General features: G+C 41.8%; 1 protein-coding gene across 1 annotated transcript; it reads right to left on the bottom strand.

Moving 5' to 3' along the window:
* Nucleotides 1–2,061: 2,061 nt before the first annotated feature.
* IL20RB (interleukin 20 receptor subunit beta) lies at nucleotides 2,062–25,058 on the bottom strand. The gene is made up of 8 exons (XM_061473981.1): nucleotides 24,967–25,058; nucleotides 16,139–16,204; nucleotides 10,357–10,494; nucleotides 9,439–9,629; nucleotides 6,470–6,594; nucleotides 3,665–3,815; nucleotides 3,196–3,341; nucleotides 2,062–2,628 (listed from the first exon to the last, which is right to left on the bottom strand). Exons 1-8 carry the CDS (start codon nucleotides 25,056–25,058, stop codon nucleotides 2,503–2,505), a joined length of 1,035 nt encoding a protein of 344 aa, XP_061329965.1. The 3' UTR covers nucleotides 2,062–2,502.
* Between the last annotated feature and the right edge of the window lie 35,890 nt (nucleotides 25,059–60,948).

Below are 60,948 nucleotides of genomic sequence, written 5' to 3'. Positions count from 1 at the left end.
ACGTACATGGATGGCAAAGGAATTGCTCTTGTTGTATACCATGATTTTCAGGCCTAACAAAATGCAGTACATACTTCAAAGTGAGGTGGTTTCCAGGGACTTTCAATCAGCATCCAAAATTTAGCTCCAAGTCTCCACAGACACAAACTGGAATATCCTGTCGCAAATTGAATATGGTCTTGCTAAGACAGCAGCAGCACTTAATTCCATTTCATCTCCCTATTTTAAGATTTTTTTTCAGGTATTTCTTTTGTTTAACGTTGTCTGCGCAGTTTTGTACGACCATTTAACTGCTTTATTGGCAATAAGGAAGGGCATAAAATCTGTTGTTGCAAGTGAGAAACAAACATATACTGTATACTTAGTATGCAGCTGGAAAATAAGCAATAGAAAAATTCTTAAAAGCCCTTTGTATTCAAGGGCCTTTTCTTTCCCTGCTTTACTCTGTATCCCTAAATAATTGGTACTGCCATGATGCAACTATGTCAGGGGAGAAGAGATTGGAGGAACTACTAAGGCTTTTCAGACCTATAGCCACGGAATGGAGAAGTAACAGAACATTTTCCCGTATGGGACACCCCTGTGGGCACACTAGAAAGCAAGACACTGAGCACATCCAAATCAATAGGGAATAAAATAAGCATAAATGCAAGGCTCAGGAGCTCTCTAAACCAGCTTTACTACCAAGGCTTCTGTAATGGGGAGCTATGCCTCGAAAATTCAAGCACTGGGCAAAGTGAAGGGGATGTTTAACCAAGAGCCCACAGCCCTGCAAGGGAGCGCTTCTGTACTGACTGTCCTCAGCAAAACTGTTCCTCACTAGTGCCTGCTGCCAGAATCAGCCAGTCACTGGTTGCCTCCTGCTGCCACCCGAACTCAGCTCAGGGAGGGCACAAGACCTGCTGGGTCCCTCAGGACTTGTCGTATCAGCCCGTGTACATGCCCTCCTCCTCTTTACTCACAGAAATCCTTATCAGGGCCCACCATCGTATGGGTGTTGGCAACTAGGCATTCCCAGTTAGCTGTCAACCTAAAACCAACTCTGAGTCTTCAATGCTCAGATTTTCACAGATTTTCTCACCCTGCAATTTGCTACATATTGAGCAGTACCAATCTTACTACTTAACGCGTAAGAACTATATCCTAATATTGTCCAGGCAGATGTTAGTGGGACAGGAATAAAACAAACCACTGGGCTACAATACGGAAGTGTAACGCTAGCCAGGAACCAGGGCGTGGACTGCCTACAGAGAGCAGAGGTATGGGCAGCCCTGGGTCACTTCTACCTCTTTCACGGTGTTTTATTGCCACCTGATGGCTTGATGCAAGATTGCAAGAATGAAACCCCGGCATATTGCGAGGAAGGTCTTGCATTTCATTAGATCCGGTGTCAGCTTTAAAAAAAGCTTTTCAGCTCAAAGTCTTTTCATGACCTCCTAACACAAGTCTTCACTTCACAGGTAATAAGTTAATTTTCTTCAAAGTGACAGCCATAATTGCAATATACGCAACAAAAATATTTTTTTTGTATTTAAAATGAATTTGTCTTTTAAGGAACAATTTTGTCCCTTAAAAGGACAAGATATCTGGAAGATAATGATGACATCAGGCCTGGAATGGTCACTAATATGGTAATGCTGTGATGCTTGATCCATACATGTGGTGCTCAGTGCCTCCTGGTGCAAAGACATCTGTTGCCCATATGAATTCATGGTTTTGACACCCTGACTAGGTGATCTTGCACCTACATAATATTAGCAGTGCTGCTGGGCTTGCAAAGCTTTGCTCCCCAAAATGGTTTTCAAAGATCCTTCCACCCATCTTTTGAAGTCTGGCTGTTTCTTACATCTATTGCCACCAAGCACTGGTAAAACCCAGCTGCCCCTCATGGTCTGTCTCTGTGTTTTGTTGGCACCATACATGGTTATCTGCCACAAGCAGCAAATTGTTATGTTGTGTCCAGTCACTGTCAGCATCCTCTTAAATGAGTGTAACCTCAGGTCAGGGCCTGCAGTCCTAAAGCAGTTTCTTTCCAGCTGATTTAACCAAGCTCTTACTGGCTGCTTAATTTCTTTTTAAAATATCAAGGCAAAAATAATGAGGCTGTAATGGTTTGGAACAAAGGGACTGGTCTCTGCATTCATTGCTCTGGTGAAATCCTGGTGGCAAAGGGTGGTCTCTGCCCTGGAACTATCGATGCAACTGACAGAAGTGAACGTGAGTTAACTCGTATCTGGTTGTGGGCATGGAAATGAAGATAAACTATAGAAGACAGTGGTTGTCACCTGTGACCTTTACTTGCTTTTTATGCAGATGGATGAAGATGCTACACAGAAGGACAGAGCAGGCCACACACTCATATCACTTGGTTTGCAGCAGTTTTTAGGCACAAAGGTTTTAGACACAAATGCTACTCATTGGCACTCTGAGGAAAGTGGCTGGGGTACCATCTGCCGGCTCTGCTTACAAGATCTGTTTCCACAGGCTGTTTTTTTATGAGATCTAAAGTGTTTCTTGAATCCACAGTTGGAGAACTTCTTCTGAGGGTATCACATGCACCATCAGATCACATTGCTCATCTTCTTCACTGCCACACAGTATCAGCTGGGTTGGGGGTTCTGATACTTTCTGCAAAACAAATGTGTTCGCTCAAACACCTTCACGACTTCCACTTTTCCCCACAAACTGTTCCTCTCTGCCACAACTGCATGCAGACCCAGTGCTCAGGAACCCGCAGCCACAAAAGCTACTTCCTTCATTCTCACTTGAACTGGACAGTACATTTCAGCTCCTGTCTCAAACATGCTTCTCCTGAGTGAGAAAAGAGGCTGCTTTTGATTTGTTTCTCCTTACCAAGCTGTTGAGAAGCTCAGTGTTGATAGCAGGGGACATGGAGCAGTGCTGCCAATGACACAGCTGTTTTGTTCAGGGAGCAGCTGGTCAGCAGGGACAGTCCATGCCTCCCAAGCTGCTTCCCCACAAGCATCAGGAGCATCTTCCCTAATCAGGGCTGTAGACCAAAGGCAGTGACAGCCATGCAGCCAGCTCATGTGGGCTGCTTGACCCCTGCAGCTCAGCTCATCATACTGGAATGAGCATGGCACCTTGTGCATGTGTTTACTTTTTCTGCCTGCTTCATGCTCCTGTGAATATCCAACACCCAAAAAAACAATAAAACACAGTAAAAAAAGTTACCAGTGTGTCTGGCAGGACTGCAACAGGGCAGCAGGAATACTGAAGGATTTTGCTTGTTTTCCAGGTAACGAAAGACAGGGTCAAAGCAGCCACGGCAAAGCCAGCAGATATGAGGAGGGCAGTGACCAGCCACATGGATGTGCCACCTAGAAATAACAGAAGCAGCAAAACTTCTGAGAGGCAAACCTTGTGAGGATAAACCACTCAATGCAGTCAGCCTGCACCCTCTGTGGCTGATCTTTCTATCCACCCTGGTGAGATCCTTTGTTGGCACACTCCAGGGAAAGATACCTGTGCCAGTGTAGCGGGTTGTCCTCATGAGTCTTTCTTTTTTCCTTCCCCAAGGAACAAATGGGCAGCACATTTACAAATAAGACAGGAGGTATTGGGTGGAAATAAAAGGAAGAGCTGCTGGGGTGTCCTTGGGCATGACTAAACCAGGGGAATAGGAAAGAAGGGTGGCTGTTACCTTGTGCCCTCACACACTGTATCTGGCTGAAGCTGCTGCTTCTGTTGATCGCCTCAACATATGTCTGAGCTTTTACACAGTAATCAGGTCCTTCCTCCATGGTGTCCAGGTGAACCACAGAGCTGACCTCCTTCACCATCTTCCGCTGCATCTGCCACAAGCCCAGGGGAGAGAGCATCAGAAGACAGGGCAAACACCTAATTGTAAACAGGATTCCTGACATGATGCTAGCCCAGGCTTTACTGGGAGAAGGGGAAGAAATAGCAGGAGGTGTGAGAGAGGGAGAAAAACAGCAAACAAGGAAGCACAGTGGAGTGCAGAATGAGACCACACACATGGTTGAAGGGGATGGAAAAACAGAAATGTGAGCCTAAGAGGTATAATGGTGATGTTGGGTCACAATGCTAGACTATGACCTACTCCCCTGGTGTAAGGACTTGATGACTAAGATCTTGACTGGTCCAAGTTTTTGCTGGGATATGAAAATCACGCCTGTGTTAGTGTGATATGATAGGACTGCCAGAACCATGCTGTGACAGGGGTGTGAGAGCTCTGCTGTAACTCTAGAGCACTGAGAGGGGATGGACTGGGCTTGTGAGGAGCAAGTGAATTTAGTGTGTGCAACTGCAACACACTTCAGCAACCCTTAAACAGCATGTGAACACCAGCACATTATTTTCCTGCAATAAATAGGACTCCATTAACTGCTAGCAAAAAGAAGTCAGTATTTCCAGTCTCCCTAGTCAAGAGAGGACAGGTAACAGTTAACTAGTAGCTCCTAATTTTTGCTGTGTTTCAGATGCAAAGCCTGCACTCACAGAAGGCCTGATCAGCCTCCAGCATTACACACACATATGGATACTTCCAACAAACCAGTAGGGCTCTTCTGGTAGGGCAAGTCCTTCTCGCCATCAAAATCTCCCTCTCCACAGAAATGTGATCTTGAGGCCCACTAGTTTGAAAAGGTTTCAAGGATGAAATAATGTCAGTGACTATGTGTGGTCTTTAACCTCTTGCAAAAAAAATAATTAAAAGAGTCCCAGCAGAGAACTGGACATGTAGCAACCAGCAAACCTGGTGCTTGGGACAGTCCAGTAGTTAGAAACTGTTCTGAAGTTTGGAATTAATGCTTAGGTGATTAATATCATACGCTGAAGAAGAGTTAACATTTTGTTAAGCCCGAACACGGTTGATCTTGTTTACTTCAATTTCCGAAAGGTAGTCAAGATCTCCTTCAAAAGCCTGTTAAGCCAACAGCCGTGGGATGAAAAGGCATTGGAGTGCACTAACCAGGCTGCAACGGCCCTGACCAGTCCTGCCTGGCTCCCCCATCTTCACCCTCCTGTCCATGGCCCAGAAGCCCCATTAAACTCAGCCCAGAACCTTCAGTTGCAGTCTGAGCTATGTTGGAGTTGTGCCTGTCATAGAATCGTAGAATGGTTAAGGCTGGAAAGGACCTTAAGATCATCCAGTTCTAACCCCCTTGCCATGGGGAGGGACGCTTCATAGACCAGGTCACCCGAAGCTTTGTCCAACCTGGTTAAATTGTGCCCATGAGAATTTTTCCCCTTCATTTTTACAGTCAGTGAGTGTTCCTTAAATTGATCATCCCTCATCAGAAACAGGAACTCAGGGTTCAGATTTTCTGGAATAGTCAGCTCTGTGGTAGTCATCCTTGTTAACAACTGCTGGGGAAATAAGGGAATGTGGAGACTTGTATAGGGCTTCTGCACCTTCGACTGTGCAGGTTTACTCCCTAACCACCTTGGTAAAAACAAAAATAGCTGGAAAGGCTTCCACAGGAAGCAACTAAGTGGCCTGGGAGTCCTTGGCCTGGAAGAAGATACAGAATATGAAACTATTCAGAGTGGCAGGGAAAATGAATAGGGAATAACTGTTCTCTCTCTCTCTGTCCCTAAACCAAGATTAAGACTGCACAACAGTTAAGCTGAAGAATTCCTGAGTACAGGAAGTTGTATGTGCTAAAAGTTTACATAACTTGAAAACAACAGATAAATTAATGGAACAAAAATTCATCAAGGACTATTAATGATACTATTTCTGGTTCAGGAATTTCCTGGAGCTGTGTCTGTGAAATCTCAGAAAATAACCTGAGCGTAATTACACACAGGCTTTCTCCTTATTAATTTTCTTGGTTATCTCTATTGCCCACTGGCAGAGAGAAAACACTGGGTTTGATGGTCTCATGGTCTTACTTTATACAGCTGCTGAAATTTCTTGCTTTTATGTTCTGAGGTGCTGTGGAAGCACAAGTTCCCAGGAGAAAAAAAAATGTTAACATCTAGTGAAAACAGAAGGACCTGAATGGAGCATAAATTGTCACTGCTTCAGTATTACCCAGGTATAAGCAATGCCCTGAGCTAAGCAACTGGCAGCTCACTGTCACAGGCAAGCTGTTTTACAAAAAAAACCCTGAGAAAAATGTTGCCACCTCGGTGTGACATGTTAATCTTCGTCTGAGTAATCCAAATGATGTTTAGAGAAGAAAGTCAGCATAAACACCTTCAGTTCCTGCCTTCTGGTTTCTTTCAATGATTGAGGTCCCTGAAGGAGATTCCTCTTCCCAGAGAAGGAAATGTGGAAAGAAGACACAAGCTTCTCCACAGAGGTAAGACCAATGCACTGGTATGTGCAGAGGAATATGGCACACATTGACTCCAGACATGTCCCTCAGCCTCACATAAGGAGTTTGGACTGGCAAAGAGGCCCTGGCAATGTATGCATGCTTTCACTTTAAGTATGTAGGCTCTCTGTTGTTGCCCAAAACCCAAGGATAAAACTCACCCTACTCTCTTGGCCCTTCTTCCAATAGAGAACACAGAACTGAAAGGCTGGCCCCATGTCTTCCAGCTCCACTAATAAATGATAGCCATCTGCTATGACCTTCATCAGAGGTGGGGTCAGGGAAGCTGCCAACACAGAGAGAGCACCATTATCACATTAGAGGCAATCCTTAAAAGTAGTCCTGTTCCCAGCTAGGAGAGGGAAAGAAGCTGCCGCCATGAGCACAGTAACATTACTCTGAAATAATAGGCAGTTGCTTCAGTGGGGCCAAAGCTTCTCTCTGCTCTGCCTCTCACTGTGACTAGATACACTAGCAGAGTTTGAACAGGGTGACCGTGGCTGGCATTGCAAATGGGAGTTTGGCAACAGCTGAGTTGCACAGAACTTGAAAGCTTCTGAATTTTCTCCAGTAGAGGAAGCATCTGGCCTAAGAGTCCTGTGTGAACAACAGCAGCAGAACCAGCTGGATAACCAGAAGTTAAGACACCAGATCAGGCCAGTTCTGCTCCTGGGCATTAGCTTAGCACTAATATACAGGGCAGGAGGTGTGAAACCATTGCTTTTTCATGGGAATTTTGGCAGTTATTCAAATGTGAAGGAAAAAGCAGTATGATCCTCTGGCAGTGGAACTCTGTAACTCTGGCAATTCACATGAATGCTGATTTTCTTCTAGTGTCTACATGGTTTTAGATAGACTTGAGGTGATGACCTGATGTGACTAAGTTTTTGTAAATGTATGCAAGTAAATCTGCAGATTATTTGCTTCATGCTTACTTTGATATTCAAAGATTGGTTCAGATTGGGATTCTGCTGTGAAGAGTATTAGTGAAACAATCAGAATCAATCAAGCATGAATGAAACTACACACTGAACATTTGTGAACTGGGAATCAAAGCAGTACAAAGATCATGTCTGCACTACTTATATATGCCATTCTTTACCATTCCATTGTGGCTGAAACTGGTTTTAACTCCCTTGCTTTTAAGAAATGAAGGAGAGCAATGTATAGCCACATACAGAAGAGATGTTCTTAATAGAATTTGCTCTTACATCCAGTGAATTGCCATTAAGACTGAGCAATATGAAAAGATAAAATACAAATATATTCATAATGAGCATGCCGCAAATGGGACACCTGGAAAACTACTTTATACTTTCAAATTGAAAGGTGAGAATCTGCTTAACAATATGTCTCAAAATAAAACAAAGAAAGAAACAAACCAAAAAAGTCTTAACATCATTTGGAGGTTAAAAACAAATATTGGGATAATGTTTTAACAAATGAATATTGCAAGATGCTACTACTAACCAAACAGAAGCATTTAGATTTATTTCTAAGTTGGCACACTGGATACCAACTAACTATTGGAATTTTGATAAATGAAGAGAGACATAACTAAATCGTTTTTTTTTTATGAAGGTCTTTTAAAAGTGTCTTCCATGTGTCACTATAATTTATGTGTATCTACATCTAAGGCTTTGACACTGGAGCTATTTAGACTACAAGTACTATGGGCTGTGCTGATACCCTTACTGTCTATGAGCTACATACAGAATCAGTGGGCTGTGCTTTGAATTCCTTAGTTCCTCTCAGACGTAATTTCACATTTCCTAAGAGATGCAATAGCAGAGGCAAGGAAAAGCGAGCAGTAAAAATGCATAAGGACAAGAACTTACAGTGTTTTTTCTTTCTCCTTTAAATACTTGTACATAGATGCGCATTCATACTACAGCCCATTGCTGTAGTTGCTCTGAACTTTCACAGCTTAGACAGAAGATTGTATTGAGGTTTCTTAGACACAAGACTAAGCTGTCAAATACTTCACCATACCATAAGAAAGTTGCTGCTTTTCTTCATTAAGAGGATCAAGCTAAGGAATACCCTTCCCTATAAATGCCTGATGGTGTGGTCCATGGCTCAACTCTATGTCACCAGAGATCTCAGAAAAGGGAAGGAGTTTTCATCTAAAGCACTATCTGGAAAAGACTTCCACACCAAGAGACACGCTTACCAGCTTAGGTGGCACTTCTTATGGTGCTGCTTTGATTAAGTGCTCTGTAAGAGAGAGGACTGCTGACTTATGAAGTAGTATATAATTTTCAACGACTGATGAAGGTTTAAGATTGGGTCAGCTCTGATCTCGGACGGGCAATTTCTTTCCTGGCTAAAACTGATTACTGCTGCCCATCCCAGACTGAGACTTCCACTCCAATAGCGACCTTGACAGGGGTTTTCCACCAGTTTTTATCGCTGCAATCAGTTGACTACACAGCAGAGAACATAGGCAATGATTCCAGAGAAACACTGGAAACAGCATGCTAATTTTAGGCTGCAACATGATCCTTAGGTTGAGCTAGACCTCAAGCTTGCAGGGGTTGGAAGGATATGGACAAAATACCCTGCATTGCTAGGACTGCAGCAATGTTACAGTTTCCTTTTTATTTTCCTCTTCTGAGGTCACTTCATATATCTGACAACATGGGAGGAGGGAATCATGTCTGGAAGGAACTGGGATTTTCAGGACAGCATGAAGCAGATGGAGGGTGACATGGCTGTTTTCTAGAGTAAGTGCTTCCATAGGATCAGGTTCTGGACTCTCAGAAGTGACTAGAAGACATGGATTAGATGGAGCACTGACAGCAACCCTGGTTGATCAGAACCTTTTGAAATCAGAGGCAAGAGTAGCCAACTTGCCAAAAGAAATGTTTTCTTACCTGTCTTAGAAGCCCTGGAGATTCAAGCCCTGTAAATTTGGCCCTGCCTCAGGAGGAACTTATGTCCATGAACACAGTAGGACTAAGAGTGAAATGTCCCAAACCAAAATGAGAGAAACTGAGAAGCAGGATGTGCTTTGTGCATTCACTGGCTTTGTGTGTCATGCACAGTACATAAACATATGCATGAGCAATCCCTCAACACCAGACTGAGAAATTAACACAACGTAGCTAAGCCAAACAGCAGGACTCACTTGTGATGCGATTGAAGAAACCTTTCAGGGTGCCCCACTCTGATCTTCTAGTGCCAATGTCTGCCCTTACACGCAGGTTATAGGCCACAGTGGCTGAGATATCCTCTGTGATGTTGCACACCGTGGCTGTGGTGAGTGAACATTCACAGATGGGAATCCAGCTCTCATCTGCATAATCTCGTTCGTACTCCCTGAGGAGAGGAAAAGAAAACAAACAGGCGATAGTCTGGTAGGACAAATATCTGTAACATAGTCAAAGGCTGCTTTCTAGTTCTTTCCAGGTAAAACCAGTACTGGGGTGCATTGGAGCTGGAACACCAGGAGTGTATGAAACCAGTATGGGTGTAGTTTAGATCTTATCTAGACAAAATCTCCCAGAGCCACCTCATTCATGAGTCAAATGGAGCATGATAATGTAGGAGGTGGGGATAGCCAACACAGTGCTGATGCCCCAGATCCTGCCCACTCACTTCACTTGATCATCCCTGGTAAACTAGAATTCCAAAGCTATACTGTAGTACAAGTCATAGCTCAAGATGGATCAGAAACCTCTTAGAATGTGTTAGATGTTTAAAAGATGAACACTTAATAAATCTCCTTTCCTAAATAAACTGTTGCTAATCCTCCTAACTTTTGAATTCTCTGGGCAGAGGCAGTTTTCATATTTGGGCTTAATGCCCAGATATTTTAATATTTGGGCTTAATGCACAGCTTGGATTACTCTAGTATCTATTAACCTGTAAACAGTCTCAGAACTTGAGAAAAAGGACTTTTTTTTCCCCACCTGTAATGAACTAACATCTAGAGCATAAAACTTCTCCTATGTCTAAGAACTGAATAGTGCTGAAGACATCCAAAAAAGCCAAATTTTAAGTCTAAGTAAACAGTGTTCAAAGAACAAAGAACAACAGAAGTTACCCCTGAAACTCAACAGAGTATCTCACAGTTTCTCCCTGGACAATCACAGGACTCCAAGATAAGAAATGTTTCATGTTGGTAGAAAGAATAGAGATATTCTGAGGTGCTGGCAGCAAAGCATCTTCACCTAAAATTCCCAGAAAAAGAAAAAAATAAAAATAAAAAAGATATATGAATGTATATGAATGTACTAGGAAAAAGCTTACAGTACCACAAAACCATGTGGTACTGTATTAGAAATACACACTCTTTATTTCACTACTGTCACTTCGGCATTGGAAAAATTTTTTCAGAGAAGAAATGATAACCAACGTGCAAATGACAGAACAACTAGGCTTATAGAAAGGCAAAGCACATCTTTTCATTATTTCAGCTTTTCACTGTATCAGTAAAACAAGTCAAGCTTTTATAACGCTGTTCAATTTGATTTAATGAAGTCAAGTAACAGATATTCTATTGCACTCTATAGACTTTTCCAATGTCATGGTTGGAAATGTGTTATTTCTTTCCAGACTTGACTGGACTGGACACTGTAGAAGATCTTAGCTCTTGTACATCTTTTTTCATGTTGCAGGATTGTAATAATCTAACTGCTTGTAGGCTGTAATCAGAGTACCTCTTTGATTTATTTAATGGACTATAAACGAAATCATTACATTATGATGAGATTGGCAAAGCATATGGGATGGTACCTACAGTGTAGGTCATTTTATTCTATGGCATCTTGATGTAATATCCTTAACGGTGTTTGGACCAGCTCACAGAAGGTAGGAATCCCAATGAGCGTGCCCTGCACTACACTGTGAGAACAGACTTATCTCTATTCTGCTACTTTCCAGTCACAAGTAAAGTATGTTCTCTCTGTTCAGCAGGGAATGGCTCCCAGGGAACCATTGGAAGGGAGGAATGGAAGGAGCAGTTTCAACCAGCGCTGTGCAGCAGTGGTCATTTTGACACTTCCCCAGAAACAAGGTAACCATTCCATGACAATACAAGGATTATTTCCTAATTATTTTTAAATGACATCTATTTCATTTAACAAAGCCTATCTTTCATTAGTTTTTAACTGCCATTAAAAGAAGGTGTCTTCTTTTAAACTGTGCTTACAAAGTTAACCAGTTAATGTCAGTTGTTCTACTCAGGATCAAAACCAGGTTGACAAGTCCATGAGCAACATTTTCATGGTGGTTATTTTAGAGCATAAGAACGTTGGTGTTCTTTCTGCTTTTAGACTATTCCCTGTGTTTATATCTTTATAAAATCAGTAATGCCAGCTCTTTACGATTCTTTGGCATGTTACATGGATCTGTTAACACAATGCTTAGCTATTCTTTAAACTAAACGTCAGCTATCTCTAGGATGTGGAGCTTTCCTTCTTGCAATTTAGATAGCGGAAGAATCACTGGCTGCCATACCAGCACTTCTGGCTTGTTGGGGTCCATACTAGTTTCAAGACACTTTTTGTCTTTATTGACCTTCACTCTGCAGCTTAACTACCCATTTGGTCTCTAGTATTCTCTATGCTTCCCAACATTTAGATTGTTTGCCATCACTTTTTCTTGTATGCTTTGGGATACTCAAGTGTGTGACTTACGTAACGGACTTCAGTTATGTGATCAGACACTGTTTTTTCCACGACTCAGCACACACAATGATCATGTCTGAACAGGGCTGAGCTGTGCTGGAGTGTTTCAGAATATTTTCTCTATTTCAGAATATCTGTCTCTATGAAAAAAAGTTCATTGATTTAGCTTTCCGTTTGGTATTAATAGATTCAGGATAAGCACAAATTCTGCTACTTGTAAGAACTCTTCTCCATGAAAAATAAGATAAATAAAAACCTAATACTCACCTATGCTATCTACAGAGCATATTTCTTGATTTTTACAGGGCCACATATCTACTGTGGCAAAGCCAGATCACACAGCAGCTATTGGAGTGTTTGCACTTCAGTATGGGAAAGCAAAGTCTCCAGCACTACAGGTGAGATGGTGGTGGTGAGGTATAGTGTTATGGATGTATAATTCACGTGAAGGGTACACTAATTTGAACATCTGCCTTCAGATGAAGGGAAATGTTATCTCTACAGAACCCTTCATAATTAAAGAATACAGAAGCAGGTATCTGTATGGGCATAAGTAGACATATACCTGCATGTGTGTGCAGCTGTTACATGTAAAAAGTATAAGATTTTGTGCTCATAAGGTTAAATAATTAAATGACAAATTAAATGACAAATACACTAAAGTGAAACGTGCAATTCAGCTTTAGTATGTCTTACTTGATTGTTTGTATAAGAACGTTTGTAACTGCATAACCATGCCCTACTCCAAATACAGTGGGCAGCCCTCAGGAGTAAATCATAAAGATGTAAAGCTAAAACTTGAGATCTTTTCATCCAGCACACAAATTAAATGGGGTTACTGAGCAATAAAAGCAATGATGCACTTCCTTGCACTCTGCCTGGGACCCAAACCCATACTGAAAGCTGTAGTTTGGAAAAGAGTTTTATGCTCTTCCAAAATGCTGTTGATCTAGACACAGCATATCCTATGTTGTAGCCAAACAAATTACATTCGTCATTTCTCCAATCTGTCTGTTGCAAAAGCCCACAAGGCAATTGTAAGCAAACGTGTTTAACACAGGGAGAAAAGACAATTTGAGGTTATATAAACAGGGAAAGCACAGAGTATAAACAGTGAAGGATGCTTCCTAGTATTGAAATACTCCATTATCTGTGGTCTATACATTTTGAAAGGAGAAGAAATAATATACAAAGTGCAGGAGACAAATGGACAGAGAGAGCAGGCAGGACCCAGAAGGCTGTTAGCCCAGGGCTGTGTGCAACTTCCATTTGATTTTGGATTCACAAGCAATATGTAAATGCCTCACAGGAAAAGCCAAGCTCATCTTTCAAGTCAAGGTACTGACTCTTCCCCTAACATCTCCAGTCTTGCCAAAGAAAAGACATGTCCAGATTTTCTCTGTAAATAGCATTTCTGCCTCCCAATCTATCAGGAGTATACTACATTTTGTTTGCTACACTAAGAATGGATTTCAATTTAGACTGGTGATGACTTCTTGTTTAATATTTTTCCCCTTTGTGTTAAACTTACAGAATCTAAAATTTAAAAAAAAAAAAAATTAAAATTCATTATCAAGTCCAATACATTTGTCTGATATACTTTTCAGTTAAAAATGCCTTAAATAAACCCTGATAAAATTCCATTGCTCTGGGACAGATTCTTATGCCCTTCTTTTTCTGTGAATATAGAATGCAATAATATTTCATCTCTACTACTCCATCATTTTTTGCTGTTAGTTTACTGTTCACTACTATCACCACTACTTATGGTTCAATGTCAGTAAACACTGCAAAATATTAAGAAAATTACCTCTTTATTCTCCTTTCAGGGGCTAAACAAACACAAGAAGTAACTCCAGAATCAGCACTGCATAGTGTTCAGAAGCGCTTTACAACACCTGTGGTTTTTCTGGCATGCCCCTTAAAATTTTATACATAGGGCTGAGAAATCCTTCCTTACTGTAGTGCTAATAAGCATTAGCTTTTAACTTCCAAGCATTTAATCTCCTTTTCCAAATCTGGAGGACAACAATGTCACCAGCTTCTTGTATCATCAAGCGTGGTCTGCCTCTGTATATGAGTGTCCTGGGTTCAGCAGTAGCAGTCATGTTTTTTTCCTTTGTGTTAACTGGTGCAGTGCTGTGTTTTGACTTCTAGTTTTGAGAACAGCGTTGGTGAAGCCGATGTTTTCGGTTGTTGCTAAGTGATGTTTACCCTGACCAAGGACTTTGTGAGGCTCATGCTCTGCCAGGGAGGAGGGGAAGCTGTGAGGAAGCAGAGACGGGGCGCCTGACCCGGGCTAGCCGGGGAGGTATTCCATACCACAGCACGTCATGCCCGGGGTGGGGGGTAACTGGGAGTTGCCCGGAAGGACAGGAGCTTCCGGGTGGAACTCGTTTTCTTGGCCGGTGGTATCGTATTCTCTTCCCTTGTTATTTTCCCTTATCATTGTTTTAGCTGATAGTAGCGGTAGTGATTTGTTGCTGGACTGTTCTTGTCTCAACCCGTAGGAGTTGCACTCTCTCGATCCTCCTCCCCGTTCCTCCGGGAGCGGGGAAGGGGAGAGCCCCGGTGCAGGGAGGGGGGGGGAGACGAACACGGACCTTGATTGTTGTCAGCTTGGCACCACTCACTGGGAGTGAGTGAACAAGTTACCTGACTGGGTTTAAACCACGACAATGAGGAAACTTCAGTGAACGAGAATCTGAAAAGGGAATTCTGAACTCTAAATATTGGTGATGAGAAAAAAATGTCTGTAACACCCCATGAAGCTAAAGAAATTTCTATGCAAGCTGAGTGGTGAAAATGAAAGCATTTTAGACAACAACAATAAATCATGCCAAACAATATCTTTGGATGTACCTCTAACCTGACAACTCCAGGAACATCCCCTCTCTCACATCCCAATTGCACAAACTGACTGCAAACAGTCAGTATGTACCCCCTTGCCTGTTTTTCTTCCCATCACATGGGATACAAAGCCTGGACTCCCAGGCTTAGACACGAACATGCCGTCTCCTGACCTGTCGCAACCTCTGCGCAATCACAGGGGCAGGTTTAGACATAAACATTCAGTCAACATGTTCTTTGCTCAACAAGCAGACTACGACACAAACTTTCATATTTCAGGTCAAGGCCAAAAGAATGGGGGACACAGTGTAAGTTATCTCATCTTTTTCTCCTACTGTCTGTCACAGTGTAGAAGACAAAATTGCATGAGTAAGCAGCTGAGCCAGGCTGGCAGTCACTACGTACAGAGGCAACATGGCTCCTGTGCAGAAACATCACACAGCTAGCTAGGTCTTAAAGAAAAACACAATAAAAAAAAAACTAAACTTCTTTAAAGAACGGCAGCCCTGATTTGGCAGCTTCTAAAAAGCATTTGTCATAATCATCTGTATTCCACAGAAGAAACTGAGAGCATAAGCAACCTGATGCTGAGTCAGTGGTTTCAATACCCAGCAACAAGGAACTATAACTAATGATGTTTTGTTGTGTTTTGTTGGCCAAGAAAGCTTTAAAACTATTTTTGTTTTTCTGAGGCAGAGAACAGAATGGAGCAAGACACAACCTTAATTCAGAAGCTAAGATGGCACATCTAGAAAGAAAGACAGAACTGAGCAAAATCCAGGCACACTGGCCAGTCACGTTTGTTTTCTAGAGGACTGACCATCATAAAGACACTGAAGTATAGTCAGGAGATCCAAGGTCGAACTCCTTTCAGGAGGTGGGTTTGGAGCTTAGCATTTAGTTGGAGAAGCAGAACACAAATTGCACAGCCTCCTTTCAGGGTAAAGAGACCTTCAATGAACATTTTTGAGCTATTAGCACTTTATACCCTTCCTCTCTGACCCTACATCTACTCCACAGGTGGCGCATCCCCCATGCTCAAACTGATAAGCATTAAGAGGACTTGAAAGTTCAGCTTCTCACAGAACAGCAAAAAAGCAGACAAAACTACAATATTACGAATATCCTTCAAACTGAGACTCCCCTTTAGATTTCAGAATTGACTTGCAGAATGCAGAATTTGTGTATTGCCTTTTTCATTTGCTTATTCTAGTATTAACTTTAGAGAAAGAATTAAAATTCAGTACCTGACCTCATACTATTTGACTTCAGTTTTGTAGCAGTATGTTTAACAAAAGGACAGCCCCTTCATCTTAAGTCAACAGAAGATATTTTAGCCATTTACCTGTGAAATTTGATGCAATCAGAGTGCAGAGGAAGAAGCAGATGAGATTTAGTAACATTTTGCTCAGACTTGTCGGATTCTCCCACAGTCATAGCCTGTTGTGCAGATCAGGTAGCCCGGGAGCCCCATCTGAGCCAGCCATGATGCCAGCAAAGTGGAGACTCCAGGGGAGTATTGCAAACACCGCTTTTCTGCCTGTCTGCACCAGTGTCAAAGACATACCTATGTTGTTTGCAAGGGCGTAGTTACAGGGAGTTCCCGGGTAATCTGGTGCCAACATTTCTTGACAAGTCTGTGCAACTGCCGAACTAGATGGCATAATTTTGTTTCACATTGTTGGCAATTATAGGTAGACAAAGACATTGTAAGGAGGAAACAGTATTCAGCAGCTATTTCCATGTAATTTATATAGCTCTAAGTGCTCATTTTTTCTGCTCAGCCCCAAAACTAGGAACCAGGAAAGTTCCCCTCTCTTACTAAGGCATGCCTGTAGCCACAGACCTTGTATGGAGGACTGCATGCCCCTGGGCTGGCAGAAGGGAGTTGCGTGCTCCAATTTGTTTTCAAATAACACTTTTCGTGGCAGTTATGTTGGGTGTATACTGAGGAAGACATTCTGTTTTCAGGTCTGATTTAATGCAGACGCATGTATCCAAAAGTTATCCATCTTCCAAGGTCCATGGCTCTCCATTTTGCCTCTTGAGCAAAGGCAGGCTCTTCAGCTGGACGCAGCCCTGAGACCTTTTTAGAAACCCAAACTGCCAGCTGGTTCCCACGCTGCAGCAGCAGCAAGCTTTGTGTTTGTGAAGCTGGCTTCTTCAGAGGCCAAGGGAGACATGTTCTTCTATGTTATGCAAAAAGCTATTTAAATTAAATGAAATTCTGACCATACAGATAATGGAGGAAACAATACCAAACCCTACCAAATGTTTTCAGCTCTGTTGAAAGTGAGTATTAAAACCTCTCCTCTAAAGCCTCTTATTCTGTCTTACAATTTGTCACTTTAGAAAGGGCTTTCGTGTCTTAAAAATATTTCCTTTCTGATACCTTTTAATAGCAAATACATGGCTGATGTTTTCAGTAGTGAACTAAAGGGATCTGTCAAAACATGTGTAGCTTGTATTTTCCGAGGAAAGGATCTTTTATTTATTCATGAAAGAATAAAATCAGTATTCAGTTAATTACAGGTCTCCAGGTTCTCAGAAATGCAGGAACAGCACAAGCGACTGCACCCCAAAGTTTTTCCTTCCCTCCATCCTTTCCCTTCCTTTTAATTTCTTCCTTCCTTTGCTTTCTTTGCCCTCACTTCCCTTTCTCAACTTTTCTGTTCTTTCTGTCCTTATTCTTTCCATCTGTCCTTGAAATCCCTTCTTCCATTCCTCCCTGCCTTCCTTCCATCCTTCCTTTTCTTTCTTCCCTCCATCTTTGTGACACACGCTCCTGTATGTTTCCCAAAACGTACATATTTTCCTTCCATGCTAGAAAGATGTTCTCTGAAAGTATTTAATGGGTTTCAGGTAAACTTTTATCTTCTTGTTTTTCATTTTCCCAATCTACTACTATTTCTATCAAATGTTCATGAACTCAAAGGTAGGAGGACCGAGAGATTTTCCCAGAGGCTGGACAGCCATGAGTGGCAGGGTGTGTGGGATAGTATGGGCAAGTATCTAGGTCAGTGGGCCCCCCCAGTATTTTGGAATTTCACTACCGAACAACTGCAAAATCCAGAAGAATTAGTAAAACACTTAAATGAGGTGTGTGGTCATTCTGGCCATACCAGAGATGGACAAATCACGGCAACGTGCTGGGGCTTGGCCTATGCTTACAGGGCCTTGTTCAACACTATCCAGCACCTTCAAAAGGAAAAGAATGTCGTCGGATTTGAGGGCAAAGCGACAGTCGCTACTCAAACTTTGGCTGCAATGAACTGCGCAGCTACCCCAGTGGCAAGTACAGCAGCTGCTCAAACTTCAACTGCAACAGACAGCGCGGTTACCCCAGCTCCAAGCACGGTAGCTACACCACCCCCAGCAACAAGTACAGTCGCTACTCAAACCACAGTGATAATCACTGCAGCCAAACCAGAGGACCAATTCGTACCAATATCGGTTGCCCCTGTACGCAAGAGAACAAGCAAAAAGGAGGCAAAAAGGGTGAAGCGAGATGAAGAACCAATGAATTCACCACCCGGTCCAGAATCTGATCAGGAGTCATCCTCACATGACGAAGAAGAAGAAGAAGAGGTAACTTCTCGACCTCGGACCTCAACCGAGCTGCGGAATATGCGAAAAGATTTTACCCGTCAACCAGGGGAGCACATCATCACCTGGTTACTCCGATGCTGGGACAATGGGGCCGATGGTCACGAACTAGAAGGTACAGAAGCCAAGCAGCTGGGATCACTTGCTAGAGAAGGGGGAATTGACAAAGCAATTGCAAGAGAGAAAAAGTCCCTCAGCCTTTGGAGGAGGCTCTTGGCAGCTGTGAAAGAAAGGTTTCCGTACAAGGACGATGTTACGAGTCGTTCGGCCAAGTGGACTACTATAGACAAAGGCATCCAGTCTCTGAGGGAATCGGCCATCGTAGAGATGATCTATCACATCAAGCCGAATAACGGGGATACACCTATAGATCCAGATGAAGTTGAATGTACACGACCCATGTGGCGAAAACTTACACGGAATGCACCGTCATCATATGCCCATTCATTGGCAACAGTGACCTGGAATGACATAGTACCACTAACAGTGGATGAAATGGTTCATAAACTCCGAGAGTTCGAAGACAATCTCACTCCTTCCATCATCTCAGCTGTGAAAAAACTGTCCCAGGACCTCGACAAATTGAGGGACGATGTATCTGATTTATCCAGCTCCTCACGTGTACCAACACGCGTCTCAGCTATTAACAAAAGACGTCCTATTGTTCAAGAGAGGAGATACAGAAGGTATACGCCACGGGGTACCCTATGGTTTTACCTGCTGGATCACGGAGAAGACATGACAAAGTGGGATGGAAAACCTACTTCAGCTTTGGAGGAACGGGTGAGTGAACTGAAGAGGGGAGCAAGGGCCAAGACTGATCGTCCCATGAGAGCTACGGCTTCAGTCTCTGGTGAGCAGTTTCCCAGATGGAGTGGAAGAGCTGATTTTACTCCAGCTCCTGTGATAACGAAGAATAATCCCTTTCAACACGACTTAAGTGTCCAATGCTGTGACGACCATTAGAGGGGCCCTGCCTCCAGCCAGGTGGAGGTAGGGGACAATCGGATTTACTGGACTGTGTGGATCAGATGGCCTGGCACATCAGTCCCACAGAAGTATAAGGCTCTAGTAGATACCGGTGCACAGTGTACCCTGATGCCATCAAGCTGTCAAGGGGTGGAACCCATCTATATTTCTGGAGTAACAGGAGGATCCCAAGAGTTGACTGTGCTGGAGGCTGAAATCAGCCTGACTGGGAGGGAGTGGCAAAAGCACCCTATTGTGACTGGTCCAGAGGCTCCATGCATCCTCGGCATAGACTACCTCAAGAGAGGGTACTTCAAAGACCCAAAAGGGTACCGGTGGGCTTTTGGTATTGCTGCTTTGGAGACTGAGGAAATTGAGCAGCTGTCCACCTTGCCTGGTCTCTCAGAAGATCCCTCTGCTGTGGGGTTGCTGAAAGTTGAAGAACAACAAGTGCCAATTGCGACCACAACAGTGCACCGGCGGCAATATCGCACCAACCGAGACTCCCTGATTCCCATCCATCAGCTGATCCGTAGACTGGAGAGTCAGGGGGTGATCAGCAGGACCCGCTCACCCTTCAATAGCCCCATATGGCCAGTGCGAAAGTCTAATGGAGAATGGATACTAACAGTAGACTATCGTGGCCTGAATGAAGTCACACCACCATTGAGTGCTGCCGTACCGGACATGCTAGAACTTCAGTATGAACTAGAGTCAAAAGCAGCCAAGTGGTATGCCACGATTGATATTGCCAATGCATTTTTCTCCATTCCTTTGGCAGCAGAGTGCAGGCCCCAGTTTGCTTTTACTTGGAGGGGTGTCCAGTTCACTTGGAACCGACTGCCCCAGGGGTGGAAACACAGCCCTACCATTTGCCATGGACTGATCCAGACTGCACTGGAACAGGGGCAAGCTCCAGAACACCTGCAATACATTGATGACATTATTGTGTGGGGCGATACAGCGGAAGAAGTCTTTGAGAAAGGGAGGAAAATAATCCAAATCCTGCTGAAAGCCGGTTTTGCCATAAAACGGAGTAAGGTCAAGGGACCTGCACAGGAGATTCAATTTTTGGGAATAAAATGGCAAGATGGACGTAGACAGATCCCCACAGATGTGATCAACAAGATAACAGCAATGTCTCCACCAACTAATAAGAAAGAAACGCAAGCTTTCTTGGGTGCAGTGGGGTTCTGGAGAATGCACATCCCAAATTACAGTTCGATTGTAAGCCCTCTCTATCATGTGACCCGGAAGAAGAATGATTTTAAATGGGGCCCTGAGCAGCAACAAGCCTTTGAGCAAATTAAACGCGAGATAGTTCATGCAGTAGCCCTTGGACCAGTCCGAACCGGACCAGATGTAAAAAATGTGCTGTACACTGCAGCTGGGGAGAACGGTCCTACCTGGAGCCTCTGGCAGAAAGCTCCAGGGGAGACTCGAGGTCGACCCCTCGGCTTTTGGAGTCGGGGATACAAAGGATCTGAGGCCAGCTATACCCCAACTGAGAAAGAGATACTGGCAGCCTATGAAGGGGTTCGAGCTGCTTCGGAAGTGATTGGCACTGAAGCACAGCTCCTCCTGGCACCCCGGCTGCCCGTGCTGGGCTGGATGTTCAAAGGCAGGGTCTCCTCTACACATCATGCAACTGATGCTACATGGAGTAAATGGGCTGCACTAATTACACAACGAACTCGAATAGGAAATCCCAGTCGTCCAGGCATTCTAGAAGTCATCATGGACTGGCCAGAGGGCAAAGATTTCGGAATGTCACCAGAGGAGGAGGTGGTGCGTGCTGAAGAGGCCCCACCATATAATAAACTGTCAGAAAGTGAAAAGCAGTATGCCTTGTTTACTGATGGCTCTTGCCGTATTGTGGGAAAGCATCGGAGATGGAAGGCAGCTGTATGGAGTCCTGGACGACAAGTTGCAGAAACTGCTGAAGGAGAGGGTGAATCGAGTCAATTTGCCGAGGTGAAAGCCATCCAGCTGGCCCTGGACATTGCTGAACGAGAAAAGTGGCCAGTACTTTATCTCTATACTGACTCATGGATGGTGGCAAATGCCCTGTGGGGGTGGTTGAAGCAATGGAAGCAGAGCAACTGGCAACGCAGAGGTAAACCCATCTGGGCTGCTGCACTGTGGAAAGATATTGCTGCCCGGGTGCAGAATCTGGTGGTGAAGGTACGTCATGTAGATGCCCATGTACCCAAGAGTCGGGCCACTGAGGAACACCAGAACAACCAACAAGTGGATAAAGCGGCTAAGATTGAAGTGGCTCAGATGGACTTAGATTGGCAACATAAAGGTGAATTATTTTTGGCCCGGTGGGCCCATGACACTTCAGGCCATCAGGGCAGAGATGCAACATATAGATGGGCCCGTGACCGAGGGGTGGACTTAACAATGGACACTATTGCCCAGGTTATTCATGAGTGTGAAACATGTGCTGCAATTAAACAAGCCAAGCGGTTAAAGCCTCTTTGGTATGGAGGACGATGGTTGAAGTATAAATATGGGGAGGCCTGGCAGATTGACTATATCACACTGCCACCAACCCGCCAAGGCAAGCGCCATGTGCTTACCATGGTGGAAGCAACCACCGGGTGGCTGGAAACATACGCTGTGCCCCATGCCACTGCCCGGAACACCATCCTGGGCCTTGAGAAACAGATTTTGTGGCGACACGGCACCCCAGAGAGAATTGAGTCAGACAATGGGACTCATTTCCGGAATAACCTTATAGATATTTGGGCCAAAGAGCATGGCATTGAGTGGGTATATCACATCCCCTACCATGCACCAGCCTCTGGGAAAATCGAACGGTACAATGGGCTGTTAAAAACTACACTGAGAGCGATGGGTGGGGGAACTTTCAAGCATTGGGATACACATTTACCAAAGGCCACCTGGTTGGTCAACACCAGAGGATCTGCCAACAGGGCTGGCCCAGCCCAGTCAGAACTTTTACATATTGTAGAGGGGGACAGAGTTCCCGTGGTGCATATGAAGAATTTGCTGGGGAAGACAGTCTGGGTTATTCCTGCTTCAGGTAAAGGCAAACCCACTCGTGGGATTGCTTTTGCTCAGGGACCTGGATATACTTGGTGGGTAATGCGGGAAGATGGGGAAGTCTGATGTATACCTCAAGGGGATTTGATATTAGGGGAAAACAGCCAGTGAACTCAATTGTATGCTGTTGCCTGCTGTGTAATGCTTTTATAGCCCATCAACTAGATGTCTCCAGGTCACCAGCGACTGGCCCTGACTTCCCTCCAGCCATCATCCCAACAGAGAATGAACTTGGAACATCATGGACCGAATGGACTCGGCAGCATTATAGGGATTGGTCCATGCACTAAGAAAATGATTTTTTTTTCCTCTTGGTCTGTATGTATATGGATGTATATATGTGGGAGAGCGATGGTGTATTGAAAATGTGGGATCTGAGCACGACGTGAATGGTATGGAATAAGGGGTGGATAATGTCCTGGGTTCAGCAGTAGCAGTCATGTTTTTTTCCTTTGTGTTAACTGGTGCAGTGCTGTGTTTTGACTTCTAGTTTTGAGAACAGCGTTGGTGAAGCCGATGTTTTCGGTTGTTGCTAAGTGATGTTTACCCTGACCAAGGACTTTGTGAGGCTCATGCTCTGCCAGGGAGGAGGGGAAGCTGTGAGGAAGCAGAGACGGGGCGCCTGACCCGGGCTAGCCGGGGAGGTATTCCATACCACAGCACGTCATGCCCGGGGTGGGGGGTAACTGGGAGTTGCCCGGAAGGACAGGAGCTTCCGGGTGGAACTCGTTTTCTTGGCCGGTGGTATCGTATTCTCTTCCCTTGTTATTTTCCCTTATCATTGTTTTAGCTGATAGTAGCGGTAGTGATTTGTTGCTGGACTGTTCTTGTCTCAACCCGTAGGAGTTGCACTCTCTCGATCCTCCTCCCCGTTCCTCCGGGAGCGGGGAAGGGGAGAGCCCCGGTGCAGGGAGGGGGGGGGAGACGAACACGGACCTTGATTGTTGTCAGCTTGGCACCACTCACTGGGAGTGAGTGAACAAGTTACCTGACTGGGTTTAAACCACGACAATGAGGAAACTTCAGTGAACGAGAATCTGAAAAGGGAATTCTGAACTCTAAATATTGGTGATGAGAAAAAAATGTCTGTAACACCCCATGAAGCTAAAGAAATTTCTATGCAAGCTGAGTGGTGAAAATGAAAGCATTTTAGACAACAACAATAAATCATGCCAAACAATATCTTTGGATGTACCTCTAACCTGACAACTCCAGGAACATCCCCTCTCTCACATCCCAATTGCACAAACTGACTGCAAACAGTCAGTATGTACCCCCTTGCCTGTTTTTCTTCCCATCACATGGGATACAAAGCCTGGACTCCCAGGCTTAGACACGAACATGCCGTCTCCTGACCTGTCGCAACCTCTGCGCAATCACAGGGGCAGGTTTAGACATAAACATTCAGTCAACATGTTCTTTGCTCAACAAGCAGACTACGACACAAACTTTCATATTTCAGGTCAAGGCCAAAAGAATGGGGGACACAGTGTAAGTTATCTCATCTTTTTCTCCTACTGTCTGTCACAGTGTAGAAGACAAAATTGCATGAGTAAGCAGCTGAGCCAGGCTGGCAGTCACTACGTACAGAGGCAACATGGCTCCTGTGCAGAAACATCACACAGCTAGCTAGGTCTTAAAGAAAAACACAATAAAAAAAAAACTAAACTTCTTTAAAGAACGGCAGCCCTGATTTGGCAGCTTCTAAAAAGCATTTGTCATAATCATCTGTATTCCACAGAAGAAACTGAGAGCATAAGCAACCTGATGCTGAGTCAGTGGTTTCAATACCCAGCAACAAGGAACTATAACTAATGATGTTTTGTTGTGTTTTGTTGGCCAAGAAAGCTTTAAAACTATTTTTGTTTTTCTGAGGCAGAGAACAGAATGGAGCAAGACACAACCTTAATTCAGAAGCTAAGATGGCACATCTAGAAAGAAAGACAGAACTGAGCAAAATCCAGGCACACTGGCCAGTCACGTTTGTTTTCTAGAGGACTGACCATCATAAAGACACTGAAGTATAGTCAGGAGATCCAAGGTCGAACTCCTTTCAGGAGGTGGGTTTGGAGCTTAGCATTTAGTTGGAGAAGCAGAACACAAATTGCACAGCCTCCTTTCAGGGTAAAGAGACCTTCAATGAACATTTTTGAGCTATTAGCACTTTATACCCTTCCTCTCTGACCCTACATCTACTCCACAGGTGGCGCATCCCCCATGCTCAAACTGATAAGCATTAAGAGGACTTGAAAGTTCAGCTTCTCACAGAACAGCAAAAAAGCAGACAAAACTACAATATTACGAATATCCTTCAAACTGAGACTCCCCTTTAGATTTCAGAATTGACTTGCAGAATGCAGAATTTGTGTATTGCCTTTTTCATTTGCTTATTCTAGTATTAACTTTAGAGAAAGAATTAAAATTCAGTACCTGACCTCATACTATTTGACTTCAGTTTTGTAGCAGTATGTTTAACAAAAGGACAGCCCCTTCATCTTAAGTCAACAGAAGATATTTTAGCCATTTACCTGTGAAATTTGATGCAATCAGAGTGCAGAGGAAGAAGCAGATGAGATTTAGTAACATTTTGCTCAGACTTGTCGGATTCTCCCACAGTCATAGCCTGTTGTGCAGATCAGGTAGCCCGGGAGCCCCATCTGAGCCAGCCATGATGCCAGCAAAGTGGAGACTCCAGGGGAGTATTGCAAACACCGCTTTTCTGCCTGTCTGCACCAGTGTCAAAGACATACCTATGTTGTTTGCAAGGGCGTAGTTACAGGGAGTTCCCGGGTAATCTGGTGCCAACATTTCTTGACAAGTCTGTGCAACTGCCGAACTAGATGGCATAATTTTGTTTCACATTGTTGGCAATTATAGGTAGACAAAGACATTGTAAGGAGGAAACAGTATTCAGCAGCTATTTCCATGTAATTTATATAGCTCTAAGTGCTCATTTTTTCTGCTCAGCCCCAAAACTAGGAACCAGGAAAGTTCCCCTCTCTTACTAAGGCATGCCTGTAGCCACAGACCTTGTATGGAGGACTGCATGCCCCTGGGCTGGCAGAAGGGAGTTGCGTGCTCCAATTTGTTTTCAAATAACACTTTTCGTGGCAGTTATGTTGGGTGTATACTGAGGAAGACATTCTGTTTTCAGGTCTGATTTAATGCAGACGCATGTATCCAAAAGTTATCCATCTTCCAAGGTCCATGGCTCTCCATTTTGCCTCTTGAGCAAAGGCAGGCTCTTCAGCTGGACGCAGCCCTGAGACCTTTTTAGAAACCCAAACTGCCAGCTGGTTCCCACGCTGCAGCAGCAGCAAGCTTTGTGTTTGTGAAGCTGGCTTCTTCAGAGGCCAAGGGAGACATGTTCTTCTATGTTATGCAAAAAGCTATTTAAATTAAATGAAATTCTGACCATACAGATAATGGAGGAAACAATACCAAACCCTACCAAATGTTTTCAGCTCTGTTGAAAGTGAGTATTAAAACCTCTCCTCTAAAGCCTCTTATTCTGTCTTACAATTTGTCACTTTAGAAAGGGCTTTCGTGTCTTAAAAATATTTCCTTTCTGATACCTTTTAATAGCAAATACATGGCTGATGTTTTCAGTAGTGAACTAAAGGGATCTGTCAAAACATGTGTAGCTTGTATTTTCCGAGGAAAGGATCTTTTATTTATTCATGAAAGAATAAAATCAGTATTCAGTTAATTACAGGTCTCCAGGTTCTCAGAAATGCAGGAACAGCACAAGCGACTGCACCCCAAAGTTTTTCCTTCCCTCCATCCTTTCCCTTCCTTTTAATTTCTTCCTTCCTTTGCTTTCTTTGCCCTCACTTCCCTTTCTCAACTTTTCTGTTCTTTCTGTCCTTATTCTTTCCATCTGTCCTTGAAATCCCTTCTTCCATTCCTCCCTGCCTTCCTTCCATCCTTCCTTTTCTTTCTTCCCTCCATCTTTGTGACACACGCTCCTGTATGTTTCCCAAACGTACATATTTTCCTTCCATGCTAGAAAGATGTTCTCTGAAAGTATTTAATGGGTTTCAGGTAAACTTTTATCTTCTTGTTTTTCATTTTCCCAATCTACTACTATTTCTATCAAATGTTCATGAACTCAAAGGTGGGTATTGTTGTGAAATGTATGCAGTGTCCAAGAGGGAAATATGGATGTGTTTAACAGTATTAGCAGTAAGATACAATGCCTTTGCTGGGAGGGAAAATGAGTATTTGCAGAAGAAAGGCAAAATTTAATTATCAGATGAAAAAAATCTGTTCTTTTGTTGTACCAAGATGTAAATAAGACAATCATAAGTTTTGAAATATTCAATTCAGCCTGGGTAGTGTACCTGTTTTTTCACTGCTGAATATCTTGTGGTGCCATAAACATGTGGATTTATATACTCTGATTAAAAATTCAGACATGAGTTGACAGGTATCTCAAAACCCACATGATCTAGTGAATTATGCCTGATACCTTTCACTTTATTACTGGAAGAGATGCACAGAAAAGTTTGCATTCAGTTTGTAGGAAATTTATTGGGATTAGGTACACGGCTAGTTTTCCTTTCCGAAGCCTTCTTGCTGTCTGTGAGCCAGGCAATCTCCTTTCCAAAGGTGAGGAAAATGAATATGGCCCCATATCACAGTTTATTAGTTATGAGCAATAGAAGTGGTAAAGTAAGTCTGCCATAATAATGATTGCATCTGCCCTGAGTTAACAGCAAGACTCTAAAATGAGAACTGCAATAGTATCATACTGTGTTTCATTCCTTGATTATAGACACCTAAAGGACAACAAAAACATAGAAATGGATTGTGGGGCACCTAAAGAAAACTTGAGGTAGAAGGTAAGCTACTGCATTTACAGGAATAAGTTTTGCAAAACAAGAAGCTTGGGATAGAAGTGATTATTCAGATTACAGCTACAATAGAAAAACAGTGACAATATACCTTCAGAGATTTTCCCTTTATTTGAAATACTATATAGAAATACTTGGCTTGAAAGAAATAAAAGTACTTACTCAATTTTACTGTTTTGCCTTCAGAATTTTATCAGTTTTACAAGAAATTTTGAACTTGAAACAAATGTTTTGATTACTTTTCCTTCACAATTATGCTTACAAGAACATTTCTGTGAAATATTTTTATGCTATTAAACATATGCATTTCCAAAGATAAAAGATAAACATCTGTCTGACCAACTGTTCTTTTTCACTTGCAGATCTGGGATCTTGAATAAGCAGCCTGATTTTTCATCACACAGCAAAGCAGTGAAGTTAGTTAAAACAATGACTTAAGGAGACAAACAAAAACACTGAGAAACATTAAAACTTCACAGCTCAGTAGAAGTCAGCTACGGCTGAAACAATAAGAAATAACAGGTAATTTCCAAGAGTTGCCTACTTTGAAGGTATTTTGAGTCATTTCTGCTCATACAAATCAATGCAAAATGTTGTAATATTGTTTGGATGGCCAGTTTAGCCCAGTTTAGCATCAATATCACAATCACTGGCTCAGGAGATATGTATCTATCTGTTACATCAAATTTGACTCATATAATTTTGCAGACACTCGAAATCTACATCCAGAAAAGAGACTGTACAGGCTGTTAGAAGACAGCCACCAGCTTGACCTTGCCAGAAGATCCTGGACAGAAAAGAAACAGGTAGAATGTGTAAAAAGTTGAGCTTTCGGCATGCTTGATACAAATGAAGACTCCTAAAATAAATTGGCTTCAACACTGAAGTGAAGATCAACAAAAGAAAACCAAAGACATACTCAGAAACTCTGGAATTTGCCATAGAGTTTTAACAATTTTTGAAACAGCTCATGAGGAAAAAAAAGCTGCCGATACCAGGAAAAGGACAAATTGACTGCCCTAGGGCCTATGAGTATAGCTCTGTTTCTAAAACATTTGGTTGAACAGGGCAATTCTAAAGTAGGTGATGACATTTGCCAGACATGTCTGGAACAATCATCAGTATTTAAAACACAGGAAATCAGCAGTAATGCAAAAGGTAAGGAAAACAGTTCAATTATTTGCTAGTATTCTGAAGAAAAAAAATAAAAAATGCTCAGAACCCAGAAAGATATTTACAAACATAAGGCTTGCTGCTGGGTATGTCAACATATCCTAAGCAAATACCCAATTTAAAAGGATATCAAAGCAAAACCTGATTGGCACTTTTACATTCTTGGCAAATCACAGCAAGTATAGCTGTGAGGCTAGCGACTATTTGTAACATTTGCTAGGTGAGCATAAATCACAGAATGCGTTAAGAAACTTGAGAAAAACCAAGTGTGCTGAGGAAGAATTTGTTACACTAATTCTTGTGTAACACTAGGAGTTAGTGAAGGAAAATATATAGGAAATAGGAATTTACTGAGAAATGGATTTGAAATGTGCACTGCTAGAACTTAAGAAGGAATATCAAGAAATACCTGCTAAGAATACTTGCTTAGGTTTCCTATATATATAAAGGCACAGTTGGTATCTTATAAATTATTTCTGAGGCAAATCTTTTTAAAAATGTGCATCAGGTCAAACAAGAAGTTGACAAGACTGTTTTCAGTGATGAATGATCCTGCATCTGGGGACAGACTTCTGGGACCATCGCCAGTGTGATAGCCAAGAATAGTGTTCCAGAAAAAGATAAAGAGGGATAGATTGTATATGACTTGCAGCCTCAGGCAAACCTTTTCTGTATCTAAAGCAACAATATTGGAGACCTGTTTGCTTTGCTTGGCTTTTTTTGAATGAGATGCAAACAGTAAAAAGGCATAGTAGCAAAACATGAACTGGAGGGCCTTGTTAAGACTTGAAATAAAGTAAGTTTAAGAGAAAACCAGATGAACATGTTCTTCCAGAATGCCTTCTGGGTTTGTTGAGACACAAAACTGAAAACTCAAGTTGCTGCAATGTAAGGAGGTAGAGTGGTCTGCCTAGAAACCCATTCTCTTATACAGAACAGGTTGTACTAACCCGGTGGAGTGTATCATTGATACTGCAGGATACAAGATTAAGTAGCATTCTCACCACTTACCAGCAGAAAAGAGAGAAGAGAAAATGTGTGAGGAAATGCATGAAGAACTTAGTCCTAGAACATAGATTTAGGTAAAAAATACATAACTACATTGGTTCTCATGTGAACTATAGAAAATTATTTGAAATTTATTTATGGCTGTTACCGCATACTGCAAATGAGCAATATATTCTGGAAGCCATACGCAATTCAATTTGGGTTCTTCACATGTGGTTATTTGCAAGGAAAATAGGTTGAATGAACAGAAAAGAGAAGACCCAGATGGCAATTTGAAAAGAAAGCTTTTGGTCATATTTGAAAAACAAGTGGACAGGGTTTTATGTTAACTACCTATCACAGCCTCTTATTGGATTTCCTGGTAGATATTAAAACACTTGAATAATTTTGTGATAAGGTTAAGCTGCCTATATCTGTGCTAGAAGCTAAATAAATGTGAATAGTTTAGAAAAGTAGCTTATCTGGACCCAATCACTGAGAAAGAAATTCCCTCTGATTAGGAGAAGACCTGAATCCTTGCAAAACTGACCAATACGTTTATAGACTGGCTTCTGTAGACTTCTGCAGGACTTTGTTATTACAGAACATTCATTTAAGCATTTACAAGCATTGCAAAACCATTACAAGGGATAGGAGGAAGAGGAAACCCATACTTTGCGAAGCAGCGTGTGGCTACCATTCTCAGGCTTGGAAACATTTTTAGCAACTGCTCTTAACTCCACCTTCCTCATAATTTCAAAATCAGTTTCTTATTGGAGATGTGACTGCAATGCTGTTGAAAAGTAAGCTAAGGGTTAGCTGACCAGGTTGTGAATACAGTAATTCTGATCCTACGACTGTTTTATTGGGCAAGGCAAAGCTCAGCATGGACTACCAGAGCGAAGCATAAATAAGCTACTGAGTTTCCTGCTGCTGGTAAGTAAGCTACATTGGTCTGGCTGAAGCAAGTGTCTCCACACTGCACTTCAGTGGCTTTTCAACTACCACTGTTGTTTACGAGTTGGGAACAAGGCTGACAGAATAAATTACAAGAGAGAGAAGTGCTATATTAAAACACAATTTTAAGTTCTTCAAAGAGAAATTATAACACTACCTGAAAGAAAGTCCTGGCTGTAGTTAAATCTAGAAAACATTCTCAAAGCTCTTTATAGAGGAGAAGTTTGATCAGGACAGACAATACATCCCTGAAATAGCCCTTTAAATTTAGGAGTCTTGAAGGATAACTTTAGTACATGGCTAGAAAAGCTGCAGTGCTGTGCTTTCAGAGCTGCTTGAGCATACAGGTAATACGAAGCTTTCTCCAAACTGGGACAAATACTGCCTTAAGTGGGAAATCAAGGAATTAAATGCTCAGTGAAATGAGCGGACTGAGGAAGAGGTAGTCATGTCCTGCTTTCCTATAATTAGTCAAATAGCAAAACTATCTGATTTATCCGTCCAACTCTCTCCCAAGATCCTCATCTCTGTCAATGCTTCCAATTGGGTAGGTTTTAATTTATTCCTTCCATTTAATAGCTGTGTAGAACAGACAAGATGAGTACAAGAGCTGCTGCTGTGGAACTCAAAATGACGGTAGCTGAATGTCTGACTTTGTCCTTTGGTCTTTCAGCAAACATTTTCTTTGTGAGTATTAGAGACACAGTATGGGACGCAGGATGGACTCTCAGGAGTTTACTCGTCAGTAGTTACGTGAATCCTGTCATCAGGATGAGCTAAATAATTCTGTTTAAATACAGTGCCAAAGCTCTGAATGTCATTTTTGTATTCATACGGTCGTTATCAAACCCCTGATCTCCATTGTTAATATATGGCATCCCTGAAATCAGAGTGAAACAAAACAACACAATCACTCATATTTATTTAATGCTTGCAATCCCAAAGGAGCTCATAAGCTTAAATTCACATGCAATGGTCTACTAACCCTTTGCTGAAGCTGTTTCTATATGTGTAGTGAAGTCTAGTTGGCATCTAACAATATATAGTAATGTGCACACAAGTATGTATGAGGGATTGAAACTTCTGGTAGACACTGAATTTGGACAGGCTGTAACTTCCATAAAGAAACGAGGAATAGTGTGTAGGTTCAAGAATGTACTTTGATGTTCTGGTATTAATGCATTAGGCTGCATGTGTTCAGTGTTGGTCATTTCTTCTGTTGGTGCTCTGCAGAAGTTTTCCTAAAACCTTCATCAGAAAGAACCTATGCTTATTTTAAAATAAAATAACTTCAAACTATTGTACTGGATATTAAACCTGGTTGTTCACTCTGTGATGGTAGACCATGGCTTGGAATATGTAGCAGAGTAAGTGATGCCTTATATTCCTAAGCCTGTGGGTCTAAGGTCAAGAATGGAGATGGTTGTGGTGTTATAGCATGCCAGCTAGAAGCGCTTTAGCTCTGATCCTCTTCCAGTTTAGTTTGCCAAGTTCTGCAGACATAGCTTAAAATTGTATCAGTAGGGGTACAGACATCTGGAAAAAGAGGCAACTCTATGAAGTGAAGCAGGAAGCAGGGACTTTGAAGGAGCAAGTACCTCTTCCTCAAGGTTCAAAGCAAAACCACAAATGAATGATCTGAGCTTAATACCAGAATGCTGGTATGACCAATAGAAAAATTAAGAGAAATAATGGTTCTATCTACTCCTTGCAAGTTGTTTTGGACAATGCACTGCTTTGGTTTAATTCCCAAACAAGTTGGAATTTATTTAATTTTTCTTAAGTGTCTTATTATGATATAGGGAAGAGCTGACTTCCAAGGAAGACCCTCAAAACAAATCTATGTTGTCAAAAAAGCCTGTGGTAATCTATTGGAGAAAATAGCTTTTTACTCCTTTACAAATACTATATTAATATATACATTAATACTATATAATGTCTATATTATATATTATAGAATTTACAAATACTACAGAAAAGCACAGTGATAGAAGGAAGGGGAAGTTAACTGTGAATCACAGGGAAGATGACAGTGTATGTTACATGTTGCTGGGGTCAAAAAGACAATAAAGGGCCAACAGGATTTAGGAATTGCTTCAATGGCCACTAAATGTCACTGTTGTTCCACAAAAGGCTGTAGGAATCTTGTTATGTCAAAGATAACTTGACTTCTGGATGAAACCTATCCCCAACTAATTAGCTAAGAAAAAAATATTAATTTTGAAAAAGCAGACACTATTTTAACCCTGTCCACAAGATTAAAGAAGAAAGGAACCAAGGAGCCTTTTTTTTTTTTTTTTTTCCCCCTCATAACCCATTGATTTCTGGTATGTTATCTGAAATTATAAATAGAGGAAACCTAGTACATAAACTTTTTTCTTCCAAAATTCTGTCCAAAAGAAGCAAAATAAGACACATTTTTATAAGAAAAAAATGGTAGAATGGATTATGGAAAGCTCTAAAAGATATATCCAGCAATTCACTGCCAAAAGGTAATCTGGGTGTACTGACTTTGGGAACAAGCTTAATGTATATTCTAGAGAGGATTAATATTTTCCTTTTTGAGGAAAGTATCTCTGAGTTGGATGAATGTTTAAATAATTCAAACTGATCCAAGAGACCCAAGCACAGGTAACAAGAATCTTGCAAGACACAGAGCTACAATTAACATGGTTAATAATGAGATGTTTTTGAGAGTTTTGCTTTGTATATAGCAGTTACATTTTTTTAATAATACCATCCTAGATTTTCCAGAAGTAAGAAAATAAGGAAAGAGAGTGTAGGCTGAAAGAAACGTAATCTAGAAGGATTTTGAGAAAAACTGAGTTAATAGAAAAGAAGCAGACATTCTTTGGAATATTTATGCAGGTGTAGGAGCCAAATTATAGTATTAAAAACCCCATAGAGTTCAAAATATATATGTAAGCACTCAGCTAAGGGACAATTCTTATCCTAAATCATGTTTCTTTTCTTACTCATCTCTTTTTAATTTAAAAAGTCTCCAAAGCCATCTCTGTATGGCCTCAGTAACTGCCTGTAGAAGTTTGTAAGATCATCCATACTGAATAGTCTGGGCAGATGCAGGAGTTTGCATACGGATGTCTGATTCTCACCGTTCGTCAGTTTATGAGACACCATCCGTATTTGGCCTGATGGTCAGATATTGGCAGAAGAATATGGAAGTAAACTCAGAATATACTTCTCACTCAGCCTGCCATTGGGACTAAGGATGAGAATATAAGAATTTTTAAAGAGAATCCCGTTTATGTTGAAGGTGTCTTCAAGAATTAAGAGAAAAAAGATGTCTCATAGCATATCTGTGACCAGTGAAAATAATCCATCTGATATTCAAAAATTGTATTCTGGACAGGTTAAATGCAAGCCCATTAATTCTACCAAATAAGCTCAGAATTACATTTCCTACTTCAGCCCAATACATAGATTCATATGTTTCTCTTCTGATCATCATAGGGTGTTTAGATCATGAAGTGCTTCACTTATAAGAATTTCTATTCCATAACATGGTAATACTTGTTGCTCAAAAAATACTGGCTTGGAGTCTCCGCTGTTGCTGTTTATCGACTTCAGTCACAACAGTTCCCAAAGTTCCTGGAAGGCCATTTTGCTCTACACTGTGTGAAGTTTGAGAAGAAACTTCAGAAGGATTCTCTGACCTGTGCCTAACATTAATAGCTTGGACAAAGCTCTCTGCCATGTGGTAATGCCTGAGGTTCAGCCCACGTATTTGATACCTCTTGTTCTTGACTGTACACAGGAGGTGAACTTCTCACTTAGCTATACAGATACAGGTCCGCCACCATCTGCTGACATCTGTCTGCAGTCCTGACTTACAGCGAGGCACTGCGCATTAAATAAGTGAGTACAGAAGTGAAAAAGGAAGGGTAAGAGATACAAGGTGCCTATAGGGATAAGGAGACTTAGCCTCTTTTAAAACTATGCTACAAGCACATGCTTTGGAAACAGCTAATGTGCCATTAGTATAAACTTCATGATTTCTTAATACTTCACATGAGCATAAGGAATTGAATGAGCACCAGCAATATATACTAAATTATTATCTTCAAGTTAGCAGCACTGACCTTAATAAGATTTAAAATACAGTTCTGTCTCATGCTTCTGTTCAAGAAACCTGCCGATTTTCTTAACATTCGCATGGAAGAGAAGTTAAAGCAACCATAACTTTGAGGAAAGCCTGAATTTCTAAGGAAGGGCCAAAGTGTCAGTTTTCACAGATCATTGATCTATTTCAAAATAGCCTTAGCCACTTTGAATCATTAATGAAAGGATCACATTTTTTTTCTCTGAAGGTACAGGAAACAGTGCTGGCACAGAAAAATGTTTCAATATTCTCTCAATAAATTTAAAATAGATGCCTCTTAAAGTTTTGTATTTCTGGTCATCTTCTGCTTAGCATATATCAGAAGTTCTGAACTATCGCCTTTGATTGTGCCACACCTCTTTCCTATGGTTCAGAATGGGAAGAACTGGGAGGGGTTGCTTCAGCTTTTGTCCCAACAGAAGGTCTTTTACATGTGGCAGATTCTCATCTCAAATAATAATTCCATTGCATTCAATCGTCCAAAAGCGAAGTCTCTTCTCATCTTTACTGTGCTGAATGACAGAAGCAGCAGCTGGTTCTGTGAAACTCCAATTTGGAGATGTGGAACTGAAACCGCCATAGTATTTTACGTCCCTTTTAAAGTTAGGTTAATAATACGGATTTAAAAAAAATTATCCTGCTAATTATGAATAAGTATCTGTAGACTATACTGATGTATGATCAGAATTTACATCTTTCTGAGGAAAGGCCTCATGACATCTAAGTGAACCTGCTAAGGAAAAAAAATATAATTTCAGTAATATTTCTTTATCATCAAGTTCATTGATTTAAGGACTTGGAGAAACTGGAGACCTAAACTGCTTTTACTTGAAAAATTTCTGTTTGTAGCTAAAGATGACTAAAGCGCCTGTACTTCTAGAAATACAATAACACAAACCAAAATGTATCTTCCAGCGTCTTCCACTGTAATCTATTATCTAATGCCTTCATGCACACTACATCATGGGAGCCATGCTCTTTGATGACTACTGACTTTTATAAATTATTCATATGTCTTTTTATATCACGTACTGTGGCATCAGCCAGGGACAAACAAATATTACAAACATGGCACCAACAAAAAAGAACACATAATCAGTCTCTAAAAATTCTTTACATTTTGCCAAGTTCTGCAGATTGCTGTAGAATACTAACCACCATTGCATCCCTTGAGTTTGAAGGTCCACTTCTACAAAAAATGTGTTGCTAAATATTATTTAGCAGACCACTTTATACTTTACTAGATGTGATTGATTTCTGTTGAACATGGGTTGTTTTTTTTTTATAATACTGGATCTTTTAATTCTTATGAACACTTTAATTCTTTTGTTATTGATGAATAACAGACACTCTGAAACACAGGTGAAACAGCAAAGCACACAAAAACTTGAATCAAAGTTATCCATACGTGCTGATGTCATTACAACCACATTTTCATTAGGGTGAATGAACTAAGAGAAAGAGAAATGTGAATTTGTGTATGTTGTGAAAAAGTACTCCAGTCTGCTGATACTTAGTACAGATTCCATTCTGTACGTCTTTCATCAGAAGGATGGCCACTCAAGCATCCTTGATTCTCTACTGTGTTTTCATTCCTGGTCTACATGTTAGAACCTAAATATCAGAAATGTTCATTAAAGCTGCAAAGATTTAGCAGGTTAGAACTATCTTGAATTTTGAAGAGATGGTCTAAAAATACAATAAAATGAAGCAGGGGCGAGTACAAGGTAAAAGGCACTATTATTTGCACAGCTAGAAGAAGAAAAAAATTGATTACAACTCCCCACTAGGTCTACACCATCAGTCACCAAAGTGCAAGCAACTATCCCTGCCTTGGGGCTACCACAATAAAGCAAGTTCACGAATGACACAGCTAACAGGGGTCATGCACAAACAATTGAGGATTGCATAGATGTTCTGTCCTGCAGCAACTGAGCCATCGTCATGTCCCAGTACATTTTCTGACTGCCACTTCAGCCTCTACATGTGTAACAAGCACAGATTCACTGTTCTGAACATCAGTGACATGAGGAGGATTTTCAGAACAGGTCAATGAGAAGAGTCAGGGGATACAAAATGGTACCCAGCAGAAAACAGAGCAGCATTTCCAGTATTTGTTTTTTAGAAGGGGTTAATAGCCAGATCTCATCCATTCATTATGCCATTGATGAAGATTCGTTTCTGCTACCATCTGGGGTAATGAGCACAGTAGATATGATGACATAAACAAGTTTAGAGTTAACCTTCCTGTGGCAAACAACTGTTTGAAAATTGCTTCTTTCTTCTTTACCTATTGAAAATACAGTGCATTTCTGACTCAAGAGATGGGAATGGATACTTTCCATCTGATTGCAATCAGCATGATCTGTTCCTCACTAAGGGCTGAGAAGTAAGGTATAGAGATAGGAGAATGTAGACTCATTTATTTATTCCTCTGCTGAAATAACATGTATGCTATCATTTGTAGTTCCTACAATCTTCTCTTAATAGCGCATATTCTTTCCTGTGATTGATATTCATTCTTTTAATTATCACAAGCTAAGAACTTCCCTGGAATTCATAACATCATTCCTATTGCCCCACCTAAATTATAAAGTTGCTCTCAGTAACTCTGAATTTAAATTGTTCTGTTTTTTAAATTCAATTCTCCAGACTCAAACAGCAAAAAAATGAGGCTTGTGAGAACAGGAACAGAGATAAGAGCAAACAAGACTGCAAGGACAGCTCTGACCAGCTCTAAAACTCTTCTGTAGTTGCTGCTCTCCTGGAGTCCCTGCACACCTTTTGCAAGAGTGTGGCCATCACACTGCAACAATGGCAAATACATTGTCTGTGTCACCAGTGCACCCAAATTCATCAGCCTTCCCCCAAAGGCAAATGGATGTTAACTTTGCCATGGACAGATATGACAGAGACCTCTGGGGTAAACCAACTTCCAAACTGAACTCTCAGTATCCTGCAGATCCTAAGAATTTTATTATCTTCCAAGGCACAGTATTTTCAAACGTCTTAATAAAACAAAAAAGGTTGTCTGCCTCTTTTTTCCTATAAATGATGTTTTAGTTCCTTTTGCTGCTTTGTCTTTATGAAAGATTTCATTCTTGTTTTTTCCCTTGATTCACAGCTGTAATGATGTGTGAGCTTGGCTGTTCTTAGCTATTCTTCATTCAATTGAGACTAAATAAAATGGTGCCAAACCATTAAAACCATTTGAATTTGCAAGGTGAGGCACCCCTCTAAATTATGAATGGCTAAGATTTTGATTTATTAACATTCCTTTCCATAGAAAATGATGACTTCATGAATAAATGAATGAACTTCCCTTAAAGCTGAAATACTGCCAGTATACTACAATTATAGAGTCCAGGAAGTTTTCTGTAGCAAAGGTTTTGTGTCATCAAAGCAGACAGTGGTTCTTTCTAAAACTGTTCTGTAAAAGCTCAGGCTAGAAATAACTTAAGAAACAGTGCAGAGACAAGGATTAGGAGTTGCTTTCCCATTTACAAATATCAGATTATAGATGTTTTGGTAGGTTTTAAAAATCCCCAACATGATAGCTGTGCTGTACTTAACTGAACTTTAATATTAACATTCTATCTTTCTTTTGTTCCTGGCAAAGATGAATGTCCTTGCAGTCACAAAAGACCTACCTGTATGTAATTCAGATTTGAGCCCCTCCAAGAAGAGCGAAGAAGGTCCAAACTTCAAGCCTTCTAAGTGTCATTTGCATTCCTTACTCTTGACATGATGGGCTCATGGCCTTGTTGCAGCAGTGTAGTTATCTATAAAGAGAAGGATGTAAGAAAGTAGAATGAGGAAAAAGTGTACAGAGTATAACTGAGGTTTTTATTTTCCTTTAATTGCATAAACCTGTAAATATTCCTCTCTAAAAAGGCAGCAAACATCACCAAGTGATCTCAAGTGATCTATACATCATTATCATTAACATCAGTCATAAAAGGGTAAAAAAATATGCAGCATGTAATCTCATTAGTGCTGCTCTGAAGCTGACAAATTAATTCCTTTAACATGTAATTCAACTGTAAAATGCAACTGTAAAATACAAGTGTAGGGAAATATATTTCAACTGAAATAAAGCATATACAAAAAAGGTTTCTGCTTGCAGCATTTTTCTCTGACTAATGAGTCTAAGAAAAGAAGAATCTAGAAAGGAGGAAAGGAAAGCCAGCTCTCAAGCTATTATCTTCTCCGCAGAGTTGACATACACAGACTCATTATTGCATTATGTTTTATTCAACAAAATCACTTCAATGTTGCAGCTTAAATTGAATTCACTAAAGCATCTTCATCTCTTGCCTAATGTGTCTCAAGTGTCTGCTTGCTGTTTGCATTTTCTTCAGAATTATGGCAGGGAATCTTTGGAAACGGCAAAATTATATGCAATCCACAAAACAATGTGGCTATAATGGGGTAATCGGCCTTCAGCATAATTAAAGAAACATTCCCTCATTAAAGTAATTCTGCAAGAGACCTAGAGGCTGTATTGTACAAATCATCCACTTAGTAAAACTCTATCTGATTTGCATTTAAAACCTAGTTATGCAAATAGATTTGCTCAGTGGATCGCAGGAAGTGTAATGAGTTTTAAAAACTCCAGTGATTAAACCAACCTGCTTCTTCTCCATAAATCATGGTGTGCAATTCCCTTTTATTCACCTAGAAATAGTTCAATTATTCTGTTATTTAAGGTCTTCTGGAAGAGAGGAATTCCTTTGATACATACACATAGTCATGTATGACATCCACTCTGGACATGACAATCCAAAACCATGTGAAGAGGTAGATGCCTTTCCTTATTTAATGATTCGTATCAGAGCAATTTCATTTGCCATTGTTCTGGCTTGGGAACATGGCTGATAACACCAGTGTTTTTAATTACTTCTCAAATGTTTAGTCTGGCCAAGGACTTTCTGAGCCTCACGCTCTGCCAGGGAGGAGGGAAAGCCAGGAGGAAGTAGAGACAGGACACCTGACCCAAACTAGCCAAAGAGGTATTCCATACCACAGCACGTCATGCCCAGGATGTAACTGAGAGTTACCCAGAAGGGCTGGTGGACTGCGGGGTTGAACTGGGTATCGGTCAGTGCTTGGTCGGGCGGGGTGGGGCGAGTTATGGTCAGTGGGTGGTGAGGTGTTGTGTTCTCTTCCCTTGTTATTTCCCTTATTATTATTGGTGGTAGCAGTAGTGGTCTTGTTATACCTTAGTTACTAAACTGTTCTTATCTCAACACGTGGGAGTTGCATTCTTTTGATTCTCCTGCCCATCCCTCCGGGAGCAGGGGGAGGGCAAGAAGTGTGTGTGTGGGGGGAGGTGTGTGTGCGAGAGAGACTGTGTGGCTGGCTTGCTGACAGGGCTTAAACCTCGACAGCCATTTTGCTCTGAAAGCTTGATTCCCAGTTTAGACTAAAGCAAACGGCAGTGAAAGGTGATATATTGGTAAGAATTACTAATGAACTGTTGAAAAGGCTCATTTTAACAAAGTTGAGGTTCCACCTGTAGCAGATGATAAAGGCCCATTTCTTAGACTAGCTTTAGCCTTGAGCACCAAGACTGGTGTAAGTCTCAAAAATCAGGACATAAGGTTTGCATGTTATATTTACGTTTTCCACTGTTCCATAGCTATTAATACTTCATTTCATGTGACCTTTTGTCAACTGTATTTTTTTTCTTTCATTATTTTTGGTATTTATACAAACATAGTATACCTGTATTACTTTTTAAATAGCAGGCCTAGTCCACTAAACCATGTTAATCTTTCTCTTAAGCACCATTTCAGTAAGTAAACTGATTTTAGACAAAACAGTGCATGAGGATGAGCAAAGCAGTAATATGTTTCCTTCAAATTTTTTAACTGATACTAGCAGTCTACCTTACTACTCCTGGATGCACTATATTTCAGTCATAGTATCTTATTGCAAACAACCTCTGGGACTGGAATTTTGGGACTTGCAGCCACTTAAGACAGATCTTGAGCTGCTTCTTTCAGCTGCCCTGAGAGAATCTGAACAAATAGTCTCTTTCTTAGGATTATTTGGTCAGCCGCTATTAGGCAACCTTACAGGCCCTAAGCTCTAACTGGGATCTTGTGTCTCAAACATCCAGAAATCAAATCTCCTTCTAATGTGTCACTGCAGTCATTGCCTCTGTAGTGATACTGTGCACCACCCCTTGTGCTCCTCCACTAGGTGAAGCTGTCTTTGCTGTTCCCTGACACCATCTTTGAGATGTCTCAATCTTTAATAGTCCCAGCCCTAATGACATTTACACAGGAAACGATGGAGGAAATAAATAGCAGGGCTTCTGTGTGAGTTCACATGCAGTTAGAAAGAACCTGACACAGAGAAGTATTTTTAAGAGAGAATTTTTATTTCAGTGGAGCTAGAGGAGGCTACAAATCGATTATTAGCACTTCTATAACTACTGCTTTATAGCCATCAAGTACTTCATCAGGTTGCTTTATTTTGAGGCCACTGGGAAAAAAGCATTCCTTTTCCCCTTTGGTTTATTTCTAGTTTCTAAGCTTATCTGATATTCCTCTAGTCTCTTTTCCACTCTCAGGAATATACAATTTATGGGAGATAGCCTGTAAAACTGAGGTGAAATCTGTTTTATTAGATTTGCATTATCTAAGCTTTCATGTCAAGGGAAAACAATAAATAAGCACCAAAACTTAGAATAAAATATATGTTAAGCATTAAGTGCTCAAAACTTGTGGAAGACTACAGCCCCATAATTCTGATCAGTGTTAATTCCCACCACACTATACTATAACTCAGGAGCACATAAAGAACAAAGTAGAATTTTCTTCCCCCCTTCCCATTCTCTAGCAAGCCTTCAGAGAACAAGTGCTTACAAAGAAAACCCACAAGAACAAATGAGGGTTCTCAGACAGTGCTGGAGGGTGGAGGAAGAAGCAATGAAAAAAATGAGAGCAACTCAACCCAATATTAAAATTGAGCTTTGAAAACAGAGAGAGGAAAACAGAGAGAGGAAACGGCCTTAAGCTGTGCTGGGGGCTGGGGGGGGTGTTAGATTGGGGGTTAAGAAAACATTCTTCACAGTGAGGGTGATCAAGCATTGGAACAGGCTGCCTAGGGAAGTGATGGAATCACCGTCCCTGGAAGTGCTCAAAAAACATATAGATGAGACCATTGGTGGCATGCTTTAGTGCTGGTCTTGGCAGCTCTGGGCTGATGGTTGGACTTGATGATCTTAAAATTCTTTTCCAACCTGGATGATTCTATGATTCTGTGAAATGTTACGCAGCATTTAGTCAATGGAGAGGGAAGCCTGTAAAGGAAATGCTGGAGAAGTCTTGTAAAGCTTATGGCAGCAACTGTCTCTTGAACATATGGGAAGTGTTTTTACTTGGCTACAAACAGTTTTACTTGCCCAGCAAACAGTGATCAAATCCCACATGTTTTCAAAAACAGCCATGCCTCGATTTTTATTTTCAACTTTGATATCTAAATTGTAATTGACTACTAAAATGTCTGTGTGAAAAAGAAAAGTAGTTTGGGAAAGGAAAAATAAAAAAGGTTTTCAACAGACAAAAGAATGTGAAATTTATAAATTTTGAAACACTTCAGTATCTCAGAAGCTTTCTCCCTTCTTGTTGAGCTATTCACCAAGCTTGACTACAGTTTTAATCCTCTTGAAATCCAAGTTTTTTGACAATTCTGCTATTTGTCAAGTAGTGTTTCCTGGCTCTAAGATATGTAAAAGCTTCTTGTATAGCCACAAGAAATGACTCTATGCAAAAATCAGTTGAAAGTCTGGTGAATTTAGGTGAAGGGGCTGGCTGTATTTTACTGACTGAGAAAAACTAATTACTACTGACTATTCAAATTACTTGCAACCCCTGCAGGGATAGAGGATAGTTGTGTGAGTGATAGCTGTCATACAAATGTGAAAGATAGTATAAGCTCTTCAATGTGTGTTACTGTGTAGTTAAAAAAAGTATGTTTGGGAAGATTTTCTGGTATCCAGGTCCTAGGACTGTGCTCTGAATCAAGTTAGACATCCTGGAAGGAGCAGGATGCTACATGCCCCTGGATGACGTTTCCTTTCTGAAGTGTGGTGCTTCCTGCAGGCAGCCAGGCAAGGAGGCAAGAAGGACAGGATCTGGCATGGGGATATACCAGAGTGGCAGGCAAGCTCCTTTGACTGCAAAACATGTCAATAACTGTGCTTCAGGGGCAATGGGAAGACTTTTCCTGTCTGGGAAGTACTTAGGAGTTTACTGAATTTGAAAAGCCTGAAAGCTATGGGTGGAGAAAGGCAGGGTGAAGTTAAGGATACGTCTTTGACAGAGAAAAATAGGCATAAGAGAAATTTGTTTTAAAATCTCATTAATTCTGTTTCAAAACTTAGTGCTAAGTAAAGAGGTAGTAAAGAGATCATTCGTAGTATAGAGCTCGTATACTTCTAGATTCATGGTTTATTTTAATAAACCTTTACGGCCTGGTGGCCTTCGATGTGCTTCCTGCAGAATATAAGGCAGGTGTTTCTAACAGCAGAACAGTGGTTAATGTTAATATTATTAGGTTCTAATCTGTTTTTTAAACTTAAATTAACTGTGGAAAATTATAAGTTGTAGTCCTTTTAAAGGGGCCACTCTACTCTTACCTTCTCCAACCAATAACCATTTCAACCAGTAAATCCATCTGTTCCAGGATTACAAGTATGGATGAAATCTGGATTACACCCCAGATGTTCCTGAGAGAAAACCACAAATGCTATCACGTGCTTTTTAACTTAAGATCAGGTAAGTCATGGGTTTATTTGATTTGGGATCAGTGTTTTCTAATTTTTCTTGCAATTATTTGGTGACAAATAGGTAAATTAACATAATTGGTCAGTAGATCTGGCCCACATCATGTATATTGATCTGACTGGAACCATTTCCTGTTTGCCATTTCCTGTTTACTACAGTTCCTCTGGAACAGTCCTGTGGAAAATACTTTTCTTAAAGTTTATGCCATAAAGAAAATGAAACGAATCTCTTCTCTCTGAGCTGATTTTCTAACTGCATCTCTCTTGTTCAGGTCTCCAGCCTTTGCAATTCTCTTACTCTGCCTTCTCAGGCCCACGTATTCTTCAGTGATGTGATGCTTATTATTCTTTGAACAACTATGAAACTGTGTTTCTGGATCTATTCATCCATTAATTGAATGTATTTAGCAGTCTTTCATTGGGCTAATGAGAACTGGCCATGTGTTGCAAAGGCACAATTTAACAATAGTAGAAAAAATACTGATACTTTTTTTGAATAATTTCTCCCTTTTGTCCGTATTGTGTGTGAATTTATTTAGGGTAACTTAATAATTAAAGTCACCTTCAAGTGAAAGTAAAATAAATGAGAAATCTTGAAAAAAAAGGCTTTTAGTATTAATTCTTCAGGTCAGTTTGGAGAGATGAAAAAATGTATAGCTTAAGGATATCACAGGATAAGAGCTGCTAGTTTTATTAAAAGAATCAAAAAAACAACCCACAAATAGAATATATTGTGAAGTATATTCATGAAAAAAGTTTTGATGATACTTCCAGAGAAACTGCAGTAACTCAAACTATTAAACCATTGTGGTAGACAAATCAGTCTGCCATCTTATCCTTGTCCTTACCATGTAAGATCAATTCAAAGAAACAAATTAATTTCTCTTATTTCCTGTTCTCTGATATGAAATACATTCTCTGTTACCTTAAAAATGTTTTCTGAATGTATTGTGGAAATACATAATTCAAAGGTGAGCGTATGTTAGTGAGGCGATAATGGGACTAATAACACCAAGGTGTAATACCTGATTCCTTCTGGAATGACTGGTACACTGCTGGTGTAAGTGGAAGGACTAGAGATCATATTGTTCCAACCCCTGATTTTGCTTTCCTTTATCACAAGACTGTGAGAGATCATGGCAGAGAAGTAGCAAAGTCTGCTTCTACAGTAACAAAACATCTGTAATCTGTGGGGAAGTTACTATACAGGAGGATATGTGTTGCAAAATCATACAAGAGAACTGGAAAAGGCCCTCTGGAAAAGAATAACATTTTTTGAAAGAGTAGCAAAGCTGGGGGAAGAGCATCTGTTGGGAATTAGTCGCAGTACTGCTGGTTTGTAGAGGACTGAAGCCAGACTTGGCTTGTGTTATTGTTGGTAGTCAAGAACAGATTGAAAGAGCTGTGTGGTGCATAAAATTAATTCTATGTACAGTTAAAAGGGAAAAACAAACAAGAAACCTGCCTTCCAAACCCACAAAACACAGCTCCCCACATCACATTCAAGTGCCAAACAGAGCTTGAGTTTGAAACAGAATATCTTATTGAGTTATACAAAACCTTTCATGAAGAATACTGATGGGATGTTTCTGGGCTAGATATCTGAAATCTAATAATAGACTCATAAGTCTATTTAAAAATGATGCCACAAAAAAACCCCTTTAAGGTCTCATTGCTTTTCTCCACAGTCCCGCTGTGAGAGAACATATTTCAGATTTGCCTTTACACTTCTTACAAATTAAACATTTGTTTGAAGAATGATCTAGGCAATCTGTACATCTAACAGCTCACTCATGTAAACTGAGTAGGGTGCACAGACAACGAGGCAGGTCAGGAGTACTAGCTAGCTATGCTGTAAGCTCTTCTGGCTTCCATGGAAACTGTTTTTTTGCAGAATACATAGATTCCACTGATTTGATACTTACAAGGAAATACATTGTTGAAGGCACAATGTGAATGGTCCTAGCCTTTTATTTCTTTATTGTCTTACTCAGGTGTTGCCTTTCTTCAAACTGGATTGAATTCTGCAGGGAGCAGAAGACATATGTATTTGAATTGCAAATGTTCTTGAGGCTTAGTCAGGCATGAGAGACCTAATGGGGTGGGTGGCATACACAAACTTAACATGCCTACTGAACTTGCAATTTAACTGTATTTTGAACTGCTTTACAGTCGCATAATGCAAATAACAAGTTGTGGCCCTGCTAGCTCCAGATTGGTATACTTAATGATTATTTTCTTTAGGTTAAAACAATTAAAGATATTTAAACTAATAAAGTTGCAGAAATATCCTAACAGGACAAAGGCATTCTGCTGGCAAATTCAAGTAACTGGCTGTATTGCACTTGTGAAGCATGAAATCAGAGTCTACAACTCAGAGTTATAAAGCAGGTATGTTTATTACAGCACTGGGTGCAAGGGGGGTTGCTTTTCCTAACTTTCACACCGAGGGGTTAAGCAAGCAGGTATTTATTATACACAAACATGCATATTCATTAGGTTCCCAAGAGTTTGGTGGGGATATTACGATTAGTTTAGGTACTCATTATCATAAGTCTCCTCCCTTTTGGCGCTTTCACACTGCCCTCCGACAGTTGTGGGCAGGGGTCTTCAAGATGCATTAAGCAGTCTTCCTCAGGGTGCACTTTTCACCTTTGGCACAGCTGGATGCCCCAGTAATCACAAATTAGCTGAAACCAACTGTATCTGCTAGCTTCTGATAGCTGGCAAAAATTGTGACCTTAATACAAAATTTATTGCAAGCAGAACAGGATGGGCAGACAAGGAGTATCCTAAGCTAGCAGATGTTTGGGAGTCACTGTCTCCAAACTAACTGATCATTAGAAGGATGGTAAGAAATAATTCACTCAGTAGAAGGATGGAAAGAAATAATTCACTCTTGTTAGTAGGACTACTAAATTCTGTTATCACACCACAGGCTTACAACGCAAATGTTCTCTATCTTAGACCTAAGTTAAGTTAAAAGTATTTTAACCCTATGTTTTCCAGGCACTTGCTTTCCTTATATCACTTGGATGTCAAATGCAGTGACAAATAGAAAAATCTTAAACTTTTGTGTCTTTAAGACCTAAAGAACAGCTCATGATTCACTCTTGCAATTCATTTTTGTGCTTCATGTGAAGGAATCCCACAGAGTACAGTAGAACAACTTAGGGCTGATTAGTTTCATTTGCAATAGAGACTAGTCAGTCCCCTTGGGTTGCTGGGCTATAAGAACAAAAAGAGTTGCCACATTTGGCAATGTTCTGAAACTCCTGAAGAGGTGAGAAATGTCTGATACTTGCTTGGAGGTGGGCATAGGAAGGAAAAGAAATGACAAAGGAATGGCTCCAATTAAAAGCCAACTGTACAGGTCTACTAAGTGCCTATTAGAAGAAGAAACAATTCAGTGAAGTTTTTATTAGCTTTATTGTATGTCCTGTCTGTACCACACCAAAGTATTACCATGGTTCATAAAGTCCCTGTCGTACCCATGTAGTGTTCTTTATGAAATCTAAGAATAAGGTGGCACTGAGTTGCATATAGGTTGACATGTTGGCAAAGGTTGTTTTTTCTCTCCTGTGTGTTTTGGTTGGATTTTTTTTTTTTTTTACAGTTATATGTCTTATTTTGTGTAAGCTTGCCAAGACCTGAACAGCTTGCGGAGCCCTCCTATTGTCAGTCTTGATCTGTTTGGTTGGGTTTTTTTTCCAGTTGTTTGTTCTTTGTTTTATTCCATATTTTTTTTTCTTTTTTTTTTTTTTTCCCAGCAGTGATCTGTTCTTCGAAGTTCTGCATTAATAAGAAATTTTTAGGGTTTAGGCTTTTTTGGTTTTTGTTGTTGGACATTTATTTTTCCTCAAAACAAATGAAGCCTCCTAAAATGTAATAGATATTTTGATTCCAGTTTTCTTTCTTCCAGTAGCATACACATACCTGGAACAGAGAATGTAGAATCCCAGATAGGAGCCAATTTTTGTGTGTAGAAATTGCCACCTCTTTTTAATTAACTATTGATTTGGGGGATTTATGTACTGAGTGTAATCAAGTGTGAAGAGAGTAAAAAACTTTGTTTGTTTGAATAAAAGGTATATAAATCTGATGCAGGGCAGCTATATATTAGGAGTAGAAGTTCCTGCTAGAAGTAATCAAATCTTCCCTGGAGCTTGGAAACTCCATTTTACTAGAGCCTCTCAGTTACAGTTTTATGGGGCAACAAAGATTTTGATCTTAAAAAAAACCAAACAACACCAAACAAACCCAACCAAAACAAAACCAATCAGTTCAGCGTTCTCATCACTGCATGTAGCTGGACATGTTCTGGAAATGATGCAGACACTACTTCTCATTGAGAAATGAAAGATGATACCGCCTGTGTTAGCTGAAGCTTAAAGTTTAGCTTGTGTGTGTGTGAAAATACAGCTGCCTTCAAAGTGGGAGTTTCTTTGCCTACACACCAGAGTGAGGAAAATCTTCTGTTGAAGAAGTTTTTCCCTATAGGAAGATTGGATAAAAGTCTTCTCTTACTTTCATTTTAAAGTGTCAGCAATTATTTGAAATTAATTATTCAAAAATACTTTAAATAATGTAATAACAGACTCATAAATCTATTTAAAAATGATGCCACCCCCCCCCCCCCCCCCCCCCCCCTTAGGGTCTTGTTGCTTTTCTCCACAGTCCCACTGTATGTTGTCTATGTAATATTAATGAAATGCCTCTTTGCTCTGGTGATCCCAGCTATTCCATGGGCTAATAGGTTACACTAATAAAGTTTATGATATTCTAAATTTTAATCCCATTAGCTCAGTCCCTGAAGAGTCATATCCCCCCCCCCCCCCCCATGTGTTGATCCTCCATGTATTTCAGTAAGGTTATTGTTCCCCTATGTGATTATTTAGTCAAGGTATTACACAGTAAGTCTTTAATTGTTTCTCTGAATAAATCCCTTTAGCCCAATTTGTGGCTTAAGCATTCGTGCTTATTGACCAAAGTGCATCTTCAGTACAAATGGATGATATTAGTGCTAGGTAAACAAGCTTTAAATCAACAGGCTAGCTTTCAAGTGTTTATGCTAAGTTTCTTCTTAGCCTTAATGTTGTCTAGGTTCAGCAACTACCTGCTGGTCTTTCACAATTTTTTTTTGCCTTTTGTTCGTGGTAAAAATCTCAGCTGCTGGCATCATGCTCTGTGAGTGGTGCCACTGACTACTTTTTTGTTACTCTTATCCTGTGAAAAGGTAAGCCCCTGGAAGAGGACTGCAAAACAATGATTTAATGCCACTAGATAAAAGAGAAGCATACTAATTTTTTACGTAGTGGAAGGATGTGGACTTCCAGATAGGAAACTATACTGGAAAATGGCTATCTTTAATTCCACTGAAAAACTGATTGTCAGATGTAGTTGGCAGTTTGGCCCTTGGCTACTCATCAATATAATAATCAAGTCTATAATATAAAAGTGAGGTTAATTGGTAAGGAGTAACTTTTCTTCAGATTTTGAAGCATAAAATGAATTTTGCACTGGCTAGTACAGGTATTGGGACTACCTAGCCTGCCTTGTTCTGTGGCCCTGGTTGAAGTGCCTGTAGACTAACAGCATCTGAAGTGTCTGGTAGCAAGCTATGACGAGTTAAGTTTCTACTAGCTTAATCCTGCAGAACAGGTGTAAGGGAGAAACAGGCAAGTTTAAGTGGTGTGTAAAGTGGTTAGGAATGTTATAGTTGTCCAAGATCTGTCAGTAGTTCACTCTTTATTTAAAGAGCCATAGCTTAACATACTGTTATCGCAAGTGGCTGTAGAACATGTATGGTAACAGGAATGAGAATTAGACAAATATCTCTTGAAACCTGAGGGGTCATTTCTTCCTCCTACTCAGTCTGTTAGAAATAGATCAGTTTCCAGAGCTAGTTTATGCAGAGCCTGCAGCTGTGAATCTGTTTTTAGGAGAGAAATAAGAATGAAGGACCTCAATTTCCATTTAAAAAAAAACCCACTTTTTCCTTACCTTAGTATTATTGAATCATAGAATCATCCAGGTTGGAAAAGACCTTTAGGATCATCAAGTCCAACCATTACCCCAGACTGCCAAGACCACAACTAAACCGTGTCACTAATGGCCTAGGCTATGTGTTTTTTGAACACTCCTGGGGATGGTGATACCACCACTTCCATCGGCAGCCTGTTCCAATGCCTGATCAACCTCTCTGTGAAGAATTTTTCCTTAATATCCAGTCTAAACCTCTCCTGGCACAGTTTGAGGCCATTAGTTCTTGTCCTATTGCTTGTTGCTTGGATGAAGAGACCGACCTTCACCTCACTAAAACATCCTTTTACGTAGTTGTATATGAATTTGTTTAATATATAAAACCAAATAGAACTAGATTTTTGGGGCTGAAAAGAAGCAGCTGCTTGTGTGGTGGTGGAGAATTAGCAGTGTGCACTACAATGGCAATAGCTTGTAATGTACTTGAAATGGTTTAAACCTCTTACTGGTCAGGGTGCCTCATGCTAGGGACAGATTTGCAACAGGAGAAGAAACATGCAGTTCTGTTACAAAACTTTGGGCTTTAGGAATATCATTTCATGCTTGGTAATATGATACACTGCTGAAATAGCTCTTCTTCAAGTGAGAGATTGGGTTAAGGGACCCCAGAGCTCCTTTTCAACAACCTTTACAGGAGGTGTGGGTTTTTTTTTGGTTGTGTTTTTTGTTTTTTTTTTTTTTTTGTTGTTGTTGTTTGGTTGGTTTTGTGTTTTTTTTTGGTTGTGGTTTTTTTCTTGTTTGTTTTTTAAATCAAAATGTGTTGAACTGATACCACTCAGAACTTTGTTTTGCATATCTGTACTAAAACAATGTTTAAAAATACTTGAAAATAGCAGATTCTCCTGGAAGGCATGATAAGGTACATGAAAACCAAAATGCTTGGTGACAGCCATCATGGCTTTACTAAGGGGAAATCCTGCCTGACCAATTTGGTGGCCTTCTATGATGGGGCTATGGAACTGATGGACAGGGGTAGAGCAGTTGATGTCATCTACCTGCACTTGTGTAAAGTGTTCGACACTGTCCTGCACAACATCCTTGTTCCAAAATTGGAGAGACATCAATTTGACAGGTGGACTACTCAGTGGATAAAGAACTGGCTGGATGGCCGCACACAAAGAGTTGTGGCCAATGGCTCAATGTCCAGCTGGAGACCAGTAACGAGTGGTGTCCCTCAGGGATCTGTGTTGGGACCGGTCTTGAATTCAACATCTTTGTCACTGACATGGACAGTGGGATTGAGTGCGCCCTCAGCAAGTTTGCCGATGACACCAAGCTGTGTGGTTCAGTTGATACGCTGGAGGGAAGGAATGCCATCCAGAGGGACCTTGACACACATGTGAGGTGGGCTGATGCCAACCTTATGAAGTTTAACCATGACAAGTTCAAGGTCCTACACCTGGGTCAGAGCAATCCCAGGCACAGCTACAGGTTGGGCAAAGAAGAGGTTCAGAGCAGCCCTGTGGAGAAGGACTTGGGGGTGTTGGTTGATGAGAAAAAGAACATGAGCTGGCTTCAGTGTGCGCTCGCAGCCCAGAAAGCCAACCGTATCCTGGGCTGCATCAAAAAGAGTGTGACCAGCAGGTCGAAGGAGGTGATCCTGCCCCTTTGCTCTCTTCAGACCTCACTTGTAGTATTGTGTGCAGTTCTGGTGTCCTTAACATGAAAAGGACATGGAACTGTTGGAACAAGTGCAGAGGAGGGCCACGAGGATCATCAAGGGACTGGAGTACCTCCTGTATGAAGACAGGCTGAGAAAGTTGGGGCTGCTGAGCCCGGAGAAGAGAAGGCTGCATGGAGACCTCATAGCAGCCTTCCAGTATCTGAAGGGGGCCTATAGGAATGCTGGGGAGGGACTCTATTAGAGACTGTAGTGACAGGACAAGGGGTAACGGGTTAAAACTTAAACAGGGGAAGTTTAGATTGGATATAAGGAGGAAATTCTTTCCTGTTAGGGTGGTGAGGCACTGGAATGGGTTGCCCAGGGAAGCTGGGTATGCTCCATCCCTGGCGGTGTTCAAGGCCAGGTTGGAGAGAGCCTTGGGTGACCTGGTTTATTGTGAGGCGTCCCTGCCCATGGCAGGGGGGTTGGAACTAGATGATCTTAAGGTCCTTTCCAACCCTAACTATTCTATGATTCTATGAAAAATAGCAGAACTATCAAAGTATTGGCTATGGAGATAAAATTTAGCATTTATTTAATATAAGCTTACACAAACACTTTGTCTATGTAGAAAACTGATTTTTGAGACTTCTGTTCTTTGCTTTGGTCTTTATCTGAAGTGACTAGCACGTCACTCCCTTAATTTATGCCTCAGTTTTTCTAGGTACAAATGTCTAGAAGAATTGCAGATGGGTTTCAAGAGTCCATGTGTTTCTATTGATACATGATATTACACAGTATCACAGTATGCTAGAGATTGGAAGGGACCTCGAAAGATCATCTAGTCCAATCCCCCTGCCGGAGCAGGAACACCTAGATAATGTTACACAGGAATGTGTCCAGGCGGGTTTTGAATGTCTCCAGGGAAGGAGACTCCACAACCTCCCTGGGCAGCCTGTTCCAGTGTTCTGTCACCCTCACTGAGAAGAAGTTTCTTCTCAAGTTTAAGTGGAACCTCTTGTGTTCCAGTTTGTACCCGTTACCCCTTGTCCTATCATTGTTTGCCACTGAGTAGAGCCTGGCTCCATCCTCGTGACACTCCCCTTTATATATTTATATACACTAATAAGGTCACCCCTCAGTCTCCTCTTCTCCAAACTATAGAGATCCAGCTCCCTCAGTCTTTCCTCATAAGGGAGAGGCTCCACTCCCTTAATCATCTTAGTTGCCCTGCACTGGACTCTCTCCAGCAGGTCCCTGTCCTTCTTGAACTGGGGGGCCCAGAACTGGACACAATATTCCAGATGGGGTCTCACCAGGGCAGAGTAGAGGGGAAGGAGGACCTCTCTCGACCTACTAACCACCCCCCTTCTAATACACCCCAGGATGCCATTGGCCTTCTTGGCCACAAGGGCACAGTGTTGGCTCATGGTCATCCTGTCGTCCACTAGGACCCCCAGGTCCCTCTCCCCTACACTGCTCTCTAACAGGTCATTCCCCAACCTATACTGGAACCTGGGGTTGTTCCTGCCCAGATGCAGGACTCTACACTTTCCCTTGTTATATTTCATCAAGTTATTCCCTGCCCAACTCTCCAGCCTGTCCAGGTCTCGCTGGATGGCAGCACAGCCTTCTGGCGTGTCAGCCACTCCTCCCAGCTTAGTGTCATCAGCAAACTTGCTGATAGTACACTCAATTCCCTCATCTAAATCGTTGATGAATATATTAAATAATACCGGTCCTAGGACTGACCCTTGAGGCACTCCACTAGTTACAGGCCTCCAACTAGACTCAGCCCCATAGACTACAACTCTCTGGCTTCTCTTCTTCAGCCAGTTCGCCGTCCACCTCACTACCTGATCATCCAGTCCACACTCCCTCAATTTAGCCGTGAGGATGCTGTGGGAGACTGTGTCAAATGCTTTGCTGAAGTCAAGGTAGACCACATCCACCGCTCTGCCATCATCCATCCACCGTGTTATTTCCTCATAAAAGGCTAAGAGATTGGTCAAACATGATTTCCCCCTGGTGAAGCCATGTTGACTGCCCCTCATAACCCTCTTATCCTTGATATGCCTTAAGATGGCACCAAGGATAAGGTGTTCCATCACTTTCCCAGGGATGGAGGTGAGGCTGACCGGTCTATAGTTACCCGGGTCCTCCTTCTTGCCCTTTTTGAAGACTGGAGTGACATTTGCTTTCCTCCAGTCCTCAGGCACCTCTCCCGTTTCCCAAGACTTGGTAAAGATGATGCAGAGTGGTCTAGCAATGACTTCCGGCAGTTCCCTCAGCACCCGTGGGTGCATCCCATCTGGACCCCTGGATTTATGGATGTCCAGATTGCTCAACTGGTCTCTAACCCATTCCTCATCGACTAAGGCAAACCGCTCCGTTGACCTGACTTCATCTAAGGTCTCAGGGGTACAGGGCTCTCCAGGACTGCCTGCAGCAGAGTAGACAGAGACAAAGAAGGCATTCAGTAACTGCCATCTCTGTATCTTCTGTCACCAGGGCACCCATCTCGTTCATCAGTGGGCCTACATTGCCTCTGGTGTTAGTTTTGTCTGCCATGTATTTGAAAAAGCTCTTTTTGTTGTCCTTGACCCTTCTTGCCAGGTTTAATTCTAAGGATGCCTTAGTCCTCCTAGCTGCCTTCCTACATCCTCTAGCAGCGGCCTTATATTCCTCCCAAGTGGCCAGCCCCTCCTTCCATGACCTGTAAACTCTCCTCTTCCACTTGAGCATACCCAGCAATTCCCTATTTAGCCACGCAGGTCTCTTGGCCCTCTTCCTTGACTTCCTACGTGCCGGGATGCTCCGATCTTGAGCACGGAAAAAGCAGTCCTTGAATGTCAACCAACTATCTTGGGCCCCTTTACCTTCAAGCAGCCTTGCCCATGGGATTTCCCCTAGCAATTGCTTGAAAAGGCCAAAGTTTGCCCTGCTAAAGTCCAGGGTTGCAATTCTACTTGCTATTCTACTAGTCCTGCCACACAAGATCCTGAACTCCACCATCTCATGGTCGCTGCAACCAAGGCAGCCCTCAACCCTTACTGCTTCCACCAGATCCTCCTTGTTAGTGAGGATGAGATCCAGCAGCGCTCCTCTCCTGGTCGGCTCATCCACCATTTGCAGGAGGAAGTTATCATCCATACACTGGAGGAACCTCCTGGACTGCGGCTGGGCTGCCGAGTGGTCCTTCCAGCAAACATCAGGGAAGTTAAAATCCCCCACGACGACCACGGCCTGTGACTGTGAGGCCGCTCTCAGCTGCCTGTAGAAGGCCTCGTCAACTTCTTCACCCTGATCCGGTGGTCTGTAACAGACACCTACAACAGTATCCCCCCTGCCAGCCTGCCCCTTAATTCTCACCCACAGACTCTCAACTCGCTCATCATCTGTCCCTGGACAGAACTCGGTGCATTGTAGTTCCTCCCGCACATAAAGAGCAACCCCACCACCCCGCCTGGCTGGCCTGTCTTTCCTGAAAAGGACGTAGCCCTCCATGACTATATTCCAGTCATATGAGCTGTCCCACCACGTCTCTGTAATTGCCACCAGATCATAGTCTCCTGACTTAACACAGGTTTCCAACTCCTCCTGCTTATTTCCCATGCTGCGCACATTGGTGTACAGACATTTCAGGGAGCGAGCTGAGCACACCGATTTCACCCTAGGATTATAGGAGGCCTCCCAGTCTTCATCAATTCTGGAGCGCTGCCCCACTGGGGCAAGCCCAGCTACAACCCCATCCCCCTTCGAATCTAGTTTAAAGCTCTCCAAATGAGCCCTGCTAATTCGTGCCCCAGCATCCTTTTGCCTCTGTGAGACAAACCTTTCTCACTTGTCATTGTCCAGACTGGTGCCCTATAAAACCAGCCGTTATCAAAGAATCCAAAGCCCTGCCTGTAGCACCAGTCTCGAAGCCAATTGTTCATGAACTGAATCTTCCCATTTCTTCCCACATCATCAGTGGAAGATGGAAGGAGTGAGGAGAAGATCACTTGAGCCCCAGACTCTTTCACCATCTGCCCCAAGGCCCTGTAGTCTTTCTTCATCCCCCTCAGACTGCGGGAAGCAGCTTCCTCCCCACCTGTCTGGAAGACCAGCAGCGGGTAGTAGTCTGTCGGGTGCACCAGGTTGGGGAGCTCCTTGGTGATATCCCTGATCCGGGCTCCAGGCAGACTACACACTTCCCTATGATGAGGGTCAACTCTGCATATCGGGCCCTCTGTTCCTCTCAGAAGGGAATCCCCTACTACAATGACCCTTCTTACTTTCTTCTCAGAGGCAGTCTTGAGGTGCAAAGTCGACCCCCTTTTCCTATGTGGCCTTGTGGGCTGGCCTTGCCCCACATTCTCACCTACCTCTCCTTCAAGATCCAGGGCCTCGAACCTATTACGGAGGGACACCTGGGGAAGCAGGGCAGGAAGGGAGGAGGGTTTCCCATGACGTCGAACCGGAACTCGCTTCCAACCCTCATCGTCTTTTTGGTCCCCTACCTCTACGCAACAGCTACAGGGCAGGGGCTGTCTCGGGCCATCCCCCTCTGTGTGAGAAGGCAGGGGGTCCTTCCCCTTTTGGGGGGTATCTCCCTGGAACCGTTCCGACTGGCCCGCCAGGGAGTTACTCCACCAGTCGATCTCCCTTTCACACTCCCTGATGGTCCTCAGTGTCTCAACCTCCTCCTTAAGTCTTGCCACCAGGCTAAGCAGATCTTCTACCTGCTCACACCTCACGCAGGCGGAATGCTGTCCTCCCTCCCCCGGCAGCAACAGGCTCTGGCACTCCCTGCACCCAGAGACCTGAACAGCCACGGTCTGGGACGGGGTCTCTGTTTGAGTTGCTGTAGTCACTGCAAGCGCTCTTTCTGGAGGCAACCATATTGGTGCGCAGTCTGGGACACCAGCAACACGACCTGCTTGTTCCTCCCTGTGCCCGGTGGGCAGCGACCGGTCGCTGTCCTCTCAAAGGCTTTTTCAAGGCAAGCAGCAGGGGAGTGGTCACCGTCACCGTGGGAACGCCCCCCGCCACGTCAGCCTCTCTCTCGCAAGGGCTGCTGGGGCTTCGGGGATCGGGAGATGTCGGGACTCGCGATGTCTCTGCGCTATCCCCTGATTTTCCTAATCTCCGTTGACCCTCGCGGTCGCTGAAGCGTGCCGGCTGTGGCTCTAGCTAGGCTAGCTCCGATCAGCTGACTGGTCTCATGTTTCTATTGATACATGAAAAGAGGCATTGAGTAAGTTAAAAGCAAAGATTACTATGTAAGAAAATCATAGATAAAATAAAAGCAGAAATTCACAAAAGATATCCAGAGGTGAACGCACTGTAGTGTAACTTAGTGAACTGTGTTTGCACACAACTATGATATTAAGAGATGGATTTCTATTAACTGAGTCACCAGTATGAAATGCTGAAATATTTTCATCTGGTTTTGGCAGATCTGCTGGGCCTTATCCTCAAGAGCACTGAAGGTAGAGTGAAGCTATAGTGGCTATATACATTTGTATTCTCCTAGATGATCCTTGAGGAAAATCGTGCAAGAAGGAGCTATATAGTGAGAGCAAGTATGGTGAGATCCATCTGTTCAATCATATAGGCATTATAGTTGTATTAAATACTTAAATGAAAAAAGAAAAACAACAACTATGTAACTGTAAAACTTGAAATGTGGAGCATTCATTTTTTTATTAGAAGATTTTGAGTAATAGGTTTCAACTAGATACCTAAACGGTTTGCCTGGGTGGAGCAGGAATGATCAATCAGAGCATAATAGCTAACACAGCATGTGTTACTCTAGGTGCTGTAGAAGCTGACATCATTATTAAATTTAATGGCTTCCCTCCAGGACTTCATATTCTATGTCATTTAATTACTTCCTTGTGTGGTTTGCACTGCAAAGGTACAATTGTTTAAACGCTTTTGATAAATAAAGAGAAGACCTTTAAAACTGTTGAGATGCAGAGGCTATGTCTCAATTTTAAACAGATCATTCAGGTCTGATTAAAATGCAATAAATAAAACTGCCCTTATTGTAGAGTGTGCTGGCAGATGCCAGCAAAGCACCTTTCTTGTCTTGTGAAACCTGGGTGCTGGTGTGGGTCCTCAGAGAATGGTTGTAGCCTCCTGGGACCAGGTAGGATTTGGGGAGAGGTTTTGGAGAGTTGGGGGTATTCATCACTACTCTGGTAGGTATGCTCATGTATGCTGTTGCTTGTGAGTTCACAAGTGTCATGGCTTTGGACCCTACCACCCAGGTTTATTTGTTTAAAGCATGATTTGCCAAGTCAGACAGTCTGCCAGCAAAGATTTGGATTTCTTCTAAATTGGATCCCATATCTCCCCAGTTATCTGCATTCTTTGAAGAAGGCCCTATTATCATATAATATAATCTAATTGCTCTAGCAATAACGTCAGCCATGAAGCGAGGCTTTGGTCAGCATGAGACCTTGACCTGCACCTTCTCAGGTCTGACTGGCAAGATGGCGAGCGATCCCTGGGGCTGCTTTCCTGGTCAGTTGATATCCCTGGGCTTTGAAGTCCTGGTTGAGCTCTTGCCCAGCTAATGCTTTTCAGTGTCATTGGTGCCCTTGTCATGTTAACAGTCATGGTGCTTCCCTCAAATGGCTCCTGCTTATGTGTGGCTTCTGGTGGGTTGAGCTGTCTCTGGAGAAATCTGCTGCTGACCAAACACTTGCTCCTTACCGTGGTTTGAAGAAGCAATGTAAGGGATAAAAAGTACACGTCCAATGAGTTTCTGTTAGTCATAAAAATAGTTAGCAGTTCCCTGCTTTAATATAGCCACATTCTTTGAATTCTAAAGTATTCTTGCTCTTCTGCCCTAAGGGACAGCTTTCTCGCAGAGGTGTATAGGTTCTCCCAGGGTAAAATCAGGCTAGCCCTAGTGAATTAATCTGAACTTTGTAAAGACTGGCATAATCTCATCATTCAAGATTTGTAATTTCTTAGTGTCTTAACTCCCATGGCAAATTTCTTCTTGTAGGACCTGTATGTTGTCCAGGAACTTATCTGATGCCTTGTCATTGATGTGTAGAGTACTTTATAGGGCTTGCTCTACTTTAGGCCTAACTGTAAATTAAATATGCTTCTTTCAGTTCTAGTTCTGTGGAGGTACAGCAGTTGGCTTGGGACTCTTGGTTGTTTTGGTATTTTGGTTTTGTTTTTTTCCCTTTTTAAAGAAAAGGAATAAGGCACTCCTTCCCTTGGTCCTGTTTTGTAGAGGGTGTTAGACTGATTTATTTCCATAAAGGTGAATATGAGAAATGATAATCCTCTTGCTTAGAAAAATACATTCAGGAAGTTCAAGGCGCTATCTAAATGAAGCCTAGTGATTGCACAGCATCAATACTTGCATGAGAGAGAGGGAAGGTATGTAGATGTGAAATGTCTTTGCATTCCAGATTTTGTTTCTGCACTGGACCTTCTCAACCTCTACTTTGATGTGCCTTTCAAAATATTTATTTCATCATGGCTACATTGCAAACATAACCTGTTTATGAAATAAGTGATACTAAGGATGAACAATGGACACGTAAGTAGTTAGGAGTCTTTTACCTGAAATACCAGACTCATTTTGAGGCTGATATGAGCAGATATGGATTAATCTTTTCTATTGCCTTCAGGCAGCTTTATAACTACTGACCACCTTCAGCCTGCTGTACGTAATAGCAGATAGTCAGATATTAGTTGTGGTTTATTCCTTGTATTAGAGACAGCCTGTAGTGTTTCCTTGAAATTTCTGCTCTCTAATGTGAATTGATTATACAGCACTTGGGCACCTGAAATAATGGATGAATAAAGGAAACTAGATAGCAGCCTTGCCTTTGCTGTTTGATAATAGGAGCAGGAGGAGGCAAATAATCTAGCTATGTTTGCTAGACACTAGATGGGCTTCTGTAACTGTGTCATAAAAGGCTTTGATGATTCAGGAGATACCTTTCAGTCCCATGTAAAGCTGAACCCTCATCAATCATGAGAGACTTTCACAAAAGGCAGAGACCACATCTTTCTGTTTCTGAAGGAAATGGGATCTCTTTCTTTCAGGACTGATGCTTGGAGGAAAGTGAACTTGCTGAAAACTTGTTGGGATCATATGCTTTCTTTTCCACTAGATTATCTGTGATAGTAATTTACCTGCATAGAAGGCAGTAAGATTCACCTCCTGCTTGGATCTTGGTCTTTTTTTTCTGTGGCTCAGATGGTAGCAGATACCCAAAGCGATACTTTTTCTTACTTTGACTGTGATGAGAACATTGCTGTCTTCTATGGAGGAATGCTATAGCTCAGTTATTTCTACTTCTGTTGCTTCCAGGTTGACCTAAACTGACCTGTTTTTCAGACTCTAACAGCTCTTCATTTGGTTAAACTATTGGATTTTAACATGTTTGGTTTTGACCTGACTTCCCCTTTACTCCTGCAAGTATAGACAAAGAGTATTGCTTTTGACTGATAGAGTCCATTTATCATGTACCTGGATAATACCTGGATCTGTTGGCCCTAGTTATGATCAAGGGATTGTTGCCTTAAACATTTTAAAGAATGAAGCATGACACCACTTCTTCAGAAATATACAAAGCAGAGACAAATGGGATGTGATGTACAAGCAAAACAAGAGCTACAGGCTGTGTGAGGGAAACAAAGCTTTTTGAAGGAGGATTTAATGAGATTGTGCAGATGGGAGGGGTGTAAGGAAGGAGGAGGTGGCACTGAAGACAGCAGTGGTTGTAAGATGAAAATACTAGGTGGACTGAAAGAATATTCAGATGACAGTCACCATGCCTGAATGGTGGCTGAATGTTACAGCAGTTACTTCATCTCTTCCAGCCCTCTAATTTATGCCTTTGTCTTCTCCTGCTCCTATAGTAAGTAGCATTTCCAGTATTATGATGATAATCTTAGCTTTTGAGCTGACTATCTCAAAAACCACTGATTCTCTTGTCTTCTGATCAAGATCTTACTGTAAACTGGAATAATACTGAAAGGAGGAACAAAAAAAAAAAAACCACCAACCCCCCAAAAAACAACCCCATGAGTTTAGTGAGAACCAGTTGCTACATTTTTCAAGCTGCTTGTTTTGATTTGTCAGTTACTGCCTTTCAGTCCTGTGCTTTATCACTGTTCACAGATGTGCCAGTGAATTTGGGAGATATGTAAGAGTTGCAAAGTGAATTTTTGTTCAAAGACAGAGGAGAAAAGAGCAAAGGGCAGCTTTGTATGTCTGAGCTCCTTCAGACATGTGCTTTGGTAATACAAATAAGTGTATTTCAATGCATGACAGCTGTTGCTGCCAAAACTCTTGAAGTCTGTTCCTAGCTTGAAATCTAATGGTGAATGAAATTAAGGCTTTGGAACTGCCAGTGCAGTATTAGGCTTCAGACACAGATGGTGGGATAGAAAACACCACCCACCAGAAATCTTTAAGGGAAAAAGAGTTTTGTGGAAAACAGTTTTCTTGATGGTACTATGCAGGAAAACCTGACCTTTAAACCTGGCAGTTTCATGAAGCTGCTCTCTGCTGGTCCATATTTCTGCATGTTCTTGCTTATACTGTTTATTTGAAACTTTACAAGGGTGCTCAAGTGGAAAAGAGAAAATAAAACTGCCTTTCAGTATCTTCTCTCTGCTTTTCTCTTCTGCACTTGCCTGGCTGAGATGGGGGACAACTAGTTGGAGGCCAGTTTGAAACAAGTGAGGCAAGCTGTCATGGAGGAGAAAAGCGTTATTCCTCTGGGAGTGTTACTTCACCTGTATTAAAATACAGCAAGGGAATAGAAGGAGGTGGAGAACTCAGAAGTTAGGTGTCCTCTTGCCTGAGGCTTAGTCATGTGGTAACATAAGCAGATCTGTAGATTAGCTGTATAGTCTACTAGGAGCTTGAGCAGAAGCTGTTCATTTTATGACCTAGGTTGATGAAGGAAGAACCTAATCACTTTCTGTACTGGTCATAAAAAATAA

This window comes from Pezoporus flaviventris, unplaced genomic scaffold (genome assembly GCF_033815535.1).
Source record: "Pezoporus flaviventris isolate CSIRO_AGI_PZ_B2104156 unplaced genomic scaffold, CSIRO_AGI_Pfla_v1 ptg000078l, whole genome shotgun sequence".
NCBI classification, from domain to species: domain Eukaryota; kingdom Metazoa; phylum Chordata; class Aves; order Psittaciformes; family Psittacidae; genus Pezoporus; species Pezoporus flaviventris.
The sequence above is the reverse complement of the archived record's forward strand: the minus strand, read 5'-3'. Positions and strand labels throughout refer to the sequence as shown.

Excerpts from the sequence above, each read along its gene's own strand:
- IL20RB (XM_061473981.1), bottom strand. The coding sequence starts at position 25,058 with ATGACTGTGGGAGAATCCGACAAGTCTGAGCAAAATGTTACTAAATCT. Across the intron at positions 16,205-24,966 it reads GATTGCATCAAATTTCACAG|TCTGAGCAAAATGTTACTAA; the intron begins GTAAATGGCTAA and ends GAATCCGACAAG. Across the intron at positions 3,816-6,469 it reads AGAAGGGCCAAGAGAGTAGG|ATGCAGCGGAAGATGGTGAA; the intron begins GTGAGTTTTATC and ends GGCTTGTGGCAG.